Here is a 72,089-nt window from a genome sequence, read left to right as displayed (position 1 = left end):
CTCAACCATCCCTTTGATATAATACATGTAGGCCTGCAATAATCGAGTGCTCAAATAGCTTTGTCACTTATATTTAGCTATAACCTCTGTTCTCTCCCTACGTCCCCTCTCTTCACCCCGCCCCCTGTACATCTAACCATTCCTGTAGCCTAGAAAGCCAACGATACAAAACACGCTTTGAGTTGCAACTGATTGACAAATTGCCCTACATCGATTTTTGATTGTCCTACAACCTTTGTATTGAGTACTATATTCCACTTTTATGGAAACGTCCTTAAAGCTCAAAGACATCTGCGTGTTTACTTGTACAGCTAAGAAGCAACACGTTGAACTCTTTAAAAATAAGGGGGAGTATTGGTGCATTTTTATGTGAGATTTCATTGGTAATGATAAGAACCAAAAGTCGAAACTCACGCCACACATGCCGACTGCCAGGATAACTTCATTTCCGTCGTAGAATGTACAGGTGACTCCAAGGAGCACGCCCTCAGCGAGTGTCTGCGTACAAGTCGTTCAGAAAGTTCACGTCAATTTTCTGGGTTTTCTTCTTTTTTTTCTTTATCTTTATCTTGTTTAGATAATTTAGACGTACGTCGATGACCCTAATATTTGTAAAGACATATTTCTTAAGATAAATTTTACCTCACTGCAATAGCATGTGCACTATCCGATCAGATTGTACAAAGTGTAATATTTTGACTAAGATAGGAAAGTTGGGAATGTACACATCACAGGATGAGTAAATCCTATCATACTTTGTATGTATGTATAAATATATATATATATATATATATATATATATATATATATATATATATTAAACGTGTGTGTTTTAGTGTCTGTGTGTACAGATAAATAAATGAATACATAATATGAAGGCCTACAAAACGTGTCCTGTCGAGGAATTTTGTTTTTCATTGAATTATTAAAAAAAAAAAATCTTAATCAATGACTATATTATAATCCTCGAAATATGCATCAATGACACATAATATATGATGATAAGAAAAGAAGTACTAAGTAAACGAAATATATTCATGGACAGATACAGATACAAATATTGATGCAGGTAGCGGTGAAGGTGCAGATTAGTTAAGTGGGGGTTTCAGCCTGATAAAGTAAAATAGAGCTCAAAAGTAAAAATTTAATCAAAATTTGATGAAAACGAAATTGTGCAGTTTTGCTTATAATAACACAAAACAGTTCATCTTGGACACTCAATATGAATACTAGTATGCAAATGAGCAAGTTGATGATGTCATAGCCCATAACTTACCATATAGTTTATACACAAAATCTTGTCATTTCCAGTTTGTTTGTTTACTTGCTTAAACGCAATTATATCCAGTGTCAAATCCTGTGACTTATCATTATTTTGAAGTTATTCAGTCAGTAATAACATCATGTTTTACACTTTGATAACCATTTTTATTTTAAGATACAAAGATTGCTTTCCACTCACGAATATGAGAAGACATATGATGTTGAGAGGGGCTCGGCGTCTCAGTTCCGTTGCACATCCTAGAGCTATTATCACTACGATACTCACAGCACTACAACAAAAGAAACGATGCACAGTGACATTAAGAAAAAAAAAATGAAAGAACTATAATCTTTTCGAAATTAGCAACTCATCAAAAACCCTCGAAAAAAAAAAAGCATTCCATTTTCTTTATTCTTGTCAGCATGCATATCATTGCATATCATTTTTTCTTCTTTTTTTTTGCCAATATTACATTTACTACTACTCCGTCACTTTAGGCGTTGGAGTACTCACATATAACACGACAATTTGACGAGAACTAAAGGACCGGATTTTTTTTTTATTCATTTATCTGTATCAAAATAGAAAGTGAAAACATGTATAGTATTATAAATGGGAGACCTGAGATAATTATGCCATCACCTCCTAACATCTCAGTTTCGGGGGGGGGGGGTGAAACTTCAAATTCATTAAATCTCTTATCTTATATCTGATTATCATGAAATTTCCCAGTTCTATTTGAATCAGTCAGCTAAAATATGCAATAGCACTGCACCTCAAGATTAATGGTTCGTACATGCACTAGTACCACTATAGCAAGATTGGGTATAATGGATCATGTAATACTTACAATGCGGTCCAGAACACCCACGTGTTGTATTGAACATAAGACTTGATGTCGTCACTGCGGAAATGCAAAGATCAAGGCATATAGAATAAGTGGAGAAAAACGAAATCTGATCAGTTTATAGCCTTCCCATTTCTCAGCATCATTTCTCAGATTGCCAAGAGAGAATTAATACTGAACAACTCAGATATCTTTTCCAGATATCCGTATCTCTTCAAAGAAAAAGACCAAAAAAAAAAAAAATCCCAAACGAATCTTACACTTATAATAATGTGTATCTGTGTGTGTGTGTGTGTGTGTGTGTGTGTGTGTGTGTGTGTGTGTGTGTGTGTGTGTGTGTTATTTGATTCGACATTCTCAGTAAACTGTTGTTAGTGCACGTCCTATCCTTTTGACCATAAAAGAAACAGGACGGTAATGCAAAATAAAACAAAATTTGATATATCATGATAGTAAGGACTGTATCTCAGAGGGTCAACTAGGAATCGACAATGAACAGCTTAGCTTTCATTTCTAGAATGATATCTCTTGAAAGATAAAAGAAAAAGAAAACACAAGTCTTTTATTCAATATTATGTATGTATGTATGTATGCAGTGTGTGTTATTTGCTTCTATATTTTCAGTTGTTAGTGCAAACATTCAAGCAGGACGGTAATGTAAGAGAAAGTAATAATTGAAATAATCATATTATAGTAGTTTGTTGCCTTAGAATGTCTAAATATCGTTTGAAAAGGCAATGCCTTTTTTAGTATGAAAAAAAAAATTAGTCATGCTTATTTAAACAAGCAAACCTGGTGAAAAATTGGAAAAACCTGGTACCAACAGACAATTACATGTAATATATTCAAAGAATTACTATCTTCGGATGCCGAAACACAAGCGACATAGCAGTAAAAGTCTTATTAAAACTAGACAGTCATGATAAAGGAGGTTACAGTATTTGCAAATCTTTTATCACTGCGTTCAGTGGGCTCCTTTGATCAGTGGTCATCATGATCACGTGAATGTGATGTCACTTCCGTTTAAAATCCTCCCATTGTTTCGAACTTTACACTATTGCCATCGGTTTACCACATTTTCCAAAGCCACGTTATATCCATGGTCATACTTTATTGAAGACCGTGTCATACCTTACACTATGCCTGACATCGACTAAACATCCACGAAGCTGTTATCTAATTCGGAAATAGAGTATTTTGGAATTGGATTTTAAAAAAATCACTACTACAGTTCCGGGCTTCGATCGAACCACGAACCATTTTTACTAATATAAAAGCGCAATAAATTCCAATACGCTCAGTATCAGAGTAGGAATATCTTTCGGAAGTACATTCTCCTTTGAAAGCTGTCGTTACGTGTATTTGATAACGTATACGAAATTACTAATTGTCTAAATAGGAAGTATATTATGAACACATGAGAACACTGAATATGACCATAGATCAACAAAGAAAGGAAGTCTGCCGTAACTACGGGAAGCTGTAGATTAGTGTTTTTAGTACTAATAGTGTAATCAATCAGTTGAATGACCTGGGCCCTGTTTCATGAAGAGTTAAAATTGATTATATAGTTGATTTCAACTGTAAGTCTATGGCAGCCTGTGTGGTAAGGAAATTTAAAATCGATTTTATCTTTTGATAAAACGGGGCCCTGGCCTTTGTCCCTTAAACAAACGAATAAGCCCCGTGCACATACACAAGCATGCTTGTTTCATGATATGACAAGTAATTTCGTTTACGCAATTAAGAAACGAATAGTTTCAATTTATTAAATACCATACAAAATGAAGGCACGTGTGATAAATTATTTTCGAAGGTGAAAGGTCATAAAAACTTGCCGGTACTGAATTATACACCGTTGCGATTTGTCATTAGGGAGCTTTAGATTTTAGACGCGCGGACGTTCAAAGGGAAAAACAAAACATGGTCTGAGCGTGCGCAGTAACTTGGCGTGCCCTACTGCGCACGCTCAGACCATGCTTTTTTCCCTTTGAACGTCCGCGCGTCTAAAATCTAAAGCTCCCTATTGTCATTGTCATACATATACGGAGCCTAAAATAGTAAAGATATCACTCAAGCATGATAATCATTTCAGTTCATCTTTACTTTCATGGCTTTGTTAATTGGGTATGATCTCTTTGTCACAAATTTTCAGATTCGCTAACTCTAGTACAGTGCACTCCCGTTATAACGAAATGCTCGGGGCTCGAAATTTCGTTATAACCGAACAAATACAATATATAACAAAACCAAGGAAACCACGCATATATCATGTTCTGTTTGTTGAATACTCATTTTACACTGCGCAGCTATGTGAAACGGGATGGTACACTGTACCTTTTAAATTTCGTTTGATAATCACATTAAAGAGAGCATAAAATTGACGGAAACTGTGCGTGACACACGGAGCGAACACAGCGTGATGTGAAGCGTTCGCCCATGCTTGTTCCGGTACGTATTTTCGAAAGCGATCCGCATTTCGTTATAACGGAGCACATTTCTTTTATTTTTCTTTGTCCGTGGGGCTCGGAAAAGACTTCGTTATAACGAAAATTTCGCTATAACCGTGTTCGTTATAAGCGAATTTCGTACCGTAGACATTAATGGCGATAATTTTGGGACCAGAAGTTTTACTTCGTTATAACGAAATTTCGTTATAACCGTGTTCGTTGTAACGGGAGTGCACTGTAGTAAATATTGTCTGTAAAAATTTGAAATAATTGCGCCTTCCAGAGAATCTGTAGAAGGACACTACTCGACCAAAAATATCTTAATTCTAGTGTAGAACTATAGAATAATGATTTACGAGCACAACACTGAGTTTCTTTTTTTTGTGTCAAAATCGGATTGACATGAGGAGTTATGTAAAACGATGATCTCCTGACCTTTCAATTTTCCCCTGATCGTGTATATAAGAAAAAAAAAAATTGACGAACATTAAATTCTTCTGCGTTAAAGGTGGAAAATATAATTTATTCAAACCAGCTGTGAATAACTAAAAAATATTGATTAGTCAGATAAACCGGAATTGTTTAATAGTGTGAAGCGGTCATTGGACTTACACGAAGAAAAAGAGAGCGATGATCCCAATCGTGATGGCAAGCTGTACTGTAAGGATTGCATACACCTTCCTCACAAAACCTGACGAGAGCAGCGAAAACAGATGTATCAGTCACGAGTTTAGGATGATGCTCATCGTTACTTTACTTTCTGTTATAGTTATTTGTGTGTGTGTGTGTGTGTGTGTGTGTGTGTAATATCTATAATGAATGAAGATCACTATATATATATATATATATATATATATATATATATATATATATATTATATACATTAAGAGTAAAGACTTACGAGTCAAATGAAAACACCGCAAGAGCCAAATTAATATTGGACTGACGTCAGTCCAATTTTGGCTCCTGCGGTGTTTTCATTTGACTCCTAGGTTCTTATACTCTTCATTGATATCTATATTACACACCGACGCAGAACTTTCATATTTTCATTACTATATATATATATATATATATATATATATATATATATATCAAAATATGAATTGAATTGAATTGAATATATGTATATATATATATATATATATATATATATATATATATATATATATATAAATATGAAAATTATATGTGTCGGTGTGTAATAAATATATATACATACATACATACAATTTTCTATAGAATCTGCGAACCAGAATACTCAGAATGGTATTTAGGTCCAGGTTGTGCGTATAACATTAAAAAAAAGCGTGGCACTCAAAAGCACCTTTTGTATGATTGGCAATTCATGGTGACAAAAATGATTCAATAAACAACATTTAAAAGCTTGTTGCCATAATTATGTAGTATATTGCAAGGATTGTGTAGAAGTTACAAAAGTTTGGCAAGATGGCTCATTCTAAGATAGCAAATGTAAATGTGTTTGTTTGTTTTTTACCCCTTTATGAGAAATAATGTGGGTTTTTCCCTGTGAGTTGTGGGAAAATTATTTACATGTTTCGGACCAGTCCTTGGGGAATGCTACGCTGAAGCAAAGGACTACCTCGGCCGAGAGCAATAATATTAATTGGGAGAAAAATTTATCGCAGGTCACACTATCTTGATTGAAATTAAAGAAATCATGAATTTCGGTGGTATATACCTGTTGATTAAAATAAACATTTAATTATTCACATTTACTTTGTTGTGAAAACTCTTAAGTATTGATAGATTCTATAATCATGAAATTGACCTGTTTAAAAGATAATCATATTTTGCTATATATATATATAGGACTATCCATAATATATTTTCTCTGCAGAACACTCGATTCGCTGCCTAAAATGAACAGATAAATAAGATAAACAAACAAAATACACACACACAAACGCACACACACACACACACACATATATATATATATATATAAAATATATATATGATATATATATATATATATATATATATATATATATATATATACTAAGTGTTACAAAAAACATTTCCCACTTTTGATCCTTTATAGTTCAAATTGTTATTTTATATCAGATAACACTAATATTGATACGAGCAATAGCTGAATAGTGTACAATTTTGTTGGAGGTAATTTGAAAATGAAAGCATGACTCAGTTTTGTTAAATTCAACATTAATTTTTCAGTAAGGTTTCAAATTTTGCTCTATTTTCAACCCTCTGTACAAAACTTTGACTTTGCACAGGGGTTATTGGTGTGTATAGGGGTGTGTTGTTGATACCCAGACAATGGTCCTGGACTATGGCCAGGATTGGAATGCTCTATTGCATATTCATGAGGAATTCCACTATCGCAGCTAGTCTTTATTCATTCTGAAATGTGGTGTATGCAAGCACATGGAAACATAATGATTATGCTTACTTCTTTCATGCGCATGCATTTCACCCTGTGCCATGAATTCAGACTAGCAGTGCTCAGGGCAATCCACATGAATAATATTGATAAAGCATTCATGTGCCTTGCAGCAGAGCTCTGAACAAGTGGTAGCCATGTCCATTGTTCAGGGTCAATGTAAGCACGCACTCACATACACATCATTGGTTCGTGTGTTAAGTTCAAGTTTTGTACAGAAGGTTAAAATCTGATTAAAAAATCAGGAACCTAACATTGAAATAAATCATGGATTCAATGAAAGTAATATAGGCTTTCACATTCAAATTACCTACAACTAAATTGTACACTATTCAGCTATTACTCATATCAATGACAGTTTTATCTGATAGTTTTTGAACTACTAAGAATCAAAAGTGGGAAATGTTTTTGTATAGCACCTAGTACATACTGTATATGATGTCATGAGATATATATGAAGAGTTTGTTTGCAAACACCGATAAGTCCATTTTGCCATGAAGAGCCATGTTCTTCATGTTCAATTTATGTTTTGGTATTGACATTCCCCGTCGAGACTCCTGAAGAAGGTGGAGGCCACCGAAAATTTGAGTTGTTCAATAAACTCATTCTTATTGGCGAAATAATGCATTACTAGTTTATTTCTTGATTCTTCGCTATATATATATATATATATATATATACATATATATATATATACATAATATATATAGATATATATATATATATATATATATATATATATATATATATATGTGTGTGTGTGTGTGTGTGTGTGTGTGACCATGCATCACAAAACCAACAAAAAGTCGCTAGATATTATGTATTTTTTAGTTAAGGGCAGATTCTGTAAGAGCAGACTCTGAGCTTTAAGATGATGTATAGCTCAATTCAAATGGACTCTTCTAACCTACCTAAATATCGGAAAGAAAGCACATACTCTGGAAAAGTATGAACCGAGAAAAGAGGATCTGAAGTACAGGGTCTACTAGTAGTATCTGCCTATTCAAGCGTTTTATCTTCACCAAACCGTGCTAGCTATGCGATGAATGGGACAAAAACAGGACGTAAACCACTGGAGCAACCACAATGAAGGGCTTATAATTTAAGCATGCGTTATCAACACATTCTGCCATTGAATGTTTAATGCCAAATTTCAAAGTAGTAGCGTTAACCCTTCAAAAGGTATAAGACCTGGAAGTGAAGAGTGTGCAAAGGGTTATCAAGAAATTAAAAGGGGCATCTTAGACATACCTGAGCTCACTACTCTACCAAAAAAAAAAAAAAAAAAGGTTGTAGAAAAATTGCTGAAAATGCACTTTCCCATTCATTTTATGATCCAAAACTTAAGAATAATGTAGAAGCAGGACAGATCTTTCAAAAAATATGAAAAACTTAATAATGACTTTGTTGACCCATTTCACCTTTTTTGAGTCCTCACGTAAAATCAAGGGGTGCGACTTTTTGTTCGTTTTGTGATGCACTGTCACATATATATATGTGTGTGTGTGTCATGAGAAACACATAAAAAAATTATATAATGAAACCTTTAAGACTCACCGTGGCGAATTTCTTTGTCGACAAACTCAAAATCACTCACATCACCGTACTCCGCGTCCATATTGGCTCTGTCTGTCTATCTATCTGTCTGTCTGTAAAGATACAAAAATTGAGACAACAGCTGAGAATTTAGGTCAACTTTTGAACACCAAGATGGGGAAAGAAATGTGCAGAAACACAACCGTAGTCATCAAAATGTATTGTATAAGAAATGTAGTGTATCTAATCAAAAGTATGTTGATTCAAATAAGATACAAAGCCAGCAACGACGAGTGAAAGTCTCATTGCATTGCAATAGAAATTCGAGGATGTATAGAACATAGACAAAAATTCGTCTATTATACCCCTTAGTGTTGAATACATTGGTTTCCTGTCACCCAGTTTATAGAAATCCGAGAGCACCGTTACAACCATAAGGTTTTGCATGTCAAAGGTCACTACCATAAAAAGACTACACTGCAATAAGTCCGGTGTTAAATATGAAACACCGAGCTGGTGTTAAATTTCCGGTGCTCATTCATGGTATTAGATTAACACCTCCGGGTGTCATTTCAAAATGTAAAATTGTTTTTTGAATAGTTTCTTAGTTACTGCACTTCTTGTTAATTTTGAACTTCAACAAGACGATAAAGAATTTTCCGATAAAGTACTTGATTTTTGAAAAAAATCTGAAGAGTTTTTTCGCAAAAACCGATAAGTCCATATTTGCCAAATGGAGATATTTGCAATTAAAGGTCAAGAAAAATAAAGAGAATAATAAGAAAATGTTTGCTTCTTTTGGCCATAACTTTAAAAATGTGCCTTTATTTGTAGTGACCAATACATCATTCAAAAGGTATTATTTTGTACTTTATGACAGAGACCGTACTTCAAAATCTTCAAAACTGGACTTATAACACCACCAATATCAAATCAACACCATGCGGTGTCATTATTGAATTAACTCTAGCGCAGTGTCAGAAATATCACCAGAAATTAACACCACGAAGTGCCAGGCGAACACTTTTTAACACCGTCACAATACATTTTCTACACCTGTGGGTGTGGTCCTCTATTGAAGTTTGATCGGTGTTAGATTTAACACCCATGGTGTTAAATCTAACACCGATGTTTTTACAGTGTATGATAATATTAATATGTACCATTACTAACCATGTCTTATACGAAGAAAAGTATATGAGCGAAAGTAAAAGTGTATACAAGGAAGCGATATTTTCAATCGCAACGTGTTGTCTGGAATCTCAGTACATAGTCGTCATGGTCCATGAGAGGAGTGCATGGCGTATACAGTATTGTCCCCCAAAAATTGCAATCGGAATTTCGCATTGATAACTGACAATATGATTAAACTATCTAAATGCTACTTCAGGGTCTTAAGATATAACATCTTAGCTCTATTTTGCAGAAAACCCCGTTCAATTTGGTTGAGTGGTCACAGAGAAATGTGGATTGTTGTAAAGCATGTCATGCACTTGTCATGGGTCTGATTCTTCCAAGTTTAGCACTTGGATGCTCTTGGAACTGCTATGTGAACACGATGGACAGCACTTGGAGGAAAGGGATTCCTGACAATGTTCTATACACAAAACAGGATATGGCTCTTCATTTCTCTTTGACCACTGAAGCAAATCGAATGGGGTCTTCAGTAAGATGTGGCAAATGAGTTATAGTTTCACACCCTGAAATTGGTGGAATTTGGATTGGTTCACTATTTTAGAGTTATCATTATGTAGGGTCCCGTTGTAATTTTGGGGGACATACGGTATAATAGGCCTTTACTATACGCCGCCATTCAACTACACCACAACGGGGTATATACCTAGTCTAAGTTTAATCATAATGATATATAGTTACTTAACTAGTGTCTGCTCAGTGAAATAGCGCGTTTAAATACAAAACTTACCAATACAGGTACAAGGAGAGAGACAGAAAAAGATCATACAATTCCTCTTACTATCCGACTGTCCGATATCAGGTAATAGCAAAAGAATATTTCCGCAAGTCTCAGTATCTATAAGTACACACTGCGTTACGCACTATAAAGCGTTGAATCCGATAAGTGTTACATGAATGGGCGATCCCAGCGCCAAGGAAAATAATTAGTTGCCGTCTAGTTAATAAATGACCGCAAGCACTTAACACTGTATGACGTGCAACACCAGTTTGTTTCTCTTTCCACCATACAAGATCAGTGTTCTTAAACCTATCAATGCTGGAAGTGGGAATGCATAGTCACATGAATGGAAAATGCATGGGGTTCATATCATACTATGCCTGTATGTTCAGGCCTTTATTTCCACCCGATCTCCTTTATGCAATTCCTGATAGAGGATTATCAATAACTTCTATAATAAACTCCAAAAGTTCTCACTATTTAATTGCGACACATCCTCGACTGGTAACCATGTAGGGCCTACGTGCAATAGAGCCTAAACACGCAAGCTGTTCAAATGCATACAAAATTGATCGACTTATCGGTGACAAGTTTAGAATTTGCACGGATAGGCCCTAAATAATAGTGATAACAATTATGGTGTCCATGGAAATAAAACGGTTTTTGCGTTCAGTAAATAACTACGGTACTGCATGGGGGTAGGCATACACAGGAGTGGAATAATGGTGAAGAGAAAGACGACACAAATCAAGGTTATAACGACTATCAATCATTATTTTAGTTACAAATATCATATCGTGAAGGCATTGGATGAGGACATCACACACTTAATAATGTATTTGCATGCATGTTACGTCAGGATCAGCTCAGACATACAAAGGGAGGAGGTTTCCCCTTAATCACACCCTACAAGTCTGGGGGCTTGCTCCTTGGTGACGTCGATGCTGGCCCTTCCAACGGGCAAAGTACAATGTTCAATGTAATAATATTTAACCGCGCGAAAACGCAGTCCGCATGCTGTACACAGTCATTCTTATCGGAGCGGTATGCATAGGTCTTCTTGATTTATCCTCTCTTTCAGTATTGGATATATTCACGGTAGCATCTTTTGGCAAATGGAAGTGCCGTAATTTTAAATGACTTGATTTGGAAATTCTTCATTGTTCAAAATCAATTAGCGTCTTGCTTCTAATCCACATTGTATGATTTCGTTTTCTGCTAAGATTAACCGTAACGGAATAAAAAGCCAAGACCTCCTTATTTTTGTCTTCAGCTTTTTAACACATAACCAAAAATACATATTCTATCGTGAATTATAAGGATCATAAGGTTACAAAAGTTCTGAAGCTGCTATGATATACCTGTGAGTTGTCCACTCCTTAAAATGAACATTTTATTCACATCCATGGAAAGAAGCAGCAATTCAACCCAAAATCGTAAAATATGAACTCCTAATGCAGGTCAACTCCACTTTAAGATATAGTTATCTTTGTTTCTCTTCTACTTTCGCAGTAATTAATTTGGAAAGAAGCAGAAATTTAACCAACATTATTGGTGAAATAGGCCTATTATGAACTCCCCTATGCAGGTCACAGTTAGTACTCTACTTTGAGATTATCATTGTTTCTCTTGTATTTTGAAGTAATTCATTTACTCTTTTGTTTCTTTATGAAACCATTCACTCATATAGATGGTTTTATTTAGTGATTTATTTATTAACATTAGTACTGACTGTGGACTGTGTAAATATGAAATTTGGATAGTACGACAATGAATGAATAAAAAGATATAATTTTTTCAAACAAAAAGTTAGAACTTCACAAATATGATGAGAAAAAATATTATGAATGACGAACGCCAAAAAAATGAAATTTTCGTCTATTCTACTAAAACGTGAGGCCAAGGAGCAGTGTGGGCAAAATGTCGATCGAGTTGGTTGATGAAGCTGCCGAATGGTGTCGCTCTTCGAATTTAATCTTCACTAAAAAAGAATAATGGGTGCATGGACATGATGGATGATTAACTAGATTTTATTTGGCAAGGGTTGGTTTTGGTATTCACGATTCGGATTTTTCGATAACCTTCAGGTAGCGGGAATATTCTGTTTAAAACTACCCTGTATGATTAATATTCAATTACACAGGGTAAGCCCATGCAGTTTTAAAACAGGATACCTGAAGGTTTCGATCATAAAATCCGAATCGTGAATACCAAAAACAACTCTTGCCAAATAAATTAATCTATAGTTGTGCTATAGGCCTATACATTGCTGAAAAGCAAAACAGTAAGTAGCTCGCAAGTACAGTTTACATTACTCAACAGCAGGAAATATCTCGTTTACACCCGACGATACGATTCATTCATTCATTCATTCATTCATTTTTTCTATCTGTAGAAGAACTTGAAAAGGCATTTTTCCCACATGAAAAATAAGTACATATAGGCCTATTATGTCAACATTACAAATAGGTCCTAAGTGAAATTTATGGTATACAAACTTCATTCGGGCTAGGCCTACCTAGTGACGGACCCCGATCGAGATCGACTGTAACGATTGGTAGCAACACTGATGAGGAATACATTGTTGTTGGGGTTTTTTAATCACTGTCATCATCATCATAATAATTTATTTGATATAAGACGATTTGTTTTGTTGTTGTTGTTAGATATCATTAGGGGGTCTCGTACTGTACCATCATCGTCATCATCATCATCATCATCAAACCAACAATAAATGGTGCGGCGTGGAGAATAGCAAGGGTATGACAATTCTAGAAGGTCTTTACAACGTTTTTATGTTTTGATGAAGTCTTAAAATCGGACAAAGTACAGAAAGCCATAATTTTTATTCCATATATGAAATACCTAGCCTGATAATACAAGGCCCTATTATCGATCTTTCCTAAAACACATACAACAGTAGGGCATATTGTTCACTGAACATTTCAACTTCGTAACCGTTCCACTTGCCGTTCTGTTGATCACACACTCGCGTACTTTTCGCGCGCGGAATTCAAAGTGCGGGAAATCTTACTTCCGTCTTGAAATTGCGTTCATGTGTGCCGACATTTGTTTCTCTCGTCTTGTTGCTAGTGTAATCGCACCACAAAATGTCTCTTCTTGAGCAGTGTGAAGAGTTGTTCGGATCGAAGAATCTTTACGATGTGCTTATGATCAAGAAAGATGCGACGGCAAGTGAAGGTGCGTATGAAAAATGTGCATCCATGTAAGCTTCAGTTTATCGTTTCTCATGAAGTTCTGGCTTCTGCGTCATGTTACAGGAATTAGCTTCAGCCCCACATACTGCAATTCCTGTGGTGTACGGACAACATGCCACCATCCGAATTTTGCCCGCACAATTTATTAAATTTACACTTGGTTACTAATACGAAGTAATTTCATGTCTGAAGTAAATCTTGGAATGAGAAAAGTACGTGGAAACAGCTCCTTATGTACCCCTCCCCCCCCCCCGGCCCCCCCGTAAGTGTGTGTGCATTGACGTGCTGTGCTGTTGGTATTAATGGTAACGTTAGACCGAGTGTTAGTGTTTACTGTAGTAGTGTGACTACTGTTAGTATTAACCCGATATACTAAAAAACTAACTCTGTTTGGAAAGACAAGATCATACTAGAAGTGTAGAAGTCAACCAGTAGTAGAAGACCGATGGGATGGGATCTGTCTAACTAACACTGTCACTGTTAAGGTGTCTCTTCATGGTTGGCTTCTTTACTTAGAATGCTATCTGACGTTGGGACATGTATCAATGGTCAGCCCTCAGTTTTTACAGAGTTGGGGGGGGGGGGAGTATAGTGTCTACATAAACGTTTAGATCTAACGTTATATGATATATGAAACTCTTGGCCTAGCATGGCAGTCCTGCGAAGTGCATGTTGAGTGGGCCTTGGAAACTTGCACCTATTTGTTGCATATGACTAGACCTCTTTAGAGTAAAACCTCCAATTTTCGGCCGGCCTCCAAAATCCGGACACTTCATCACAAGCCAGCAAATTCTGCTGTCACAACACAAGCATATCACATGGTTTCACACACTGGCACACTCGTTCACCACAGAGTACAGGAGTGTGCGTGAGTCACCTCCAAAAATCCATCTAAAATCCCAAATTTTGCCGTCAAAAATGCAGAATCCTCGCAGCTTTTCCAAAGTGCGCGCGAATTATGTACCGTGTAAAGAATCAGGGTCGCCGAAAAAGCACTGAAAATTGAAAAATTACACAGTTCTGTTACAGGATTTTTCGCTTATCTCAAGCTCAGAGTGTGATGGTATCCTCAAAAACACAAAAGAAAAACAAAATCTCAGTACATGCCGGTGCAGTGAATAAATGACTGTAAATGTACAGGGGCTGAATGCAAGTGCAGAGTCACCAAAATTCGGACACGAACGGGCGCCGCAATGTCCCTGATGCAACCTTGCACCAACAAGGTATGGCACGCGCTCATTTTTCAGCGGCCTTGTAAAAGTTGTATGTGTATTGACATTGCGCGCGTGTCCGAATTTTGGAGAGGCTGTCCGAATTTTGGGGAATTGACAAGTTGATAATATTTGGGGATTCTGTGAAATGTTATGATGTAATAGCAAAATCAATATTTTGAAAAAGTAGGTTGATATATTTAACATACGGGTACATTATTATAGAAATAATTTTGTAGAGTGTTATTTGAGTTGAACAAATATTGCAAAAGAGCTTAAAGTGTCCGAAAATGAGGGGTTTTACTCTAGGCCTAGATGGGCTAAATATATGAGTTAATTATTCATTTTGAGCTGTAAATTTAAACTGTGTAGCCAGTGTACGATCTACTGTAGAAGTCTAGCTATAGATCAGAAGGTAGACCTCTATCGGCCTAACGTTGAGTCTACATAATATAATCCTACACATGTACGTATAGATCTAATAACAATTTTTTGACTTATTCTGTAAGAAAAAAAAAAAAGATTGTCTTGAAGTATGTGTTTTGGTGGTTAGAAATCCATGTTGTTGTTGTTGTTGTTTTTTTTTTGGTGTGTGTGTGTGAGGCATGCAAAAAAGCTTGTCAGGTGTGTGAGTATGAGAAACACCTCTGACACTGGCCCTGAGGCGTGAGTCTCACCTGGTTAATGCACGAGACTTGGTTTCTTTTGAATTATTACTTATTAGCACTCCCATCATGAACACATTACTGTTCTGATGTATTCATGCTCATTTATTAATTGTGTTTTTGCCTTTGGATCCTGCTTATAGTGAAGAAAGGCTACTTCAAGCGGTCACTTCAGGTCCATCCTGACCGGGCTGCTAAAGAGGACAAGGATGAGGCCACAAGAAAGTTCCAGGTTGTGTCCAAGGTCTACATGGTCCTGTCTGATAAGTCTCGGAGGAACCTTTACGATGAGTCAGGTTGGTAAAAGTTCTTGAGCTCTCAACACCAATCAGTGCCATCACATACATTTACTACATCTGTCCGTGGCTCAGCACGAGTATACAAACTACACAGTAGTTCTCTGAAGATTACGGCCATAGTTATTCAGTGATTATGGTGTCATTGCTTTAACACTGGTCCAGCTATTAACAACAATGAAGATGGTGGTTATTGCACAGTCATAATTTGTCAAATGTTTAATCAAACCACCTCCCAGTTACCAAATGAAATGTTAGAATTCTCTTTGCAGATTGTGGAGACTGAGTGAAGAAATGCAAAGCTTTTCCTTGTTAACACTTGTCCCACATTACCCCAGATGTAACCATTTAATTCCTGACTGTAATGTTTACTGGTACCAATATATCAAGTATATATCCTTATCTCCGCCCAGACACAGGGAACAATTTTTCAGCTTGAATTTGATTAGCAATAATCAGCTGTTGAATGATATTTCAGTTGGTATCCTGAATTAAAAATAAGGTATAAAGGGACAAAGGTTTTTTTTTCTGTCAATTTTGATAACGATATAAAGTGGATTGTCAAAACATTAGATAAAACTGGAAAGAGAAACCATTGGCATACCATAATCTTAAGTCAATCTTAAATTCTTTGTGAAACACCCCCAGGCACTTAGCTTAACTTGCCAAGCTTTCCGCAGCATTCAGTAATCCATCCAAACTCAGGTGGAAGCAACATCTCTCAGTCCAACAGGAAGGCGATGGTGATACAATAGGGATGGTGTGGGGGGGGGGGGGGGGGCAGGTCATCTCTACTCATTGACAAATAGTTTCAATGTGTGACATCTGTACCAATTGGCAAAGAAAGCACCCCAGTGCATGTGCCGATCCGTGAACAAAGATCGGCAAGGGTTCATATGTCATGGAGAAATGATTGCTCGCGCATGTATGGCTACATCATGCATTTTTTTTTTTTTTTTTTTTTTTTTTGCACTGAGGTTTAGACAAGACCCAAATGGTAGACTACATCGCTCGTATGACAAACACTTTACGCGAATACATTCGGGCATAAAATCAACCCCTTTTCTTCCATTCAACATGCTAAAATTTGAAATTTGGGATCACCCTGAGTAACATAAATTTTAATCCACAAAGGATTATTTTGGTACAGTGACATGACTTTTCACTTTATCAAGTATCTGAGGAGACTCTGAATGTTGTTTAATGATATTCTCACCCTTCAGGAGAAGTTGATGATGAGGTTGATATGGACCAGCAGAAGGACTGGGATGCTTACTGGAGAATCCTCTTCAAGAAGGTAGATGTCAAGGACATAGAAGAGTTTGAGGAGAAATATCGAGGTAAACTTATCACTATTTGCATTTTCTTGTTCTTGCTTTCTATTTTTGTTGCATTAATGAAGGTAGTGATTGATTGTTTGTACTTGTAAGATGGAGTCTGGTAGAGTTGCTTTTGACTCATTTACTTTCAAGCTTTAGTTTGATTAGTGTTGCAGTATGGTAAAACTCGAACAGAACCCCCAGGACACTACAGCCAAGAAGATACAAATGTATTGCACCTGCAGTTATCTTTTATTTCTGACATTACATCCTGGATTGTCTAACTGCTTTAGTGCATTTCTGTATTTCATTTTAAGGTTTTACTTCATGTTTAGTATCAGTAATGCTTCAATCTCTCAGTATGTTTAAATGTATATGACAGCAGATTTAGCATTCAATATTTGATTCAACACTTTAGCAAAGCCCCCAAAACAAAGCAAACAACAGTAACATATCGTGTGTGAGAGTAATGGAGTAGGTATTACATTTTACTTGGGTGTGAGTTGAAAGCAGTGGTAGCACACTCAAGTAAATACCAAGAATAAAATGACAGCAAAAATTTCTGCATATCATGAAATCTAGCAGTCTGCAGAAACATAAAAATTGTTGTATTATCAATGAATTGCACATCATTGTAGAAACTCACCTCAATTCTTATGTAAACAGACAGTTTTCATAAAAAAATAAGAAATAATGACAAATTGACATAATGAGAACTGTTAGATTGTGATGACCTTGTTATAATCACATTACAAAAAGGAAATTACTATTTTAGTATGTGAGCATTGTCTACTATCTCATCCGTTTGTTCTTTCAGGATCAGCAGAAGAGCTCGACGACCTGAAGGCAGCCTACATTGAGTTCGAGGGCGACATGGACGAAATCCTGGCAAACGTGATGTGCAGTACCATAGACGACGTCCCCAGATTTCGAAAGATCCTGAAGGGACTTGTGAAGAAGGGCGAGGTGCCAAAGTTTGAGGCATTTGAGGAGAACAAGAAGCAGGAGAAAGCCAGACAAAAGAGAGTGAGTTTGAGGAGATGCTTGATACCACAACAGGGGTCGCACTTAACTATTTTTTAAACTAGCCAGGCGGACTACTTAGAATCAATTTTGATACTGAAGCAATATTTTGGCTAGCCAGATGGACTAGTAACTTCAGAATTTGATGATCTTTAGCTAGTCCGACATGATTTTGGGTGGCCAATGGCCAGCGGACCATCGCCAATTTCGAACCCTGCACAAGAGATATTCAAAATCAGAAGTTTCTAGATGTGTAATTTGTCTTTCCACTTCCCCCAGTCCTCATTGTAGGGTATATGTATGCATGAATTGATTTTTTTTTCTTCATAATAACTTTTCTCTCTCATAGTCTGTCCTTTTCATTGTATTTGTATAATGTATAAAGGATTTAATCCCTCACATGTTTGTTTTCATCAAATGTTTGTGTCTGTTTTAGGTATATGTGTGTAGATGTGTATTTGCAAACATATTCAATGTATTTAGATTAGTGTTAGTCTCATCCATGATTTAAACTCTCCATGTGCCATGGTGTAAACCCCCTTTGTGCCACATTATTCTGAGACAGCAACATAGTCACACTTTGGGAAAACGTTCTGTCTTTCAAATCTATGTAACTTTCATCGATTTGTGTTAATATGGACATGTAATGTGCAGAGTTGTGGAGAAACTGCCAAGCTTTGCTTAGATGTGAATTGTGTGACAAATCTATGATTGTTTTTTTCTTTCAAATGGCCAGCACCTACATATTGTAGAGCCATGATTTTTGCACACAAGACAGTGAAAGAAACTTGGACTTTACTAGCAAATCCACTAGGGAATACTGCCTGACAGTCAGTCACCACATAAAATGTAAGCTACATGTGACAGGATTTGAATCGCAAGAAATGTTTTCAGTATGCTGTGGCATTTGGCGATTTCTTGATCACCTTAGGCGAGTTTGTGAGTTTGAGCAGAATATGCAAACTTGGCACACTGTTGACCGAATCGGGCATGCAAACGTGGCACATAAAGAGTTAAATCCTTAATTGACAGTTTGATGAAAAGACTTTAAAAACAGAGAGACAATCCAAAGCAGTATCACCTCTGAGATGCTATTGATTGATGTTCATTCCTGAACTCATTTCTTTGTCGTTGATTACCCATCACCTCCTCTGTTCTCCTCCACCCTATTCTCATCTCTTGGAGTACAGGCTGCCCAAGAGGCTATGGAAGCGGAGGAGATGTCCAAGGAGCTGGGCCTCAACGGGGCCGGCGGTCCAGGGGACGGAGGCGACGATGCCCTGAAGGCCCTCATCCTTGGCAAACAGAAGAGCCGTGAGCAACAGATGGATAACCTCTTTGCCAATCTGGAGGCCAAGTACTGCCAGCCCAAGAAGGGGAAAGGGAAGAAGCAGAAGAGGTAATGGGTACGACCACGCCCATTCTCTATCGCTTCCCCAATCTTTGTCCAACCACCTCGGCAGTGTGGCATTCTGGTTCTTAACCCGATAATGGCCTGGATTTCTCTCATTGGATCAGCATTTTTTCTTCTCTGCAGAAGAACTGGAGATATGAGGAACTAGAAATATGAGGAACCAAAAGAGCAATGTGCATCTTTTTTTTTATTTGGTCTTGTGTTTTTTATTTTGTTCTTCACCCCAGTTTTTCATTAGTCATATTTGCCCATGTACCATAGCAACCTGAGTTTTTGTGCTATTTGTTCTGAAATTCAAAGCTTAAAAACTGGTTCCTCTGATATCAATGATTGATTTCAAAGTTTTTCAACCAACCAACATTTTTTATTCTTAGAGAAGTGAAAGCGTGTCATCACAAGAACTGCGATATTAGCGGGAATGAACAGTAGATTATTCAAATCATGATACTGTATATGCCGTTATTTTCGCGAGGGTTTAATTTCATGAATTTCGCGAATTGCAGTTGGATCGCGAATTTAACAACGTGCGAAATTGTCTCCATGCGCTTTGTTAATAGAGCATTAACGTAAGCGTCGGCGTTGATTCGCGAAAACAACATCTCGCAAAAATGTCTATGACCTCGTCATTCGCGAAAATATCTGTACGCAAAAATAACGGCGTATACAGTATTTAATCAGTAATTTTGCATTTCACAGTCTTACATGAAGCTTGCAGCAATGTAAGCCTATTTTCCAGTTCACATCCCTGTCTGTTGGTACAGCTGTTTTGAGGGAAAGGGGACTGATGAAATAGCATGATATTATAGCTCATACAAGAGGTATGTAATGGCACTTTGTATTTACCTGTGCAACTTACTGAGTTCATGACTTATGAATTGTTTTCTACCATCTAATGTATTACAGAGACTTCCAGCCTCCACAATTTGATTGATCCACGTGAGATTCAGCCCACTACTAAAATGTCAGAATCCCTGATGTAGTGTGCCTTCAGATATTCTCCATGCTGAAGTTTGCAGTAAATTTTCCCTTAAGAGTGAGAAACTGAGAGTTGCCAATTGAAGGCCCCTAAAAACACAACTGAAGGGGGACCATTGTGTAGCACAGATTAAATAATGAAAGTGAAAATGCTGCCCCAAAGCTGACAAAGGTAAACAGTAGCTTTTCATTGGTATGACAGCTAGTGCTCTATCAAGAACTTGTAGAACCTACACTGTATATTGACTAAGGTTACTTTTTGTTCATGGGAAAATTACTGTATGTTGTTAAATGTGTCAGTGTAATTGTGAAGTATTTAATGCGCTTAGTCCCTAGATGACCTCCAAAACCCATGTAAGAATTGCTTTGTAAATATAAATGTAAAGTATATTATCAAACAAACTACTGTATTGCAACTGTATTTATTTCTTATAAGACTTTTTCCCTTGAATTCCTGTAATGGCAATAAAATACATTGCTGCTTGTTGGAAGATAGAATGTGAGTACAGCCAACCTTGCCTATAAAAGTCGAATCTATTTGGACTGAAGAAATAGCTTTGACTTAGAGAGAATTTAACTTCTGATGGATTAAAATCAAGAGAATATAAAGAGAAGAGGACTTAAAAAGACTTTGACTTACTCAAGGCGATTATTCAACTAATGCAAGGTAAGCAAGGTTGACTGTACTTTGATTTGTGAGTGTGTGTGTGTGTGTGTTTGTGTGTGTGTGCCATACAAGGCCATGTATTATATTTATGATATTTATTATATTATGACATTTTTTTTTTTTCAAAATAAGATCAATGTTGATGTCAGATAATATGGGAACATTATTTTGGATAACATTAATACTTGTAATGTTTTGAATCTCAAATCAGTAACTTTTTGATGTTTGGAATGGAATTAGGAGAATTTTGAATTTAGATAAGGTCCTGTCACCCACGGGTCAATACATACATACACCTTGCAGGGGCCGCGGAATGTTTTTCAGTGGGGGGGGGGGGGGGGGGGGCTGCCGGACCGGATCCCCCCCCCCCCACCGCTTAGATGCATTGGCATAGCCAGGATATGATCTTGGGGGGGGGGGGGGGGGGGCAGTTACTATATGCAAGGGAGCAAAGCGACCGAGCCCGAGCAGAGGGAGCGAGAGGGGAGGGTTTGGAGGGATGTCCCCCTCCCACGGTGAGAAGTTTTTACATTTTGATGTTGAAATGGTGCAATTTGATGCATGTTTTTGCATCTTTTGTCCCACTTGTTTAAGTTAGCAGGATTTTTGATGTGGATTATTATTGAACAATTTGCCTATAAAGTGGTAGCATTCAAATAAACTTGTATTAATTCTTACAATGAATTTCATGAACGCTGTCGTTAAGCAATCAAACAGAAAAGGCATGCACACGAGGGTGTACATAAGGGATATTTCTCCTCCAACACGAAGGTGATTTTACATTTTCAGACCTAAAATTCAGTGATCTGGTGCAAACTTTTGGTGCAGGACTTGGAATTTTTTCTAGCCCCCCCCCCCCCCCCAAAAAAAAAAAAAAAAAAAAAAATAATGGAAATAATATGTTTTTTTTTTGTTCTTCAGGGAAGTGTTAATAACAAAGTCACAGAATTTAGCTGTTATTCTGAGTGTGCATCATCTCTGTGTATGTGCAAAGTCTAGTGAGGTAGAGCTTAGGGGAGGGGGATGCCCCTCCCTATTGACGGAGCTTTTGCGTTTTTAAAATTGAAATAAAGCGATCTGAAGCACTTTTCTGGGAAATTCGGAAATTGTCATTCCCCAAAGTATACTAAGTCTATAGAGGGGACCAATCAACAGGAGAGTGGCAAGATGCCCCTCCCATATTCGAGGAAGTTTTTTTTTTTGTTTTTTTTTTTTTTCCATTTTAGAACTGAAATTCAGCTTTGGCACTTTTCTGTTGGAATATCTGGAAATTTGTCAGTAAGAGAAGTCCAAGTCTGTGGAAGGAGACATAGCAGGAGGATGTGGGAGGGGATAAGCCAGGGCTATTCCCCCTCCTACATGAGGGAGATTCTGTATTTTCTGATTGCAGTTAAACGTTTTGGTGCACACATTTTGTGGCATATATTTGGAGAATTCAAAGTGTAGCCATTGTCTACTTGTATGCACAGGGCGGGGGGGGGGGGGGGGGGGGCAAAATGGGAGAGTACTATCCCCACCCTTCCCGTACGAGGGAGCGTTTGCCTTTTTAAAGTTGAAATTGAGATATCTCGTTTATATACGCATATTTGATAGAATATTCGGGAAATTATCCCCCCCCCCCAAAAAAAAAAAAAAAAAAAAATGATCGGGGGAACTGAGAGAGGAAAGGGTTGATTAAAAGGGGATATTTTCCTTGTACATGAAAGAACTATTGATTTTTTGGAATGTAAGTGATGCTTAGACGGGAACTTTATGTAAGGGAAGAATCTTAAGAAATTCAAATTTAAGTGAGCGTTGTGATTTTTTCCCCCTTTTTTTTTTTCACGAACCAAAAGTGTGGGGGGGCTGGGGGGGGGGGGGGAGGCTGCAGCCTCCCCCCCCCCCCCCAGCCCCCCCGGTTCTGCGGCCCCTGCCTTGTACATACATACATACATACAACATACATACATACAACATACATACATACATACATACATACATACATACATGCATACATACCTAGGTAGAAACATACTCCTCTTTGCACAAGATTTTGATGTAAAAGGTAGTGTGGCATCATACTACGATATATTTAAGACATTTTCTTTAATTCTTGTATGCAAGCCTTTAATCTTGAAGGGGAATGAAACCCAGATATACGTGTGGATTGAGTGAATGCAGCAATATTAGTAGAACACATCAGATTGAGGAAAAAAGTTTGAGGAAAAATCAAACAATCCATTCTAAAGTTATGAATTTTTAAAGTTTCAGTGCAGCCATTGCTGCATGAGAATACTGCTGCAATTTGCAATGCCATGCATGGAAAGAGTGTACTACAAAGATAATAGAATTCCACAAAATGTGTATGCAGGAGCGCAAGAGTTCAGCTTCAAAGCTGTTATAGCTTCTTTTTTTTTTGGGGGGGGGGGATTTGATTTTCAGCATATTTTTTGCTTTTCAGGCTCTTCCTCTGCTCTGCACCGTAATGTAGGAGCTTTAGTGACATCAGCTATGATGTTGAATTTTCTTTGTGTTTTCTTTACATATTGCTTTCCAAATGTGACAAACATTCTGAAAATCCTGCAGGTTGTCTCATCACCTAATGCTTGACATTTGAACTTCAAGCACCCTGTGCTGGCTTGAGCTGAAATTTTGTGGAGATGGGACGTGTAGGCATGCAAAGCATGCAACATTTGACCTTTGTAACATTCATACAGAGAGGAAATATACTGTATATGCCATATATGTAGCAAGTTTTAAATATTTATTTTATTTTTATTTTTTTTTTTATTTTGGAGAATCAGGAATTCCAACAATTTCAGGAATGGTTAGATTTGTAATCATGGAGTAGAGAGCAATGAATGGAAAAATGTATGTATGCTCTTAGCATTCATGTCAGGAACAGACCTACTATTTTCATGTGTTGATAAATTTGGAAACGGCACCCGACTAACAAAATTTGCAAAAATAAAAACCCACCAAATATATGTGACCGTGTATCACAAAACGAACAAAAAGTCGCACGCAGTGAATTTGTGTGAGGACTGAAAATAGGTGAAATGGGTCAACCTAGCCAATCTTGAGTTTTGCATATTTTCTGCACGAGCAAGTCCTCTTCTACATTATGTTAAAGTTTGGGATCATAAAACAAACAGGAAGCCATGTTTTTAGCAGTTTTTCTCAAACACTTTATTGTAGGACAGTATGATTAGATGTTTCTAATAGAGTCCACTTTTCATTTCTTAAAAATCCTGTACACATTCTTCACTTTCAACTCTAATAACTTTTGAAAGGATAATGCTACAGACAAAATGTCTTAATAAAGCATGCCTAATTTAAGCTTAATCTGATAATCCCTTCGTTGTTATCGCTCGGGTGGTTAACACCCCGTTTTTAGTTTTTTTTTTTTGTCCCATTCATGGCACAGCTAGCGTAGCTTGGAAAAGATTAAGCGCTTGAATAGACTCTTTACTTCAGAGCCTCTTTTCTCAGTTCACACTTTTCCAGAGTGTGTGCTTTCTTTCCAACATATAGATAGGTTAAGAGAGTCCATTTGAATTGAGTTATACATACATCATTTTAAAGCTTAGAGTCTGCTCTTTTAGAATTTGCCCTTAACTAAAAATCTACTTCTGGTGACTTTCCTTTGTTTTGTGGTGCAGGGTCACATATGGTTTATACAGTATGTTGCACATATCTTGGCACAAGAGAATAAAAGGCTTCAGATGTCTTGGCTACATGATATTGATAGTGATTTATTGAATGAACCTTTCGTTTTCAAGGCATTTGAAAATTGCATAAATTACCAAGAATCAGATACAAGAGAGTAGCATTACAAAATACAAGGTATTCTCAAGGCACTACAGTATATTGAATATGACACACAAACATACACAATTACAATAAACTTTGGAACAGGTTATCTACTCTGGGATAAATCAAAATGCTATACTGTAAAAGTGGGTATTTTCGCACGACTAATTTTTCGCCCTTGGCCGGGTAAGAAGAGTTTTACGTGTTTTTAATTCCGCAGAATCAGGACATCAACTACTGGAACATATGGCACACAAAAATATTCGCGTGCTTTTATTTTCGCGCTAGCTTCTGGTTGCGCGAAATGCACGAAAATTTCAACACCGTGAAAATTTCCACTTTTACAGTAACTTGCTCTCAAGTCCCATGAGCATTCAGATCCCACTTACCAAGAGCTTTGCCAAGTAATATATTTGACTTTGGATGTCAAATTCCCCAAGGTTGTACATTGATATTACAACTACTACATCATACTTGCTTTACACACATGATTTGAGACATTTTTACAGACATTTTTAAAGACACAGACTAACAAGGAAAAGTAGAAATTACGTGTTGCGTAATATATGTCCCCGCCGGAAGTACATGTAGCATTTTGTAGTAAAATGAACAATACAGGTAAAAAATCAAGGTCAAAGGTCAAAGAAGTCAAAGGTCAAAATTCTGTGTAGAAGTTTTGAAGCCCTCACCTAGTGCCATCACATAAAGCAAACGGAATCGAAATAGGGTTAGAAATGGCGAAGGAGTAGCATTTTGTAGCAAAATGTACAATATAGGTCAAAGGTCAAGGTCACAACTGAAATTCTGTGTAGAAGTTTCAAAGCTCCCATGTACTGCTATCATATAAAGCAAACAGACTCAAAATTGGCTCATAAATGACAGAGAAGAAGCAAATTGAAGATTTTGATCACACACGGATGCACAGACAGACAGACAGACAGACGGACACACACGTACGGAGCCCGTTTCATAGTCCCCTGCTCGAACTCGTTCGGCGGGGACAAAAAAGGCCAAGTACAGTATCATCTCTTCTTTTTCTCTTTCTTTTTGACTGACTTTTGACAGAAGTCAAATCAAGTAGAGCTCCATATTTAACATTACATGATATGTAATTTTTTCAAACAGTATGTGTAATATCAAATCTGTGAACTAAAAATAATGTGATCAAAAATATCTTGTTAGTTGAAGGATTCATTGTGTTCAGTAATACATCACAGCATATCAACTTAAAGTAAAAATCAAATTGCAGTGTCATGATAAAATAAAATGAAATTACCCACATTTTTCTTCCTGGCAAACACAAATATGATGTTAAGAATATTCAAGGTATTACAGTTTCAAATTAGGAAATATGCAGATTTATGCACATGATATGAACTTGGCAGTGAGAGATGGTTGGTTGAAATGATACATTTGATTCCAATATCAATATAAATATTAATATCAATACCAATATAAAACATAGCAATTCCATTTAAATGTCCACAACTAAACATAGTGGGCGGTTTCCCTTCTGAAACGTAACTATTTGCACACCCTGATCGTAAACTTCTTCACAAATCAGAACTGGCTGTTTCTGTTGACATCACAGTAAACTGGACAGGGGCCAAAACCTGGATTACATATCATGATCTTTCATTAACAGTTCTTAAAAAAAAAAAAAGAGAGTTTACACTTCAAAATTTTTGGGTATGCCACGGACGGGAAGTGCAACTTACTATCCTGGTGGTGCAATATAAAAATAGACTGTAGATAATATTTACCATATGAAATGTAAAGGCTCTTTAATAAAGACACACTAGTCATTAAACAGACTGCTTAAATTGTGTGCTCATTAATTCATGCATTCATCCCTTTTTCCCGAAGGCTGTCTAAAATACCCATACTGCATATCTGAATTTGACTGACATGGTGACAGTAATTTAAACAATCAGATTCAGATTTACACATGAAGATTATATGGAACACAGGCCGGCTAAAGCCAAGTTATGAGCTATTCGCTTTGCCTGATTCCTTCTGTTTTTGTCTCCAGCTTGAATTTCTTTGGTATCACTAATATCACAAAGGTCAGGCAAGCTCTTTAGCAAATATCAAGAAAACTTTGCAGCTGTCACAAATATCTTTAATCAGAATGTGAAATGTAAAGCTGTCATAGAATCTTACATCAATGTGCATTTGTAGTGGTAGGTCAAAATAATTGCATATCCATGGCATTCATTGCACACACTTTATAGATGTTGCTAAGAATTTACAATCTGTTAAATCACAATCATTGTAGAAATTGTAAAAATAAACAATCATCAAATAATTCCTATCCTTCACCACTTTAATCAATGCCTCAAGTCAACAGCAAATATTCTATTACCAAACCATTTCTTGTTTCAGAAAACAATCTTTTCACAACTTTTCCTTCTTAAAGATGTGTGAAAAAAGAAAACTAATTTCAGGCTCATTATATCAACAGTAACAGAAGTGGTACATGTACGACTTTTTGCTACTTGAATGACACACTAATGGAGAATGAATAGAGGTTAACTAATTTCTGGACACAAACCAACTTGTCATTTATACAACTCTGCATTCTCACTGAGTCTGCATCATATTCACACAAATATAATAAAGAACATGATTTTGATTTGAGAAAGAACACACAGAAATTCAGTATTCACAACATTGTTATTACACCATGTGACACATTCAACAGAGTTTTGAATACTGCATAAGTGGTTATTTTTGCGAGGGTTTAATTTTCGCAAATTTCGCGAATCACAGTTGGATCGCGAATTTAACAACACGCGAAAGTGTCGCCATACACTAGAGTAACAATGCATGCAAGATAGCGTTGGTGTCAATTCGTGAAAACAACATCTCGCGAAAATGTCTGTAACCTTCTAATTCGCGAAAATATCTGTACGCGAAAAAAACAGCTTATACAGTAGAATACATGCACCTATTACACATTAGGACTGGACAAGACAACAGCTCTCTATGCTACTTCACTGTACATAAGAATACATGGTATACATAATTCATCAAACGTGATCGAATGCTTGCATCGGCTTTTCATCGATGACTTGACCTCAAAGTAGAAAGAAATATATTCAACAAATATTACACACATTTCATTAGATGTGATCAAAAGCTTGCATGAGCTCACTGATGATATAAACTTGACTTATATACAATAAATCATGATTCAAATCAGACATTTGATGACTTAAAAAACAAAAAAAAAACAAAAAATCACAAGAGTTGCAAAGTAAAAGAGATGGTTGTACAATTTCACATATGAAAAGAAATGTTCCAATTATCATACAATTTTTTTTACACATCTTTACAGAGATGATATCATTTTTACAGATCTTTACACAGAGATGATATCTTTTTTTTTAAAACAACTTTACACAAAGATGAGAAATTCAGAACACCTCATGAATAATGAGTCAAGACTAACATTACACACTGGTATGTACAATAACTTGCAAAATAATGTACAAAAAAAAAAAATGAATCGAAGCATACATTGAAGAGCATAATTTCTTCGTTTCCTCCCTCGTACAAAAATCCCTCCTGTACTAGAAACCGCACAAACCTGAGAACACTTGAGGATGCATTTCAAGAGGATAGCAAACTGCTGAGAGCAAGTGACAATATTTACATACAAAACCCCTTCTTTCTCCTGTACATACGGCTACAGGAGGAAAAAAAAAAGAAGAAGACAAAGATAGAAAATGACAGACATTGTACACGCACAATCTTCAGTACCATTTCCTGAGAGTGGACAAACTTCAAAATACTTCAGTACTAGAGTCATACGACCCGTGTGATGATTACACAATGATGCACAGGTACTGTAAAAGCTATTATTTTTGCAAGGGTTTAATTTTCGCAAAATTTCGCTACTCATTGTTGGGTGGTGAATTTAACAACATACGAAAATATCACCGAATCTTGATTGCATTACATTTATGCACAGGCATCAGTGCACCTACGACAGCCTCCGTGTCAAATTGCAAAATAATATGTCTGTGACCTCCTCATTCGCGAAAATGTCTGTACACAAAAGTAGCAGCCTTTACAGTATAGTAGACAGCTCTGTAGAGGATGATGCTGGAAAACCCTAACCTTAAACACATAGAAGTGCACTTCATTATATCTATATCCTGATGCCCAATTCCCTGTTTGTATTTTCGTGTTTTCTTGTGTCCCAAGCAATCTAAGGGAGCGTTCGAGCGCTCTAAAGCGAACCAAAGCAAACTGAACCAAAGCACACCATACCAAACTGTGCCAGTTTTGGAGCGTTTGAGCGCTCTGTCGAGTTATTTTTAGAAAAGGTCACACATTTTTTAGGAAGAATGTCATCTACCTGGCGCTTGAACTACTTACAGCTGTCCCAAACAAAGAGAATGATGTTTTTGCATTGTGACGTATGCGCATGATACGCGCATGCTTTACAGCGAACTTTTGGTACGCTTTGGTACGCTTTTGGAGCACATCGGGAAGTGGTCCACTCTTGGCTCGGTACAGTACGGTACGGTACACTTTAGGAGCGTTCGAGCGCTCCTCTGGTGCGGGTACGGTACGGTACAGTTCGCTGTAGGAGAGCGCTCGAACGCACCCTATGTCAAGTCCAAGTTATTGCTTTCATTTTTGGCTTTGGGTTTTTTTTTTTTTATATTCCAAGAGTTATTGCTCTTATATCATCTGAATGTGATCTGAATACAGCTGCTGATATATGCAAACCAAAAATGGCCAAAAGACAAACAAAAACAAACAAAGTGGCACACACATCCACACTTTTACTTGAGAATTTGATGGGTAAAACATTTTCACAATTCTCATTTCTGTTCAAGGGTGACAAAACAAAAATTATATGCTTGTCAACTGTCATTCCAGGCAGAGTAAAATCAGCAATCATTGAGTAGTTACAGCAATATGACACAATGCTGAAGGCTGTTGACCTCCTGTTGCCATAGAAACTGCAACTTCCAGTCATTGTCAAAGTTTTCTGAAGAACTCTGGGGGACACTATCACTATATTGGAGAGTGACCCAACCACTCTGCACTACAAGGACGGTAAAGAAAGAAAAAACACAATTCGATATACAGGTAGGTAGGTAGGTAGGTAGGTAGGTAGGTAGGTAGATAGATAGATAAATAGATAAATAGATAAATAGATAGATAGATAGATAGATAGATAGATAGATAGATAGATAGATATAAACACATAGATGGATAGATAGATAGAGATATTGACATATTTATACATATATATGTATACTTGATATATATACTTAGAGAGAGAGAGAGAGAGAGAGAGAGAGAGAGAGAGAGAAAAGTACCTAAACATATATGTATATAAATTTTGTATCATGCTGATGTCTGTGAGGTGTCTGAGTACTGCACAAGAGAACTTTCCAGAATACACTTTGTATTATTAGAGGCAAATGAATGATTTTCACTGCATTTCTCTCTGTACGTTGCTCACGGGATAAAGAGAATTTCTTTTTTTTTTTTTTTTTGTGCTGTGTGCATTATCCCACAGTATCTTGTCAATAAAAGAACTTTCACTGTCAGCGCCAGTAGATTGTGCGATAGATAAAACTGGCATATGCACTCCATGGAGTATTAAGGGAAGTTCAGCTTTTGTGCTTGCTAAAACAAGTACTCATAATGTTGAATTTCAGGTTGAGAGACATGTGCTTTAGATGCTATAGACTCAAGGTATATTGGTTAACTTCCGGTAATAATTCGTAAAAAATAAAGCGAAGAGTTCTATCTTGAAAATACATAGCCGTACGCTCAGAATCACTGCAGCTGATAATGACACAAAAGTGAATCACCAAGATATCCATATTGCTTGAAGAGCTGCCATTCTTTGATCGATATTTGGCTGTAGTGTGAACGGCTTCTTTGGCTGAAGTGCATAGCAAATGACATTAGACTGTGCAGAGAACTGTAATCTATGCAATTAAGACTCTGGAGAAACTCATGTTAAGGGAAAACAGTTTCTCACATCTCAGTATCAGTGAAAATAATGACCCACCACCATCAACCAAAATCTGAAGTGCGCCCTCTACTGGTGACTGGCATTCATCACATCTTGTCGGTTCCTTGAGCACAACAGAAGATGAGCACTACTTTTCCACTCTGGAGTTTAATGACAAGTTTGGTGAAAGAAACTACCACTCCTGACAGGTACAATATATCACCATGGCGATGCCTCCAGAGGGACGCAGTCCCCCTCACTTCTGGGTGCCTCCAGCTTTCCTCTTGGCGCTGCGGCGCCCCTTGAAGTTCTTCTCCAGGTTCATGGACACCTCCCGCTGCAGGTTGGGCTGGCGGCCGGTGGCGCCCTTCTTGGCCACCCACGGGTGCTTGAGGACCTGCTTGGCCTTGTAGCGCATCTTGACATCGACAACGAGGAGGTGATCGATGAGGTCTTTGGCAGCTGAAGGAAGATTTAAATAGATCAAGATTTTCAGTGGATTGACAGTTCTGGCTGTCTCTTTCCATGATGGCACTAAGAACAGCCATTCAGCCACTGCTACACATACATAAATGACAACTGAGCATGTGATTGCATTGTGTAGCAGAGACAGACAGACAGACAGAGATAGATGGACAGACAGAAAGGCAGACACACAGACTATTAAGAGGCAAAAATAAAACAAGAAAAAACAAAAAAACAAAAATGCAGTTTGATTAAAGGAAGGGAAATGGATGGCAAACTGAAGCAAGATGAATAAATGCTCGAGATTTATAAATAAGACGGAACAGATTGAAGTTAAGTACTCATCAAATGCTAAAATGAATATGACAAACAGACGTTTATTGGGTACAAATCGACAACGAAGCATGCAAATGTGTAGATTAAGGGAACCAACATAAAGCATAAGAGATTGAACCCCAATGCTATCACCTAAAAGAAAAACATACATGTACATAAACTGCAATAAAAAAAGACTTATTTCTTTATATCTATAATTTGATTAATCAATAGGATGAAGGGGGGGGGGGGGGGAGGTGCAAAATGAAACTATTGCCATGGATACCTTTGGAGATGTTGTCCCAGTATGGGGAGATGTACTCAAAGTGGCCAGCCTGGATGAGTTCAAACAGTTCCTCCTGATCTCTGTCTGGGCTCCTGAAGGGAGGGAAGCCACACAGCAGGATGTAGGTGATGACTCCCAGGGCCCACATGTCAACCTCTAGGCCGTAACCTAGGCAACGAGGAGATGGAAGAGGAGAGACGTGGTCAGTGGATTGATTCAGCTCATAGAGGAGACAAAATAATCTATAGACAATTGCAGGCCTCAGATAGTGAGGTGGCAGTATTGATGTTTCATACATTCTGAGGATGCTTTTTTTTTCTTTTTCTTTGTTTGTTTGTTTTTTGAAGACAGCTGCATTCACTTGAGATTGAAAATCAGAGAATTCTGTAAATGTATTACTTTTCAACCTTCAGGAATATGTACATTGTAGTTTGCATGTTTCCTGTAATGAATGAGGGAATGGGTGGGGGGGGGGGCAGATCTTAACTGATTGTCATTCTAGGAAATGAAATGCTGGAACATTTCCTATGGTTCTGCTGAACCAAAAGTGCGCACTTAATGTTAAACTTCCTTTAAAGGCACATACACTAGTTTCATTGAAACTATGAAACAAGTCCATGCAACTGGTTCAGCTTGACCCATCTAGTCCAACAAACTGTATTTTCTATGATTTGCAAGTATGTATATTCTTTTTATCATAATCTTTACTCTGTACTATTAATTTTTAGTATTTCACAGAGTAAAATACTTGCTCTCATTGGAACCCTTTGTTGTGCATGCACAATTCTTTGTTTCAATTCCAGAATTTCCAAATAAAGCCGTTCTCAAATGGGCAATATGTTTAATAAGTTTTAAAAATAAAACCCTGTTTCTCCCTCAAATTGTCAACTATCTGAAAATTTCTTCCTGATTTTGTGCAAATTCAATGAGTTTAATCACCTCTGTTTAATCCCTCTCCGATACATGATAGCCTATGTTGTGCAAATTCAGAGTTGCTAATTTAGTGATTAGGCCCAGCAACAAGATGACAATTTCTGCAGCAAAATTCCCCACAGATTTGTTGGGTCAAAGGTCAAAATTTTTACCCGCGCTTCCTCGGTCTGCTAGTGGATGTGATACACAGAATCTGAAGGCCAAATCGTACTCGTCACGAATGGGAGACTTTAATAAATCTCTGACCTTGTGCATGTTTTCTCCCTTGCCTTCGCTCTGACGTTTAATTATCATTTCAACGCATCGGAATGCAGACAATGCCAATACACAAAAATGTACAAAAAGATTTTGCCCGAGGCTAATTGACCCAAACTCGTGAAACATGTTTTGCTTTAGAGTAAAGCAACTCCTTTTCTTTCTGCAACTGAGGTTTAATAAATTGATGTGTACTTGTATATCCAAAACATTAATGTATACTTTATAAATTGTACTACATAGGGCAACTGTTGTCAGTAGAAAGCTGAGCACAACAACACAGCTCACTAAAAAACAACAAGTAATGAAATTATATGGCATACATGTACATCAACTTCAAAGCCTGACATATACATTATGGACCCGATTCCCCCCCCCCCCCCCACAGCATCGATTCCTAATTTATTGAGTTCAATATAATACCACTTCTAACCTGTGTTATTGAATTATTCATGGCACTGATGATTCATCACAAAGTCCCCCCCCCCCCCCTCCGTGATTGATTTGCCCCAACTGCAACTGGATTCTTGATGCTGCCTAGCAGGTCACCTACAATGCAGAATTGAGAACCGAGTGCATTAGCATAATACTGCCCATGACACAGCCCGCCAAAGAGGTCATTATAGAAATCGCAGGCTCTGCTATAATGCAACCCAAGATGTTGTTGTATCCGTTTGTTACACAACAGTAGCATCATATTATTGAAGGCAATACCATATATCCCTAATCTGTTCATTTATACACTTGCTTCAGATTTTGGGGTCTTTTTTTGCATAATCCATAACATAGTTTTATCTCATGTACAACAGTGAGGCAAACAGAATTGTGGTTAGAGTCTATATTGTTCCCTGTTTACTTTTTTGTTTAATACATTTTACAGTTATATAACTCTTCCTTTTTAAATCATCTAAACACCTACATAAACTGTAGACATGATGCCACATCTTCCAGACTTAGAAATGATGGGTTCCAATTCCAAAAGCACAATGCATACATGTGCATGCCTTCAACCACAGTACAAATCAAGAGATAATTTTCTGTGGTATTCAATTTTGCAATGATAGGGAGCAGATGTCACAAAGGCACAATAAGTCACAATAACTGGCACCAGCAATAATAGATGTAGCTAGATGGATGGATGAATATTAAGGCATGAATAAATGAACAAACAAATGAATACACAAATAATTATAAATGAGCTTTCAGAATCCCATTACCAATAAACTGTGTAATTAAAAACAGACTAGGCATTAAAACTCATAGGTACATCTACCTTGAAGTCCTGTTGCTGACCAATACCGAAAAAGAATATCATCCGATAGCCATCGGATGATCATCCGATGGTTATCGGATAGCATTTGGGCAGTGCTTTGGTAGCTATCAGCAATCACCCGCTACCCGATGTCTTCCTGATAGTTTCTAACCCAGTTATCAGCAAGACATCGGCTAGCCGATGGCCAATTGATAACTATCAGGAGCACATCAGCAAACTTGGTTTTCGAAACAGCTTCTCACCTAACCATCGGGAAGACATCAGGTAGCTGATGTCTTTCTGATTGTTTCTAACCCAGTTATCAACACGACATCGGCTAGCCGATGGCCAATTGATAACTATCAGGAGCACATCAGCAAACTCGGTTTTTTAAACAGCTTCTCACCTAACCATCGGGAAGACATCAGGTAGCTGATGTCTTTCTGATGGCAAAGCATCAACCATCAAGATGACATTGGCAAATAAAAACAGTTATCAGGAAGCCATCAGAAAACTTGTAGTTTCAAAAATCTGATCATGTGTATCACCAGGAAGACATCAGCAAACATAGTCTCTGAAACCAGGAGTTCATATACAATATATGTTTGTGTGTCATTAAGAAAATTTATGGGCCAGGCCAAGAGACTGGGGGAGAGACTGTATGGGGTGATGATGACCTTGTGGTCAGACCAATGAGGTGCCCACCTCCCTGGATAAACCATCTTTGAAATAACCGTTGGCCATCATCATTCCTACACCACTCCATGCACAACTCCAGTAGGGTCTATGTCTCTCCTCCATCATTCATATCAGCAGGTAAGCAAGTTTCTCATTTTATCCCATACTGTAATGTCACACAGTAACAGAATGTTGTGAAAACTGAAGAGCCTGCAATTATGGTGGATCAAGTGTAGCTGCAATGTTCAGTATGAGCCTTATAGTATCCAGTCCCTGTGTCAGCTAGAAGATGATGAATCAACATGATTACCCGGTACTGTACAGCTGTACCAACTGAATGGTGAGTGATTGTGAACCCCCGAGATGTTAATGGTAGTCTCTAAAAGGACCAAGCAATGTTACATGGTATCAGGAGTGGAGCCTAAACGTTTTTGCATCGGAAATTGTGTCAATTAACTCCATGAGACATATTTACGCAAATAGCTATGAGTGGGACTGTGTGTGTTGTGCACTGGATATATACCTGCGTGATGGTAAGTCTACCGATCGGACTTTGAGATATTGGTGGGAAATGCTTTATAGTACTAGTATCTCTATGAACCGAGATGATAGAGTCTCTGCATGGATTGTGGCAATGACATATAAATTGAAAATTGATCGTAACAGAGATTCCTGCAGAAGGGTGCTGACTTCGTGTGACCGCGGATACACCAGCCAGAAATTGCCCCATTACTATAACATACAAGGATTGTGATGTGGTTTGTGGATGCATGCGGATTTCTTCATTTGATTTTACATGATGGAGTAGCTATACAGCCTCGACCCAAACGGCTTGAATTTGAATCTACAGCTAATCTTCCAAGAGAATGGACAGTGGAAAGAGGAATTCCTGCTACCGGTACTTATGTTTCTCTAGCAATTATGGATGGGAAAACTGAGCAAATCAAAGTTTAGATACTCGCAATACCGTACCTGATGTTGGCCAAGAGGTCATGAGGTACCAGATGGTCAAGCCTGCAGAAGAGACTCTTCAGAGTGTGTTCGAAATGTACCCGTCAGCAAGCCATAGCGGGTGGCTGGTATATAGGCATACATCCATAGTGCTATCAGCCATCGGAAAATGTACCCATGTATCGGAAAGCCATTGGCAAATGTATACCCATCAGCAAGCCATCGGGAAATTTACCCATCAGCAAGCCATCAGGAAATTTACCCATCAGCAAGCCATCGGGAGATTCACCCATCAGCAAGCCATCGGGAAATGTACTCATCAGCAAGCCATCTGCTAGCGGATGGCCAGTAGGTATAGCGATCCGCAGTGCTATCAGCAAGCCATCAGGAAATGCACCCATCGGCAAGCCATCGGGAAATTTACCATCAGCAAGCCATCAGGAAATTTACCCACCAGCAAGCCATCTGCTAGCGGATGGCTTGCTGATGGTAACTAATTTGCATGTGAAATTGCCATCCGATAGCCATCGGATAACCACCGGATAGCCATCGGATGGCCAGTAGGTATAGCCATCCGCAGTGCTATCAGCAAGCCATCGGGAAATGTACCCATCGGCAAGCCATCGGGAAATGTACCCATCGGCAAGCCATCGGGAAATGTACCCATCAGCAAGCCATCTGCTAACCGATGGCTTGCTGATGGTAACTAATTTGCATGTGAAATTGCCATCCGATAGTTATCGGATGGCATAGCATCGGATAACTATCGGATGGCCTGCAGATGGCCATCTGCAGACCACATTTATTTCGCTATGGGGAGTTTTGATCATTAAAGGAAGCATGGCTCTAATGTCACATGATGTGCGGACAGAGTAATAACAGCAGTCAAAAACAGAAACATTTCTTTGGTTCCTGTTTAAAGAGACTCTTACCTGTCTCAGCCAGGATCTCTGGAGCTACATAGGTTGGCGTGCCACACACTGTGAAGATTGGTTCCTTCACCTCCATGGCTAGACCAAAGTCGGCTAACTTCAGTGTGATATCCCCCGTCTCAGACTTGTTCACCTGAATTGAAGTGAGCAGGAGATTTTTATTCACTGGAATCACTGTGACATCATGGAGTTAGAAATTAAAAAGAAAAAAAGAAATGTCCTTATGGATCTGTTTCTGATTTTGTACTTCTGACAAGCTGTTCTTAGCTTGTCTTCAAGATTTCTGGAGAGTATAACTGTACTAAAGATGGACATGATATACAAATGTACAGGTAAAGTACAGAAAGAGGTTTCTTTGCATAGATTGCATGTTTTGAACGTAAGTATTCTGAGAAATATCACTGACTCAAGATTAACAAGATTTTGAACTTAATTATTAGACATGAAAGACATTCAATGAGCATTTCCATTCATATTTCATTCCTTAACAAGCAAGACAAGTTAATCACAAGAGAAGAAAACAAATGGCTGAAGGAACGGATGCCAGACAAATTGTGTTGCACTCACCAGAAGGTTTTCAGGCTTCAGGTCCCTGTGTACAACATTGAGGTCATGAAGGTATGCAAGGGCACTGGCAAGGTCCTCAACCATGAGGGCAGCATCACCCTCTGTGAACTTGACGCTCTCGGTGATGGCATCAAAGAGGTCACCGCCCGACACGTACTCCATCACCAGGTAGATGTGGCCCCGGGTCTCGAACTCCTCGTAAAGGCGGACAATGTTTGGGTGCCGCACGTACCTCATGATGACGATCTCGTTTTCCACCATGTGCTCCTTGTTTTTCAGCTTGGCCTTCTCGATGATCTTCATGGCATACATCTCATCCGTCTCCACATGCGTGGCCTCGTGAACATCGGCGAAGTTTCCATCGCCAATTTTCGTGCCAATGCTGTACTTCTCCAAGATGTGGGTCTTTTTGACGAGAGTCCTGGGCTGTCGGACAAATCTTTCCTCCGGCTCTGATTCTGGAACAGGGCTGTCCTCTGTGTCTTTGTACGTAATGTTTTCATTCTCATCGCGGGGTGAGGCTGATTTTGAATGAGTGTCATCCTCCTCCTTTCTGCCCCTTTCTTCCTCCGCTCGCCGTTCTGCTTCTCTACGTAACTCTGCCTCAAGCTGCGCCAATCGCTCAGCCTCCTCCCGTTTCCTACGCTCCTCCTCCTGTGCCTCTTTGTACTCCTCAGCTTCCTTGGCTTTCCTCTCTGCTTCCTCCCGTGCCTGTTTCTCTGACATAGCTCTGCTCTCTGCCTCCTCCCTTGCTATCCTCTCTGCTTCCTTGGCCTGACGCTCCGCCTCTTCCTGCTCCTTGACTCTCTCTTCCTGCTGCAGCCGTTTCTTGGCCTCCTCCCGCGCTCTCCTCTCTGCTGATGCACGCCTTGCTGCCTGTTCCTTGGCAGTCATTTCAGCTTCAAGTCTGGCCCTTCTTGCAGACTCCTCCCTCTTCTTGAGTTCGTCTTCTTCCTTGGCTCTCTTCTCCAGCTCCTTCCTCGCCCTCCTCTCCGTCTCCTCTCTCTTTGCCGCTTCCTCATTGGCCCTCCTCTCTGCCGCTTCTCTGGCTTCCCGCTCAGCCCTGGCTTGCGCCTTCAACTCTGCCCCTTCAATCTTTCGCTGGGCGTCTGCCTCCAGCAGCTCCTGGAGCTTTTTAGCATCTTCACTCTCCTTACTTTTCAACTTTTCCTCTTTCTCTTTCAGCTCTGCCTCTTTCCTGGCCAACTCTTCCTCCCTTTCTCGATCTTTCCTCTCCTGATCCTCCTTCTCCTTCCTCAACATCTCCTCTTCCTTCCGCCTCAGTTCCTCCTCCCGTTGCTGCAGTTCCTCCTCCCTCCGCTTGACTTCATCTTGCAGCTTCTCCTCCCTCTTCCTCCTATCGAGCTCATCCTCTCCCTCTTTCCTCTTCCTGTCCGTGTCACCTGTCCTTTCATGGATGATCTCATCATAGTCTGAGCCCCTGCTATCATTCCCTCTGGAATCACTGTCCTTTGAGACCCGGGCTCTTCTGCTCTTTCTGTGCTTTTCATCCTCCTCACTGATCCCGCTGTCAAGTTTTGCACCGTCCTTCTTCTTCCCTTTCTTTTTCCGTGCAAACTGCGAGTATGAACTGTCGGGATAGAGTTCCTCATAGATGTCAACGACAGTTTCCTCCGTAAGGCTAGTCCTAGAAGGGGATGCAATGAGCACCCCATCTTTGTCTCTGTAAAAGTCTGCCAAGCTTTTCACTTCCTTCCCTCTCAGTGTGTACAGTTTGCGGATTCTGTTGTTCTTGTACTTTGGGTAGCCGAATGCATCGGAAATGTCCTGTATCAGCTGTTCGTATGATTGCACACTCCGCTTGTTGATCAGCAGTGACACCACTTTCCGGGGCCGCGACCCTGTCTTCACGATCTTGACCACTTTGGGTTTGATGGGGCTGCGATCCGAGTGCAGGATGCCAATAGCCTTGGACTCGTTCTCCACACTTCCTCCTGCGTTTCCCCGGTTGTAGGCAAATGATCCTGGACCCGAATGGCCCGCGCCAAAGGTGGATCTCCCGTATGTCCCTGCATACTTTCCTGTGGGTGGGTAGGAAAACCCAACCGGGATGTGAGCGTAGAGATGAGACTCATTGTTCTGATGCTTCCCTGAAATGAAAAAGCAGAGAGAAAATTATTAATAGCAATCAAATTGTAGAGATTAACATGAAGAAATGCAGAGTGGATTTTGTAATATCCTTTTTAGAGTGTCATCCTCATGTGATAAGTTAAGGGTACTGGGTTTGACTTTCAAAGTCAACCAAACATTCTAGAATATGGAAATGGTACAACTGGATTGCACATCATTGTCAATGATTGTAGCACAATGCACAAAATCTTAGACATAAAAAATGAATAAAGTGCCAAAGAAAATAGAAATACCACGGAAAAACACAGAAAATATAAATATGACTGACATGTCAGAACGTATCTCCTCTTATTCCAGTACATCTTCGAACATTGTCGTGCGGGGCAATGAAGACCAAAGGTTAAGTGTCGTGGTTAATCCGCTCTGTTATAATGACGATCTGAATACCATACACAGTGGCAATCTATGAGACATCAGTATCCCACTGTTGTTCTCTCTCTAATACTATACAGAACCTTTCCATACAATGAGTATTTCCCTACATGGATGGAAATACACTTGTGCAATGTATTTATGTTTTGATCATCACATGGTTGTCATGGAACAGGGTGTGACTTGACAAGAAAGTTTGGCAGAAATTTGCATCTTCGTCACTCGCACCGGCTGTTAGCAAAGTGCGAGCAAACAAGCATTCCCTTTCAACCACCAAATTCTTCATGAGAAGCTGTTCAGTTGCCTGGACGATGAGCCAGAGATGGGCTGTGTGAACAGCACGTACAGTCTATGTAATTTGCTATATAAATCCACTTAGTCTTGCTTCCAGGCTCCAGGATATATTTTTACTTTCTGCCACCTGAACTCTGTCAAATTCATCACATGCATTAGCAACAGAGGACTAGTCTCATACAAGAAACCAGCACATCGTGTTTCTTGGTTTTGTATTTTATTTGTTTCATTTAAGCAGTACAGCCTAGGTAATTTTCTCTAGTAAACACCATTAAAAGATAGCTGACTGCAACCATTATTTTACGCATTTATAAGCCAACTCTGACCTGCCTATCAGCATAAGCAAAACACATGCAGAGACTTAGTCAGATATACCACCTACACATATAAACTAATATATAATCACCATCAACAAAGTCTGGAAAATTGCTGGGAATTCCTGAACATTTCCCTCTTTTCTTTTCTGTTTTTGACAGATTGCGATACAAGTTAGATAATGTCATGAACACAGCTATCATCCACAGGGATTTTTCTCTGTAACCTGTCAATGTGTAGACCCTATTATAGATTACTTGTGTTTAATATCAAATTACAATGTACACAAAATTTGAGAAGATATTGATACTGGACTGTAAAATGTGTTAATGAGGTATTCTGGAAATGGCCCAATTGACACTGTAAAATGAGTACAGGACTACCCTTTTTATCATCATTCCTTTATACAAATGTATCAAGCTGAAGTACAAACACTCACCTGAATACTTCTATTATATAGTGTAAAATTTCACACTGAATGTCGAGGACATGCAATTGTTTTGAGACAATTGAAAGAATTCTGAATCTTCTGTCCTTTTTTTTTTTTTTTTACATCTTACTGTTCACAAAAACATTTTCCTTATAGTACATTGGTCCCTGAGCATTCACAATACACAGTGTGTCTACATGTATACTACAAGGTTGGCCAATTCATTCTATGTGATGTCTGTCCCTAATACTAGTTAGTACATATTCTATTCTGCTTGGTATACAAACTACATAATGGGGGTTATTAAAGACACTTATGCACTAAAAGTGTTTAAGTGCAAATTATGTGTCATTATTATGTTTTTGTTATTTTTAAAGTGCACTTAATAAACTACTCAGTACAGAAATACGATGCACATCAATAACTGCTGCTTTTACATCTCTGTCAATTTGACTTGTCAATAGTATATTCTGGCATGGGTCTGCAGAGAATGTAGAATAGAGTAATCAATGGCATTCTGCAAGCTACTGTTTTGTCCGTCTTTTTAGGGGTGGGTGAATGGCTGTCTTTGTGTTCTCTGGAGGTGAGGTACTGAGCAGGTGGGATATCATATGATAACACACACTGAGTTCAGCTTGCATTATTAAAATGAAAGCCACTTCCTCTTTGTGCCCTAGAAAATAGGTTTTCTGTCACAATATTAAGGGTTACATTGGCCTCATGCCATGTTAAAGGCACTGTTTGGAATATTTCTGATTTGAGAAATATGAGCTGCATTGCATGGTTCTGCATGCTACCAAAGTCTCTATGGTGACAATATCAAGATACTGTATTTTATGGTTGAAAGCAGTCATTTAAGGCAGCTATAAATAAAAAAAAAAAGGCTGTAAAGTGCCTGGATCTACAGTGTACCAAGCACTGTAGCTACATGTATTCAATTTCATCCTGAGACAGTAGTGTTTGAATTTGAAACCATTAGCACTAAGCAAATTACTGTATACGGCATACATATTTCGCGAGTCTAAATTTTCGCGAGTCTAAATTTTTGCGAATCGGGAATTCCCGACAGTTTCGCGGGTGGTTAAATTCACGATCATGGAGTCCTGTACTGAACGGAGAAATGTACACGCGATCAGAGTCAATATTTTCACGTGTCTTTAATTTTGCAAACAGCATCCAACTCGCGAAATTCGTGAAAATAAAAAAAAACGCGAAATATTTGGCGTATACAGTAGCACAAATTACTGATTACTCACTTTCCTATTATAGAATTCAAAGGAACTGGCTATTTGTGTGTGTGTGTGTGTGTATGTTCCATACACAAGGGAAATTAAGTCTTCCATATTACAGTATAAACTACTATAAGAACAACAACAAAGAGTTGCGACCACACAAAGTCTATTTGTAAAATAGTTTGGATATATACGATATAGAAATTCCTGGTTTAAAAAAGAATATACAAATTGAATAGGTTCAATTACATTTATTGATATCTACTAGCCTTGACATCATTAATGTTAGAGCTCTACTTTTATGACATTAACGAAACACCGAATGGCATTTCATGGTGGAAAATACACTTGGTTGATACTAGCGCAAGGTATGTTATCCATTCATTATAATTGCTTTATCACTTAGATACCACAGGCAATACGATTCAATGCTTCAAACAGGAACGATAAAATCAATGAATATTGAATTTCTTCCCACACAACTGAAATGAAGCATGGAGCTACAGACGCAGTCTTATTATTGTAGTTCCAAGGATGGAGCATACTTCATTAGAATTTGTGAATAAACACACCACTGTACATATGAGCTAGTAACCCACTGGCACTAGTATAGTAATATAGCATGAGGGATATTATTGGGTTTTTTTTTCCGGGGGGGGGGGGGGTGGTAGATATTTTGTGGCAGATTATTTGAGTATCACTTAAAAGCTTGGTCCTGACAACTTACACTGCTTCTGATCCCTACCCCAGGTGTACCGTCTGAAGTAGGTTGGATGTCCATTGAACATCTTTCAAGCAAGCATAAAACTAAGGACATGTATTCCAGTATCACAAAACTCTTGCTAGAGTCAAAGGTGACTCCATGAACAGGTACAATCCAGCATGGGGCAATCCTTGTTCCAATGCAAAATGTCATTTCACCCTCCATGAAGTCACGAAACCTCAGACAATTGTTCACATATTCTACATCCTTCCAAAGCTGGCACAGAAGTAAAAGGACATAAGTGTACCTACAATTGTCTTTCTTTGGTCTAACTAGTAACACTTCACATTTGCCATTCTGTTTTGCCTCGATGAAAATCCTTTAATAAAGTCCTCACTTCGCACACACACTGTTCTCAAAAGTCCTAGCTTCTAACAAAGTGTCACGATGTGAAGTCATTTGGGATTTCTTTCACAGAACTTTCTCTCAAGGGTCTACCCTGCCATTACTGTTGGGGAGAGAGCACAATCCTTTGCTTTCCGTCCGGATAAATGTCAAATAGGATTAGAGTCAACAAGCTACTGATCACTCACAAAGTGTGTGATGCGCCACTAAGGTAATTTGTGATGGGAGCTAGCAAAATGTATTTCACCGCTGGTTAGCCACTACCACTGAGGAATTGAGCAAATATTTGACAATCCACTGGAAAGAAGGAAAAATCCCCTATCCTTTCTCTTTCTATTCATGTCCGCAATTCTATTCTACAGCCTCAAAAATAATGAAAAATCAATATATCCCTCATAGATCCTGCCGTGTGAGCACTGTTGAGAATGTGTGAATACTAATTGCACCTGCTATTTTTCAGGTAGTAAAATAAATTCTGTGCTGGTTCATATCACAGTGAATATGAAATGTTTAAATGCAAGCGGAATTGTGCATGAAATGCATTTTTTCGCTCATTATGTATGCCTTTATGTTTGATATGCACAATCCACGCAAGATTGTACAAAATTCACTGCAGGTCAATACCAAACTTTGAAATTCTGAAGTTTTCATTTGCAAACCATCAAAGGAGACTGATTCATTAAATGAAGTCATGATTTGACCTTTAAAGGTAGGGGATACCTTTTACAGACCTCCCAAAATGCATCAAAACATTAAATATGAACCTCAGGGGACTTGTTTAGGCCACTGCTGAGAAATTTGGAAGTCAACAGTTATCTACAATTTGAATAACGCACAAAACTCAACTACTCAGTAGTTCTGTGTGTCAGCCACACTTAAGCCTTTTTGTTGCAGTCTTCTGTATTTTTTTTATCTATAAACACAAATCTAAACGTTTAAGAGCTGATGTAATAACATATAGAGTGTGTGGCAAGAATGTATATAGATATGTTTGTAAGTTTTGATGAACTTTCTTCACAAAATATACATGATGGACACACATGCAGTGCATGGGTCTGCAAAGGTAGCCTAGTAATGTACTGGAATTTATGGTGAGCCCCGTAAAAAATTCAATTCAAAATCTAACGGTCAATAAAAATGTACTAAATGTTACCTTCCACTTTCAATACTTTATGGGAGTTTCTAAAATGATACTCTCTTCAACATTAACCACGGTATGAACTCTTCATTTAAGGCATGCATATGGGATTCCCTACCTTTAATACTCAACTCTCATGTTTACTGGTATTCATCCCCATGCGGAAAGCCAAGTTTTTGATTTATATGTTTTTTTTTCCAAAGAATCGGCAGACAGTCATTGCGTACGACTATTCATTATGGCAGACTGTTCAATTGTACGCCTGAGTGATTACCGAAGTCCCAATTGTACCTGTTGATGAGTCTTTTTCCAACATTCAATTTTTTTCTTCTTTTTCCTTTTAAAATGTCTAAGTCGGATATAAGTCTGGCATTGGGGGCTGCATACAATGGCACAGACTGAAAACTAAGCAGGAACATTCTGCGCTAAAGTAAACACATCAAATTGTATGACATAGTATCACCCACACATGGTGTGCATTCATTGAAGAAAATACAACAAAAGTACATTTGTGATGTCTGTACTGAGCACCGTATTTGATCAGTGGTGAAATCTGCACAAATTCTATTGATGAAAATTCAATGATACATTGTATAGTGAAATATTTCTTTAAAATCTGTAAAAATTGTGCTATCATTGAAAGAAGGAGTGTAGAGTTTATGTCTGCAAACAGTATTTCCTCTGCAGTATTTCTGGCCCTTTTTCTGAAACACTCCAAAGCAGAATCCACTCCCTTTTACTTTGAACACTCACAAAGTAAAAATGTGATTCACAACATACACAATGTGTATGTGACTATTGTAAAGGTTGATGCACAATGCGAATCATGAAATACTACTGTACTTCACATTGTATGCATGTGGTGACTGTGTAATACAGACATTTACATTTTGTAAAACCTTTCATGAAGTAGCATTACATGGAAAATTCGCTCTGAATCAATATTCAAAGATTAATATTCCTTTGTTTGGCAATGTCTGCTGCAAATGACTGACTTTGATGGGATTTATAACCAGGCTTTATTCACATTAGATCTTCTGTCTACTGCAATTAAGATGGAAATATAAAATTATACCCTTAAATTAGAAGTGCGTGCTAAGTGGTCTCAAAATCCATTCCTACTGAGTGGATAACAATCACTACAGTCATGCACTGATATGGTTGGGAACCACTTATGTAAATGACTATGAACAGCTGAGTACATTCTTTAGAGCAAACCATAATGGAGGAATCTTGTTTCTAATTGCAGCTCATCATGGTGAAATTGAAACTTTGAGAGTTCTTGAGAGACTATTGGAAATGTGCAAACTGTCTGACATCATAATTCCATGACATTGTATGAATGCCAATTAAAGGTCCTGCTTACCTTTGGGAATAGTGATCTAATTTTTTTTTTTCAAGATATGACATTTAATGCATAGTATGTGTACATGTTTGTTGCACCACAAAACACCCTATCATATAAAATTTTTGTGAAAAAGCCTAAAATACATAATTATATTGGAGATAAATGGAGAGAAATATGTCCATAGATGTACACTTTATGATTTCATTTGTGTGTTGCATGTGTACAACTGTTTTATAGTCATATATTACTTCTTGCCATGACCTCTTTTCAGTGTGGGTGGTGCACACTTTGAAGCAAAATTAATTGAACACAAACTTTTATACATTTCTTCATTCTTGAAAGCAATAACCAGAGATAGTAAAAAAAAAAAAGAAAAAGAAAAAAAAATCTTCATTTTGAAAGCCCTTTAAACTTTTCTCCCGAGTCAGACCATTACCAAAACCATGGATGAATGTACTGTACTCCTAACACTTTTATTCCCATCTGGTATCATACACGATGACACTGTGCATCATTCAAGTGTACGAGGTTTGGGATATTGTACATGATCAAAACTGAAGGACATCCCCATTGTGCAAATCACATGGTATGTTGATTTTGAACAGCTGAGTCACACAGGCCGTACATCACTTTCACACTTCACTCTCTCCTCCTACGCTAGTACGATTGTATTCATCTTTATACTTGTATACACTATCTTCAGGAATGTGCATCTCTGCCAGGCTTCCCTTTCTGTTACTTTAAAAGGTATTGTTTACCACTGGGAGCAGTAATTTAAAAACTGTAAGAGTTATCACATTTTTTTTTTTTTTTTTTTTTTTGCATTATACTGTGTAGGTCAGTTGTATTACAAAACATCTTTCCGCACAAAAATTTTGCAATAAAGCCTTTATGAGGAGATATCACTATTTTTCTGAATAAACTATAACTGTAGACTGTTTATTCTTGGAACAATTTTATTATGATATAATTACTATTGTTTATATTCTGTATACTTATACTAACAGTACTTGACATTCATTATACTAATAAACATTTTTCATTGGTTGTTTCTAGATCCCTAACTCACATTTTAGAACTACAAGTATTTAAAGCACTAAAGATGGGGTTTTTTACAGTGTATTTCCTCTGCAAATGAAAAATAATGCCTTTAATAGATGTATTGTACATTATAACAGGCATGAACAATACCACCCCCTCCCATTTTATACTGATGAATGTTTAGTGGCTTTTATTTTGGTTTGTGTCTTTTTTTTCTTTCCTTCAAAATTTTAAATTAGGTTAAGTATCATTCATGACTTGTATGATTTATAGATCATAACTTTAAATGGTCAAAAAGGAAGTTTAGCTATTCAGGTCCAATTCTTATTCTCCCTTTAATCAGGAATTGCAGCTAGGTTTATTTTTTAATGTGTATTTTATATCTAGAATTTCATAACATCATTGGTACAAAGTATTGTGTATTACATTCTTCTTTTACCAGCCAAGTAATAAACTGAAAATGAATTAATCTCCAATGGGAGTAGCCTATACATACATGTACTTCCTACAAATATAATATCACAAGTTTAATCACAGACTGCAGCATACAAATACATACATTGCATCGCTGATGTTACAATGATAATGCAGTGCAAATGTTGCATGTAACTGTTTGAAATAACCAGTGTGTAATATTTGAATATGCAGCTTTTGTTTTCTATGTTCATGGACAGGTGAAATATTGATTTATTGATTTTTGGTTTTCTCCTCTGCTACAATCCAGGTGGAAAGTTTGAGGCCACTGGAATGAGTTTTCTTTGTTTAGTATACAATGTAAATCTATAAATAGCAATGATTGTATGAAAAACACACAACCTTGTACACCTCACTTCAGAATGCCACACTAGCCGGGTTCACACGTACACCAATTAGCGGGATACAAATCTCGAGATTTGCATCGCGATCGTCATCCCGAGTTTTTTGCACGTGTGGACAGAAAAAACCCGAAAATTAGCGGGATAAGCATCGCGATGCTAATCCCAAGAAATCTTGCGCTGGTTCGTCAATTAGCGGGATAATTGGCCCCGCGCTGGTACGTGTGAACGGTCGGGATTACAATCTCGAGTTTTTACATCCCATCATGCAATGCGCACATCACAACAGTGAGGCCTCTGCGAAGAGGTCCTTCACCTCTTTGGAGCACAACAACAACAGCGCGCGAACTACACCACTGACGCGTAAAAGACAATGGACAAAAGTAAGTGCGCGCAGGAAGTGATAGAGAAGGGCGCTGTGTGACCCAGTTTGCAGGCTTTGCTGTTATGTCTATCGGCAATTAGCGGGATAATTCGGTACGTGTGGACGCTCGCCAAATTAGCGGGATACCGATCGCGATCGCTATCCCGCTAATTTGGTACGTGTGGACGCTCGCAAAAAAACTCGGGATGTGCATCGCGATCGTCATCCCGCTATTTTGTACGTGTGAACCCGACTAATGCATGGATGCTGTACATGTGCATAGTCCAGTGTAAAAAGGCCCTCATTCAGGAAAAGAAATACATAAAGAATCAATGTGATGATAAAATTTCGAAAATCTAAAGACCCTATCTTATTCTTGAAGAGAACAGACACTGTCCAGGATGTATTCTATGTCTCTCTTTCTTTTGCAATACATATAGATATATTTCAGGTGTCATATAATTTACAGTACAACTTGTAACCCTTGTATGAACTAAACAATTTCAAAAGTTCAATTTTTGTACATAAATGATAAACAAACAAACAAAGAATCCTGGTAACTACAACAACATTAAAAAGGTGTTTTTTATGGAGGCACTTTCAGCTGTTTTTGGTTCACTGAACATTGCTTTTTGAGTGAAATACATTCTTCACTATTGTTTTAAAAAAAGAAATTGTGATTGCAGACATTCATATGAGAAATTTATGGTGACATGAAATTCTTGCAGGTAATTACCTTGGTCACTTTCGCTAACACTAAACCTCCTTGCTTGGCTTGGGATACTTCCCATGGCATATGAAATCAGGTCTGGTTTACAGTTCTAGCATTCTTCTTCTGTTGCAGTCTGTGCATCCGAAGAGCTTTGAGAAGATGTTTTGCTATCCATGATGCCAACATGATACCAATCAATCGTCTTTGGGAGCTAAGGGCTTTATGTTTCACACGCCATCTGAGTCACTATAAAGTTTGCGGATGACCCAAAAATTTTTGACCCCATCAGAAATCAGCCTGTTGCATAATCGGTCCAATAGATCAAGAAATTTAAGCCACAACATACCGTATTCCAATAGCACTACGACGAATTCAACCACAATCCACTTCGGTGCATAGCAACACAGGTTGTTATGAAGTGTGCAAAGTGAGCACATTTTCACCCTTCTTGCACGTAAAATTTAAGAGCATGATTTATGATCAAAGCTTTATATGCATGTGTCTGAGGTCAAACTTCAAATCCTGTATAATATCTTTTATATGCACTATAAATACAAATGACTTAATTTGTAAATATGATGAGAAGCAAACTTCTCTGATTGAACAGCTCTTTGATAAATGTTGCTAAACAAGCAAAAATATCTCCCTTAGTAAAGAACATGAAAATATTTATTTGGTCCTGTTTATATTTGATTAATCCAAATCCATATGTATAATCATCATGTATAGTGTTTGTTACAACACAAAAGAAGAGCATTGGTACCAATAGGTGGCCAGAAAAAAAGCAATACTCTAGCAGGAAATGCGGTCCTCGGTTTCTTGCTCCAAACCTCAAGTCACTGATATTCGTACAATGTACAATGTAGTTGATGCGAACAGTTGCAGGTGTTACCGTTGATTTCTTCCCTGCTCTCCTGAACAGTAGACACTTCACTTTATACCACTTGTCCTTCCCAGGGGCAGAGTGAACACTCCCAAATAATGTCAATCAGTCAACAGTGCAATCGAAGAGAATCCCCGGAAAAAATAATCTGTGCAGAATTTCATCTCACTACAGACTTTATCACCAGACTTGTTCATACTAAGAACAACTTAGTATGAGCTACAACAACTCCCATCGAAAGAACACACCACTGGACTGCCACTATACATGTATGCTACCACCTGTTGCATGCCCTGCAACCTATCAAGCTGTACAATGCATGTCACCCACAACATTACCAAAAGTAAAGGCATGGAATTAGCAGAGCAAAGGTTGCTTCCTAATGACAAGATCATCACATTTAAAGTTTGCTCTTACTCTTGTTAATTACGTTAGCGCATTTTGTTTTCCTCTTCAGTGATGCTCCCTAGCAACCAAACACTCTGCCGTTACTAGGATCAATAAAGTCACATCGCAAGTCAGCTGCATACTATAGCCTCCATGTAAAATGTTCGTTTTTATGATTAAGATGCAATTATAAAGCCAACATGAATAGTAACTATAAAAGACAGGGGGGAGAGGACAGGGAAAAGTTATGTTTAGATCAACATCCTACGTGTTAATGGTCACAAATCACACCAAGTCAACAAAGCATACATTATACAATGTAGTGCATTGTAGAACTTTGCCAAAGTCCTTCTGCAAAATCTCTCAACCAAAATTCATCTCAAAATGACATTTGACATTCTTCTTGAGGAATATGCCTGCAACATAAATGTCAGAATGGGATGTATATTCTGCATCTGATACACAGATGGACTTGTTGAATTTTTTACCCGACCTCATTTTGGTATATAAGATGACGATCATGAGATACATCGATATATGGATATTAAACACACTATAAAGTTGTATGATGCATTACAAGTATGAACATTGAAATCACTGACAAAAGGCATGTACATGACGTACCCTCGATAAAAGGATTACAACCAAAAGTCCTCCACACATTAAAGGTGAAATACAGCAATGTCATAACAATCCATAGCAGCCATCTGCTTGCAAAGTTTTTCTCACAGAAATACTCTGCTTTACAGTTAAGTAGAAGCCTGTGTTCAAGCATTACTATGGTGTCAAGTTACTTATGGCGGTCACTGATTGTGCAATTTCAAGGATGATCTGACTGCAATGGCAACTACCAATCTGAAACTACATGTACAATGTAGGCCACAGCTTACTTTTCAAATTTGAGGATTATCTGGGATCAGATCCCTAGTAGTTCCTACTGCTGATGTGATTTTTAGGATTCCTGTATCACATTTTATGAGATTTTGTCAGTGATCAGTATCTTGCAGTTCATGTTGCATACAGCACCATCCTTTGCTTTTTGTTTCAGGCAGCAAAACATTTTTCTTGTTTTTGTTTTGTTTTGTTTTTTTGTTTGTTTTTGTTTCAAGGCTGTGTTACGTCCAGGGTCTCAAATTCATCGATCAGACATGCTGAACTTGATATCACAACACAGCTCAGGGTAGGCTATACAATCTTCCTGGTACCACTTTCTATTTTTACAAGCCAGTAAATGACAATCAAGTCTTGCAAAGGGTACTCTTTTATAACTTCCGTCTTCCAAAGGGTGATTTCCATCAATACTGAAAAGGCCTTTATACACCACTTTGCTCTGGTGTTCAAACATGAAAGAGGAAAGCAACATCCTGTAATAATGTTTCTTATATTATGTAGCATTAAATAACAACAACATGCTGGTATTTTCTCGCATGATACAATTTCAATTTCAATTTCAATTTTATTTCCATTTCCATTGAATAAACAGGAAAAATCATATACAATACATTTACAGAACATATTTGCAACAATTTCAAAGAAAACGTACAAGTGGTCACGAGTAACAACAGAAATTCCTTTCTAAGGTATAAATACATAATACAAAGATTAGAATGGAAATGGAGGGTCCCACTAAAAAGCAAAGCTTGTAGGGTATGGGACCCTCGGAAATACGTACACAAAATCAAAGAAACCAATGTCAACTGACATGAAATCAACTTAGGAAGGAAAAAAGAAAGAAAAAAAAAAGGAAAATGAAGAAAAAAGGGGAAATGAGACTATGGTAACAACACACGCCATCATGGACACAAGCATACAATGTACTGTACTTCATGATGTAAAATAAAATGCAATGATAAAACGATAAAACGCTCCCTGGTTTGATATTGCGATTGATTGGGTGCATATACCGGTATGAATGCATAGGGACGGATATAAAAAAGAGAAAGAGAATAGACTCACTGTTGTCTGGTACAATAAAAGAAATATCTGTGGAAACCTTATGTTAAACAGATTATTTTCTTTAAAAGATGATTTCTGTGTGATATCTTAATACTTGTAAAAAAGATGACTTGATTGAGACAATAAAACCGAACCTACTTTGATTGTATATCATAAGATTTCAATAAAAAGAATTTTAATTTGTTCTTAAAAGAATTCAAAGTTTGTGCTGTTACTATGTCGTTGGGAAGTGAGTTCCAATACTTTGGCCCCTCGTAGATGAAGGTTTGCTGAGCCAGCAAAGTCCTAAAAAATGGCAAATGAAATTCATTGGATTGCCTTGTAGGATAATTATGAACGGATTGATTTTGATTTTGATACAGAAAACAGGGGACTCTGCTTTCAACAAAGATATTATTTTTTTTTAAATTACAGATGATACAAATACAAAGGTATATTATGTGCAATGATGATACACAGAGTTACTTCTTCCACACAACTTTTTTTTTTTCCAGGTTCTAGAACTTAAAAGTCCTGCTATCATTCAAACGTAAGACTTTTGGTTTAGCATCTCATAAAATACAAATAATGATTGGCGCTTTTGAATTGGTAGATAATGTCAGTTCTAAGATTTTCAAATTGAATAGACATTTATCTATTCCATATAAATCTGAACTGATCTCAATCACTGGTTTATAATAATGGTATTTGACTTTTAGAAAACAGAAACATTGTATATGATCCTTACCTTCCTTCATGTGGCTCACAGGAGGCTACACAAGGTTTTATCAGAGTGATTTGTGGCATGACATGTTCCTGATAAGAAAGGTGATCTCTCTTTGACTAATCTAACATCCCAGTATCCTTTGATATGTCCATTTATCATTCAAAGTTTATCAATCCATAGCACATTAGATGTACACCATCAACAAACAGTGTCCTGAACAGCATCTATAAACACTCCAAGGGGATCTAACATACTTCATTCAGTTCTTCGCACTGCCAACTTTAGAGATGGCTCATAACACTTGTGAACTCTTAATCATGTTTCATGAAGAATTACACCTAATTCTGCCCACTGTATACTCAATCACGACTACTCACTCATCTATTTCTTTTGTACAATGAAATAAAAGTGTGCCACGCACGAAACGTGGACAGAGATTACGTAAGGGAACAAGGTGCTCCATTTCTAATCTGTTTGTTCTCTCTCTGCAGAGTAGTATACACAATACACAGTTATTGTAGGATAGCAACACACAAGTCGTTGGTATTTGAACTACCCCCAAATGCCTTTGTCCACAGGTGGATTGTTTATCGCTTCCATGGCGATTTGGGCCAGGTCTGATTGGCTCTTTGTTGGGCAGTTATGGAGACTAGTACTTGTACTACACCAATGTAGGATTTTGTAGCTCCTCCCTCTGAAGGGAAATTTGCCTCATAATACTAGAAATCAACATGTCTTCATTTTTTTTTCCTATGAATTACCTCTTTTAGAACACAGGGGAAATGATACTACCCTTTTAATAACCCACTGAGGACAGGCTAATTTTGCTACAACACACATTTCCCACAGACCCCTGCCCGAGTATACTCTGGACCAGTACATTCTGTACCTACATGAACCTGCCCTATTGTGACATCACAAATTGTTAAATTGTTGTACATGTACATGTGGTCTCCTTATCCAGTGATTACATAAAATGCGTAGCACATGGTTTTACTAAAACTTTAAAAAGTCATAACTTTTTAATGTATTGTTTGATTTTCCTCAAACTTCATTGATGTGTACTGCTAAAATTTTTGCATTCACTGAATCCACTGTTATTGTTAGGTTATTGTTGTTGTTGTTGTTGTTGTTGTTGTTATTTGTGTGTGTGTGTGTGTGTGTGTGTGTGTGTGTGTGTGTGTGTGTAATTCCCTATACATATACATGTATCTCCCAGTGCCAGGTTCATCCAGAAATTCTTGTCACCAGCATACCCCATGAAGTATAGACAGGCTACCTTTTTACTGTGGGATCTCAGCGGTCATTTTAATAGAGTGATGGTTGCGAGAAGATAAATTTCCCAATCAAGGTCTGGGGGCATGCAGCCAACAATAACCTTGTCCGTGCCAACTTTGTCATCCTAACCAGACAATGTTAGGGATTAGAAAAACAAACATCAAACATATACCTGGTATGTTATGATAACATGTTTTTATATGGTCCGCTAATTATGGTAGTGATGTATAAAACACAGGCAATCTAAACCAGATGTGTTAATGAGCATGGAACATATTAAGTGTAAAACACAATAACCAACATATCGGAACTACAAGTTAATGAGTTTGTTTTTTCGTTAACCCCTGACAGAAAACGAAATGAGCATCTCTACAAGAACCTATATGTTTTGTCTATTTTCTACTTTCATATTCTGTTTGGTCAATCATTTTTGTTTCTCTGTTTTCCTTTTACATCTGTATTAATACAAAAAGTTGATTGTGACTGATGAAGATGAATCTTTGTTTGGTGGAAGGTAAGCACAAATCCTACACATATTCTTTCAACTAGACTGATCTGCTGTTTTAAAGAGATTGTACAGATTTTATACTCACTTGTGCTACTCCAGTGTGGGAGGCTGGAAGAGCCATACTTCATGCGTTTCAGTCTCTCAAACGATGCACAGACATACGTCTCGCCATCTTTCAGCTCCTGAATGTCTGTGATCTTTGACCCCTTGGGGGTGAAGATCTGCCTGACCCCATAGGGCAGCTTCATGTTGCGGGTCAGCTCGCTGAGCAGGTCCTCGAAGGAAGTATAGCGGTGTGGCGTGATCAGCATCCGCTTGCCCTTGAAGAAGCGGTCGCCATTGCGGTAGAAGTGGACGTGGCGCGGACGGCGCATCTCCTGGTACCGCTCGTGGGTGAGCTCCTGCAGCTGCCGCGAGGCGGTCGCCATGGTGCGCGGTGAAATCATCAGCGGGTCGCTGCGTGGCGACAGCTGGCTGGGCATGGATCGCGGAGACAGCATGGACGCCATGGCAGTGGGCGGGTCACTGAAGGGGAGTCTCCGGTCGGACTTACGCGGGCCAGACGGCCGAACTGCCCTAGTGAGCGAGTTGCTTGGGATGGGGTACGGCACCAGGGTATCTGGGGAGGATGGCATCCAACCTCTGACCGGCTGTGCTCGCTGCTCATCTGTCATGCCATCCACCAAAGGGGGCTCTTTACTTTGCCAGAGGGAAGGTCGTGGAATACATGGTTAGGTCTATCACCATCTGTGCGCCTTACATCACTGGTTTCCTTTCAAACTCCAAGTAAGGGTGATCTGTAAAAGAGTAAGACCGGTTGAAATTACAGACAGGAATTCTTTTTCTTCTTTTCCATGAACGTTGTAAATACAACTTGCCAATAGTTTATGTATCTTGAAGAAATTACAAATATTTATCAATGGTTATGGTAGAGCCCCAACTTCACACTGGAAGTCTTGCAACATATTTTACAACTATTGTATGTAAATTGATGTATGTACGTAGAATAACAGCATTCAAGACAAAATGACCATAGATGTATATGATTAGCAATATGGACAAAATCCCAGCTTCCTTGGGCAAAGTAAAGGACAATAATATTGCGACTAAATACATCCATAAAAGATCATCAGTATCATACATGAGAAAGTAGCTACGGCTCCACTCTACAAGATTTCTGTATAAGCTAATATTTTCACGAGGGTTTAATTTTCACGAATTTCGCGAATTACAGTTGGACTGTGAATTTAAGAACACACGAAAATGTCATCGTGCGCTAAGGTAATAGTGCGCGTATGATGGGCTCTGTGTCAATTCGCGAAAACAACATCTCGCGAAAATGTTTGTGCCCTCCTCATTTGCGAAAATGTCTGTACGCGAAAATAACAGCGTATACAGTTAGTTAGGTGGAGCATCTCGTGCTACCATTAACCAATGGAGCTCTATGCACACATTTACATATGTGTATGACTATATGGTTGACTGTCCAACATGGCAGAAACTGGTGTCGCTTGGTTGTCCAGCAGTGGATCTGCCTTGTGATCTGCCTGAATGATACCATTCACTGACCATCTGCAGTCACCTGGGGCAAAATGTGCAAGGGGTCGATACTGTCATATTGCTTTCAAACGTGTGCATGAAAGGAAGTGGACCAATGCTACAGTGTAATGCCATACCAAAGAAGTATTAAATGTCCATTTTTTTTTCCAAACAAAAGAGGAAAGCATACCGTGACTGTCATATGCACAGTTCTCGAAGCACACACCTGTATCTCTCTGTCTCTCTTTATATCTACCTAGATCAACATGAAAGATCGATCTATCAACCTACTTACCCATCTATACCTTATCAGTCTTTTGATCCATCTATCCATCTGTCAATCCACCTACCTATCAATCCATTCATTAATCTTCTAAAGATCTACTTTTACTCATCTATCTGATCTATCTATCTATCAATCTATCTATCTATCTACTAGATGTACATGTATATATATTATCTATCTATCTATCTATCTATCTATCTATCTACCAAATCTATTTATATTGATCTCTTATCTACCTTTCTATCTATCTATCTATCTATCTATCTATCTATCTATCTATCTATCTATCTACATCTATTCACCTATTAATCTACCTACACGTACTGTACCTACAAGTGTATCTACCTGTCTACTGTATCTATCTTCATCTATCTCTATCTATTCCATCTTCTTTAAAAGCAGTGTACTGGTAGTCCCATGCAGAGCCACAAAGGCCTAGTAATACAAGGAAGCCCTGCTCCAATATATCAGCATTACCAAGTGTGTGTAAAATCAAAAACAAAAACAGTTTTAACAAGCAAACGTTTAATGTTTCCAGGTTAGCATCCCCGGTCAGTGATGGGGCATTAATCTGCACATTACTTGAATATGAGACCGTTCTGAAGCAAATAATTTTCACACAACAGTATGTACTATTAAAATGAATCCCACAAGCATTGGAACAATCATCCCTCAGCATTCCCACTGATTCCCACTGATCGGTTACTAGCCATCCCCTTTATTACTAAAATAAACAATCAATTTGTAAGAGCATAAAAGACATTAAAAAAAGAATAAACATCTATATATATACACAAGTGTTACCACGGTACATTGTATAGATCTACTGAGGTACATAGCTTTAGTTCAATGGGTGTATCTATCTTTTTTTAATATACCCTATCTATCTGCATGTTCCTATACATTGTATCTCTACTCCTCCTCTTTCGCTTCCTCTTTTCTTGAAAGTCATCTCAGCATTCTTGCCAAGCACACATTCTCTCTTGATCTCTTCACCCTCTTTCGCCCATTATGTCACTGCCCCTGAAATCTGATAAATCTCATTTCCTCAACTTCAAATTTCCTGCCTGGGAGCGACAAAGAAATCCTAAAGAACTGGACTGTGCGAATGCTCTCCCGTCTGATTAGAGTACCAGCTCACAGCTGCAGTCATGGCATTCTGTTCTTACAACCCGTGAAAGAGACACCTCATTGGATTGTGCCAGCAGATGCACACTTAGCTTTCGTGTCGGATCTGTACTGTTCTAATTTCACAGATTCTGGTGAGTAAGAGTATGACTTTTTGTCTACAATGTACTAGTAGTCAGGGTGGTGCCCTATTTTTGAGGAACTTGATTAACCAGTTCAGGTGGATTTTCCAATGACTCATACAACTACATGTATGTATGTATGTATATGATGGAAAATGTGTGTGTGTGTGTTTTCTTTCTTTTTACTTGTTCGTAAAATCACTGAAGCACTTTTCTCTGCACATTAATGTCCTTAAAATGCACAATCAATTTGTCTCCATTGATGGTGAAGAGTGAAATCTACAATCTGCAAGTAGAGGTTGACAGCGCATAAAACCCATTGGGTGCTCAAGGGTTACCCCTTTCTGTGCCACAGACTTTGGGTAGTGTGTACAATGCTACAGGGTTTTCTGTGCCAATCAGCGCTCAAAGCACACAAAGCATTAAAGGGACTGCACAGCACTGGTTGAGGTGAGGATTCAGGTTTATAACATTCCTAAGTGAGATAATGAAAAGCCTCTTATGAAATATGAAAGAGCATGTAATTTTAAGAAGGATTCAACGTTTATTTGATGGAAATTGGTTTTCAAATGGCGGAGATATCCAAAAAAGTGCTATTAATAAAAGGCGACATGCCACGACTTTATTAGAATCTTTTGTTTCACCTTGTTTTTGGATGTCTCAGCCATTTCAAAACCGATTTTCATCTAATAAACTTTTGATACCCCTTAGAACTGCATGCTCTTTGACATCTCATAGAGTGGTTTCTGAATATCTTAAAAGCTAAATCCTCACCTCGACCAGAACTGTACACACCCTTTAAAGTAGAAACTAGCCACAAATTACGAATGACTAACTTTCATCGGCCTGTCTCCATCTAATGGTTGTGTATGTGTGTCCATGATGTAATTGTGGCCTATTGTTTTAGTTCAGCTCAGATGCTAGCTGGTATCTATATACAGCAATGGGTTAATGCAGTCATTACTGCTTTACCTACGAAGCTTCTAGCCTATGATATTATCCCAGTCAGGTAACCTTGACTTTGTCTATACATACTTTGGCAAGTGAAAGTGGAAAATAAGCTGCATATTGGCAAAACGAATGTGTTGTACACATACACTGTAAAGCGTGATTCCACTGGTCAAGGTAATAATGGTATGCATTGTGATAGCTCTTTGAGAACCTCTACGTGGTGATCGAAAGCAACACTTTCTACTATTGTTAATCATTGTGAGATCATATTTCTTGGCTCACAAGAGCTACGCATGGGTCCAGGAAATCGTACTGTTACTTTAACATTCTAGTGACAGCCTTTCTTTACTTAATGGCCGGCTTTACTGCATACTGTCACTTCGTTGATTTGGGGTAAAGTAGAGTAATAACCATTGGCTTTTTAGTGGTAGATAGTGTTCACTCTATTGAGTCTATAATATTAATATCATTTTGCTGCTAAAACCTTCAGTCTGGTGACATTTAAAAAAAAAATAATAATAATAATTCTAAATCACAGAACATGGCACATACGATGGATACAAAGCTGCAGAGCACTTGAGTCACTGTTGAAGAATAGCATGCTCTACAAATGGCAATTTTATGTCAATGCATGTAGGAATTTATCATAGAAATTCAATGGGTTAATAACTATTCTCCCTGCCTGAAAAGTGAGTAAGATCTAATCATAGCTCACACAAGGTCTAATCCTATTGATAAGACACTGGAGCAAAAGTCAACCATAGCTACAATGGTAAGATGTCACGGTACGTTGGTACAGTAAGATAAATGCTGCTCTAGTGTCCATCACGAGTCAATTCTTATGTAACTCATGAGAAGTACAGGACAACAACTCCTGTCAATAAAGACATGCACAGTGTATGTACATTGTAGGCCAGTATAATAGGGGGGAGGGGGGTGTGGGGGAGTGTGAAGCAACTTCAAAGTTTGTTTATTTTTGCCATTCGCAGTCGCACTCAATTGTTTACCACTGGTGACATTGGTATTTGCAGTTGAATCCTGGACATTCGAAGTACAAAATGTAGGGCCTACATTTTGTAAATGTTTGGATAAATCTACAATGCCTTGCCAGAGTTGACACAACAGTTGGCCAAAATGTATGGCATATTGATACACGTTCTTGTACACCGTAGGTGGTATGTTCATCTAGAAACTAGGATCATTAATATTTTTTATTAATAACTTTTGCAAATCAAATCTGGCAATCAATACCTTGAATTTTCATTGGCTTCTTCCTATGAAAGATGATATTCATTGTACACAGCCCTAGTATACCTGTTATTTGATCAAAGATGAATTAGCACACTTCTGCAAAAATAATAACATATATGATGATAATAATAATAATGATAATAATAACAATAATAACAATAATAATATAAGAAGAAGAAGAAAATACATTTATTAGGCTGTTTCTACATGTATGTGCATGGTTTGCCAGAAAATTAAGATTTTTTTATACATTGTATTTAAATTCTCCAGATATCTCATTTCCTATTTGATAAATGCACAACACACCAAAAGAATTATGAGACAAGTCTGACACACAGTTGTATATTTGTTTCAAGTTGCTAGGTACAGCTATATCACATCTCATTGTGCAGGTTGTCATGTTGCACTATTAACATCTGCATTATGTCTTAATGTTTCAATTCAGTTACACTCAGAACACCATAAAATTTACTGCATATCTATATGTACACCAAATATTTCATGAGGCTTTTATTTTTCTGAATTTAGCGAGTCAGGTGCTTTTCGCAAATTTAAAAAACAAACAAAAATAAAATCAACTCATATAGGCCTATGTGATCCGGACATGAACGTGACGTACATCCATGTGCTTGTAAACACCAATACAATTGTACATTACTCCATTCGGTACTGGGTGCAAACCCCACAATCGCGAATTTAACCACTCACAAAATTGTCGGGAAGTGCCAATACATTCAACAATTAGACTCACTATATGGCATATTACAGCAGACATGTCAGTTTGTAGTTGAAATCAGTGAGAGAAATCAGTATCTAGAGCTGCCATTTCCTGTCAACAGTTTTACATTACATAATTCATTCAATGTATCAGGTTTACAGACAAGACCAATATGATCTCTGAATCATACAAAGATACTTAATGCTCACTGTGTAATCTTGTACTGTCTACAGTGTATTCTTGAGGATTCTACAAGTACATCACATGTACATTTTATAAAATAAATTGTATGTGTACGTGATAGCATACCCAGTGTACTTCACTGAGTCAATGCAATTACAGATTCTATTCTTTTTGCACGATAGTCTTTGCAAAGGTATTGTAAACTAGGATTTTAGTTTAAAGCAGTTTAAAAAGAAAAAAAAAAGAAATGGTACAATTGTAAAGTGTGCTCAACGTACAAAATGTAGAAGAGTCAAATTGATCTTTATATATGATGATCTAATTTCCTCCATTTTGGGTGGCCATGTCAATTAAGTTGCTATAAGCTGTGGCTATGTAAAGAAATGGCACTTTGACAGGTTGACATTCAAATTACATGTCAACAACTTGTCATATACAGTGTATGGTATCAATTAAATGGCAAAATGAGTTAGATACAAATACATTGTATTCATAGAAATTTAGAAGATCACAGATACAATCTAGCACTGCCATACCATATGAACAGAGCAATGATGCCATTGTAGTTTCAAGATCTAGGGCTTTTTATTGTTGGTCAGTTCAACATACAGTGCACTCCTGTTATAACGAAATGCTCGGGACCAGCAGTTTTCTTTCTTTATAACGAAATTTCGTTATAACCGAACAAATACAATATATAACGAAAACAAGAAAACTACGCATGTACCATTCTGTTTGTTGAATACTCATCATACACTGGAAAGCTATGTGAAATGGGATGATATCTTTTTAATTTTGTTTAAATATTACATTTAAAAGAGAGCATAATGTTGTTTTTATTGTCACACATGTATAGAAAATGATGGTTTAGGATTTGGTTACAATTCCCTATTCTAAAGGTTCATTTCTTACTAAAGTTTGTTACTTCAAAGGCTCCTTATTCCAAAGTTTCGTCATTCCTGGGATTCCGAAGGTTTGTTCATCTGAAGCTTTGCTCTCCTGAAGATTCGTTATTCCGAAATTTCATGATTTAGATAGAAATACACTGTTCGTTTTCTGAAGGTTCGTTGATCGGAAAATGAAATGAGGTTCGTCATTCCGAATACTTGTAAATAAAAAAATGAGAAAGGTTCACTATTCCGATGGTTTTCTAATCCGAAAATAAAATAAGGTTCGGTATTCCGAAAAAAGGTTTATCAATCAAAAAAAAAAAAATAAAAAAAATAAGAAAGGTTAGTTATTTTGAAAGTTCAGTTATCTTATGATGATTATAAGGTTTGTAATTCCTAAGTTTTGTTAGTGGACTCACCTTTTTCACTTTTGGATTAACAAAACTTTTTTTTTAAATGTTCCGATTAACGGATGTTTGGAATTCCTATCATTTTCAGACTAACGAACCGTCATAATAAGAATCATATTTCATTGTCGGATTGATGAACCTTATTTATGCGAACCTTTGGAATATCGCCTAAATGTTCGTAATAACAAACCCTATTTCATTTCCAAACTAATGGAAATTTAGGTACATTGTATGTTAGAATCTGTGTGTTTTGTAATAAAGAACCTTTGGAACAATAAAATGAACGTCATTTAATTTCAGAGTATTGTATTACAATAATGCAACTTCCTCTCGGAAACTGTGTGTGACACACAGAGCAAACACACAGTGATGTGAAGCGTTCACCCATGCAGAGACACTATAAATACTTGTTCCACTACATATTTTCGAAAGCGATCCGCATTTCGTTATAACGGAACACATTTCTTTTGTTTTTTCTTAGTCAGTGGGGATCGGAAAAGACTTCGTTATAACGAAAATTTCGCTATAACCGTGTTCGTTATAAGCGAATTTTGTACCACAAACTTTAAGTGGCGATAATTTTGGGACCAGAAGTTTTACTTTGTTTTAACGAAATTTTGTCATGGCAGTCCAGTTTGTTATTGTATGGTAGCTCTACTACACACCGACCACCCTTTTTAAACTGACCGCGTAATTTTTGGCGCACAGAACGCTTAGTACACACTGCACTGCGTGCAGAACACATAAAAATGTATTGGCTTTGACCGTTGATGAGGATGTGTGGAAAAACGCGAAAATTCACTGTTTATTAATTATTTAAATCCAGGACAAAATTTCGAATGAATATTTTAACCGAATCGTAATGTAATGTCAATTTATTTTCTAAAAAGCTTCGTACAACACAGTGTTCAATACAACTCACTCTGTGTCCATTGTCAATACAAAAACAGCGGTCGATCTAAAAAAAAAGGAGCGGCACCGCGGGGAGCTGAAAAGAGGCCACTCAAGTTCGATAGCGATATTTTTGCACTGAAACTTCCAACTGAAAAGGAAACAACAGCATTTGATAGTGCTGGATTTTCTCAATCACGTAGGTCAAGTTTTAATGTGAATTTCAGTGTTAAATATTCTTATCAAGCAAATGAAAATTAGGCGGTCGACGAGTAGTAGGACCAACCTAAATGTAGGTTTAGAGATCTACTGTTGTAGATCTTCATTGTACAGTATTTGGACTTGCTAAATTTAGAGTCTATCTTCATTTTGCTGCACAAGACCTTTCCATAAGCCATGGCACCAATGTGAAATCACATTCGCAATCTGCCTTGCTTGCTAGAGTCTTCAAGCTGACAAGACTTTCTCAAATTCTTTGTGCTTTCACATTTATCCATCCATTTGGTTTTCTAATTCTACTTTGAGTGAGACCCATTCATCAACATGTGGCTTGGGGTCCTGTGGCTTGTACCACATCACATTCGCAAACTGCCTTGGCCCTGCTTGGTGAAGTCTTCCAAGGGATTTTCTTCTTGGGGAGCAGTGCTTTATACACTTAAATTACTTTTTGTACTGTAGTTTTCTAGACTCTACGCAGTGTAGGCCTAACGTTAGGGACCTAGGCTAGGCTGTTGTACATTCAACTCCTGGTTACACCCACGTATCCATCAATTTTTACTGCCACTGGTCTTCAGTGGACTAGTGGTACGATAAGATTTTTAAGAATCTATAGCTTTTGCCGACTTTATGTAAGATATCAGTTATCATCCTCACATATCCATACTTGATTTTGGTACATAGAGAACATAGTCCAAGGTTCTATTTTTACCACTACGGCATAGAAAACTATGCTATTTTCTAGATCTAACAGTTAATATTGATTAAAATTTACGTACGAGTAGATTTACCATAGAAATTCTATTGCCAGTGCAGCCAATAGGTAGACTCTACCTGTGAACATCATAAAAGTAAGTTAATGGGACTACACTAAGAACTTCCATAGCAATCAACATCGACGACTTTAAACCGAATTTACTTCAGTATTTCACACCTTCTCGCCAGAACCAAATGAGAAATACATAAAAAACATACCTATGACATTTGAAATCACATCTCTCATGCCAACTGAATGGTCAAGTGTGCCATTTTCTAGCAAACTTTTGGCTCGCTGCAGCTCTCAGCACGAAGTCGCAGGCGATACGATATACGATAATGACGTCACAAACTACGGAGATATGTTGGTTCCCTGGCGACGGGCAAAGCTTTCCCTATCCCTTGTATACAATACACACAAGACGGTACTAGTACACGATTGTGTATCGATGCGCGTGAGTGCCGAAAAGTTCAGTGGTTTCAGTACTTTTTGTACACTACCACACAGCCGTATCCGGGATTGTATACAGTGTGCCATCCTATAAATCCAATTTTATTCAACTGTGAATATGTCGCCCTTGTTTAATTTTCCGTGTTAACTTCCTCATCCAAAAGCCCTTTCTAGGAAACGAAATTTAGTACCGGTATAGTTACCATTCTTCATTTTGAGTTTTATAAAGTGCCTATCGTAATCTTCTTGTGTGAGCACGTTGAAGAATTAAAACGGTTTTTAACATTCTAATAGGCATACTCCTGGCGTTCTATCGGTACAGATAGATGATTTCTCATAATTTTGTTGAGACACGAATGTCTCACAGAGATATGTAGGCCCTATAGAGATTGCAAAACCCAGCCATTTACTGTAACAAGAGAAATGGAACTTCCATTTTTTCGACACTAAGAATAATATAGGTCATTTTACAGATCGATAAGCTTTTTTTTTTATATAGAAAATCACGAGGATGAGACAAACGTATTATTGGTTCGTGTTGTAGATATGACGATTGAATTGCACAATATCTGAAGTCTTCCTTTCGGGAAAATTCAATCGGGTCCAAATTAAGGTTGATGTGACTGTTGATAGCTAAGAACAACAAAATCAAACGATAGAACTTTCAGTTCTATGGGTTGATAATAAGCAACTTTTTTTAAAGATTTGTAACCATCTCATTATTGGTCATGCTTCCTAATGATTGGCTATGGTGGACTATCCAGCTGGTATTTAATGCATGGTAGCAAACGGATGGAAGTTATTTTTATATATATAGATTCACTCAGCATGCTTAGCTCGTCAGATATACTCTAGTACATATTTCTCTGCCAGACAACAGAATATCTTTGTGACGTTTGCTAGTAATCTGCATGACCACACGACCCAAGGAAAAAAAAAAAGGGAAGAATGATTATCAACAACCATGCACTGATATACAACATACAGGTGCACCAGCACTCACCTCACTCACCTTTAAGTTACTCTCGAGCAGTTCGAGTACCGGGTACATTGTATCTATACAATTTTTGTTGTAGCAATGTAATGCCAGAATGACACTCTGGTCTTCTCTCTCTCTCTCTCTCTTCTTTTCTTTTCTTTTCTTTTGTTTTCGATAAGTTTTGGCCCGCTTTTGTTTCCCTCTCTTGTCGTATATTCAAGCTGTATATGTTTATTTGACGCCAGTCCTCTGCATTCACACTCCCAATACATGCGCCATAATTCAGTCAGATCATTAATTTTGTTTCACTATATCCCTAGTAGTTCCCACTCGACGTGTTTTCTTATTCTTTTCTTTAATCTCTACACATAAATTTCAACTATGTTCGGATGTACACATGCACTGTGCTTTATTGTGATGCGGGGAGGGGGGGGGGAAGGAAATGACTGTATTCCATTTGGTTATAGGGCCTATATCTTCAATGCAGAAAATTTCTAATAAATTCATTTGAATTTGAAAAAAACAAACAAACAATTGTTCAAAATCTACGCAAGCACCGATTGGCAAGGGTAAAATTAATATTGCGAACGCATAAGTCGGTCATTTCTCTTCTGATGTATCCCTTTAATAATATAATCGTCTCCATGTGAAACTATATTTGAATACACGTGTGTTTTATGTGAGCGAAAATGTTATAAATGTGTGTGTGCGTGTGTGTGTGTGTGTGTGTGTGTGTGTGTGTGTGTGTGTGTGTGTGTGTGTGTGTGTGTGTGTGTGTGTGTGTGTGATATCACATAGGGGGTATGCATAATTATATTATAGATATGTTATAGATTGCTGCGTAATATACAAACATCATTGATTTAGAGAGAGGTTAAAACGATACTATACAATATAGTAATGACGGAGATAGGCGTGAAAGGGGGAGAGGCAGAATAACAAAGCAAAAGAAGAGAGAGAGAGGGTCCAGTGGGTGCGGACTGACGAAATATTATGTAACCCAGTACCTGGCGTATTGTACGCCGGGTCACTTTGAATATGAAAGGAAATTATTTTTACGCGTGCATGCCCGCTATAGGAAGACACCATAGACAATCATATAAACAGACCGCGCACAATCACACGTTGATAGCACTGTCACCGTAACCACGAGATGGCACACTATAGTGTGTTGATAACATCCAGGTAAGCAAGCCGTATTCGTTGATTAAAGTCATGATAATATCATTAAGGTGGCAACTTGACAAAATATGCGGTGATCATTTACACGCCTTCGATAATAAAAACCCATTAAAATCATGGGCACATCGTATTCTACTTCGTTTTTTTTTTTACGGCTTGACGCCGCAGTGGAGTATATACTCATATAGGCATCATTACCGTTGATTAGCAGGGTCCGCTTGGTGTGAAAGCCAGCATGTGATGCAGCCTTCGGTTTCTAGCCACTGTCCATCTAATGATTTTGATGTATGGCGATGCGAAGCGTAAATGTCGAGCACATCAAAGCCATTATCACTAATTTCTGTTATACTGTCATCTTCTTTGGAAGTGTGACGTGCAGTGTATTCGTTATTTATGCGAATTAGGATTGCAATTCTCCTATGTGTATAGAGAATGATGTATTGCACTGTATAATTATATGCGAACGTTCGAATCATAACATTGTGCGAATGATTGTATGTAGTTTGCGAGAATAACGGTATGAATTATATTAAACTGTACATGATTTCCTCCCCGAATGATACAGAAAAAGTGCCAAATTTTGTTGTTTATTGACGTTACATAATATCACTCACATAATCACACGTATAATGCCAGAGAGCATAAATTATACATTGTTATAGTATGAACGACATTGTATGAGCAATGTGTTTACTATGAAAGCACCGCCATGACAAAAACAAAAATACTAAAAGGTCTGTTTGTATTTTCTCGCTTCAGAAAGAGGAAAAACTGTATTGTCCATTTGAAATAATAATCATTAAGACAATAATCTTGTCCAGCATCCTAACAATCCTGCACATCTGAGTGGTGCACTGATTATCGGTTTCACCTTTGAAGACACATTAACCACATTTTTAACATGTTTACGTTCAGTGACTACAGAAGAACAAATGGGTGAAATTTGAAGAAAATTTGACAAAAAACAAAGAAAGTATAAAGAAAATTTCACATGTTTTATCATTTGTATGAAGAACGCTGGACTTACATCCTTCAGACGGGCTTTAAGAATGATCAGTTACCCTTACAATGTCCACAACAAGTCGAGAGAATTATATTCTTTTCGTAGAATATGAAACATTATGGCTTTCCTCTCTATAGTATGAGGCAAAACACACTGTCCCTCGATAGGACATAAAATGAACGTCCCTTGTGTGAGAGAGTCACAAATTATTCACGCAAAAGATCTCGCTATAATAATTCAGCGCAAAGAGCAGGGTGCATAACCCGGTGAGGTGATCCATCCCATGCAGGTAATTTACATGTACCTAAAACTATTAAAAGACCCCATGCATATAAAACCAGCTAATTTTGATTTGATTTGATTTGATTTATTGGTTCCTGCATTATATCATTGCTTATGCAGATACATACACATATATCATATACATTGTTGGTACCATACATATACATGGATATACATAAACATTAAGTGCTAACAAGGTAAGTTTCTTCATTACCTTTAGAATGTACAGCAATACAGTTTCTTCATTGCCTTTACAATGTACAACAGAACATATCAGTGATGCAATGAATAACGCAGAAGGGCTACAGCTTAAGCATTGCTTGATTTGCATGCAGCCCTCGTACATAATACATAACATATAGGAAAATAAGGGGAGGGATGACTTGCATAGAGATAGGATAGGAGAAAGGAGAGAGGAAAGGTCTGTCTGCTTTCACTATACACAAAGTTAGATCACCTGGATCACTGAATAGTAAAGCATAGCAAAGTATTTTCTCACCGAGGTACAGGTGAACACTTACAGGTCATGGTCGGTTACATAACATTACGCAATAACTTCTGAACGGCGATAATTCAACAAGGGAATTTCACATACGATACAATTGCAATGACATTATAAGATCACTGATATCCAGAAAGCAGCATTGTCTTTACAGCTTTCTTGAAAGAATACATAGACTTTAAAATTCGAATTTCTGAAGGAAGAGAGTTCCAAATATCAGGTCCAGTGTGTCTGATAGATAGATTTCAGAGCCATCACCGTTTTAGGATTTTGTAGATGAAATTTAATAAAAAATAATGGGAGGAAAGAAGATGGCAATTGACCGTTGTACAAACGAAATATAAAAAGTGAATTTTGCAGAAAATTAATATCATTTACCTTTAGTGTTTTTAATTCTACGAACAAAGGATCCGAATGGTCCCGATGGCCTGAATTGTATACGTATAGCTTTCTTTTGTAGAAACAATATACTGTCAATGTGACTTTTCGCAGTTGCCCAAACAATGTTACAATATGAGATAGTCGACAATATCAACGAATTATAAAGCATAAATAAAATATTCTTTGGGACATAATTCTTAAGCTTACAGAGTATACCAACGTTACGGGACACTTTATCTGAGATGTATTGCACATGAGCATTCCATTTCATATTTTCACTGATTATATTCCAAGGAATTTGACACTTTCTTTTTGCTCCAATGATATACCATCCACCGTTATATTCAAGTGGCGCATTTCATTTTTATTCTTCTATTATGAAAATTGAATTTTTTTTTTTGCATATACTCAAGTGATGCCTCGCTCGGATGACTTCATTAGTTTGATCAACTTGCTACTTTTCTTAGCATTTATACCATAAGTTAATCATAAACATTATATACTATACATTGTACATCCCGTAAACATTGTAATATTCTCGATATTTTGAACTTTGCATGTTACGTCACTTCTGACATTGATATACTGTACTATAACCTATGTTATATTTTTGGAGCCCACATCCTACAAGCTTTGCTTTTTAGTGGGTTCCTCATATTACACGCCAATTATATGTCCTTATACATTTGTGCATTATTGGTTCAAACTGACCATTGTGTGTAAAACATTTCTGCTTCAAATCAAATGAAATATAAAACTTGTATGAAATGTGGAATATGGAACATGAATAAAAAAAAAATAAATAAAATTTGTCTTTTTTAAATTGAGTGACAATTTATTGCTCTTAAATCATGTAGATAATTTCGGCAATTCAGTATTAAGAGTTCTTAAAAGCGACTGAAAATCAGAATTGGAACAAAATACGTTGTTGTCATCGGCGAACAGTATATTGCAGTAACTTAGAGGAATGTGTAATATCATTTATATACACTAGAAATAGTAGTGGTCCCAATATGGATCCTTGTGGGACGCCACAATGTATGGGTAAAACTTCAGAGTTTACCGATTCATAGTATACGTATTGCTGTCTATTTGATAAATAATCTTCAAACCATTCGAGTGGAATGCCACGAACTCCATAACAATGTAATATTCGTAAAAGGATAGTGTGGTCAAACTATAATGTGGCTGAATATGGACTATCCAGCCATACAGATTGAAAATGAAAATAGACAAACTGAGCTTGAATCCTGCCCGGCGCATACACCTTGGACAGGATTACAATTCCTCTTCATCCACCAGGTGTATCCGTGGATACTCGGCAAAATTTATTCATGACAGGGTATCAGCAGTGCTAGAACTGACAAGAACTTGATAGGAAATCGATTATCATGTCGTTGATCAATGTTTTATATTAAGATCTCAACATATAAGATTTAGATAATGATTAGGCCCGGTTTTTCACTTACGTTAGACATAGAGACTGTGCGTATCAAATTTGAAAAAGTCACGACAATGCTTCATTAGACATTACAACCAAAAATTATCACTTTATTGACCAATTTGATTTTCAAGTATATCCACCACTACATTGTACTTTCGTTGACTGAACTAAATGAATTATTGTGCAAATTTCTTCCTAGGCCTCTCCAGTTGTCACTATTATATGAGAGATTTCGATCCCTGTGAGGAAGCCTCTCCACGATATGAGCTGGCAGGACAGCTATTTGCCATGGTATCCAGCCTTGTCGCAATGGGATTCGATGATCATTTCACAGAACATGATGGTGTGAGTCATCGCTTCTCTTCTAATGTTGTCTCGACACTCATTGTGCATCATTTGAAGTCAAACCTAATCATGTCTTGTCGAACCTAATAACCACCACCCACATCCAAATCGACTTCAGACAGGCGCATGCTGTTTGAGACAGAGAGAGACTCGAAATTATGAATTGTTGTTGAAACGTGGAATATTGAACGATAAAAACCAAACAATCCCAAACGTTCTGAAGCGTGAATAATTATGTTCTGCAATACGTAAAGGGTTATTACCACAATATTGTCATAATCGTCACTATCATTACCGACATCATTATTATCTGGGTTATCCCGTCTTTCTTTTCTCCCCCTTCCCTCCCCCCCCCCACCTTTCTCTCCATGTTGTTGTGCTGTTGTTGTTTAAAAAAAGAAATGACACCTATTAAAAAGAAAAATGTCTCAAACAATACTGTCATCAAATTAGACTGCAATAAATCTTAAGCAAATCAAACATTTACATTATCCATCTGAGGATAGCCCTCAAATAGAAAGTGAAAACTTAAATGATTTCCTTTTGATATATACGTCACTCCATCCGCAGTGATTTCCACTTCACATTAAGAGTTCATGAATGGTATTATAAGGTTTAAAGCTGTAAGAGAGAACGGGGTGTAAAGTTCGGTAGGGGTGAATCACTGGAGAGAAGGGGGGGGGGGTGGCAAGAATTAAGTGTCTCAGTTGACATGAACGAAACGTTCAGTTCATGTGAGTTTTACTGTAGGGAATATAATATATCTACGTCTTTGAAGAACAGGAAATGTGGGAATTAAGAGTTCTTGAGTATCATCCGATAAGAGAACCATTTTAATCAATCAATCCCTGAATCAGACAAGAACATGGACTACGTCATCACGGAGCTATACAGCATGTGATTATGTCACTGTGAATAATTTGACATCGATGACTCTTGATTTCACTGGGAGGCGCACATCACACAGCTGTCGTTCGGAAGTATTCATATTCATTCGATTTCATTTATTCATTTTCAACGAAGAATATGTGTACAAAACATATATTTCATTTCATTCTATTTGCTAAAATAATGCCAAAACAGGCAATTATACAGTACATATTCTGCATATATTAATCACACAAAAGGTTGTGAAGCCAGGTTACATGATATTTATGGAACTCAGGTTACATGATATTTATGGAACTCTTTGGTAAATTTACCAATATTTGAATCTACACTTTAGGAGTGAAATCAAACAAAGAGAATGATAGAAATTCAAACGAACTCGTACACAAAATCATATAGAGACTTACAATGATAACTTTTCGGGGAGAAGGTGTGGTACAGTTGCTAGGTTATAATAACATGATTTCTATAATAACATACTTGTGCTCAAAATATAACGGAATAGTTGTATATTTGATGACATCATCACTTTACCCTCATGGATGTATGAACATTATGAGGCTAAACAAAAACGGAAAAACATTTTTCCCTTGAAAATTATGTTTGTAAATA

The 72,089-nt window shown here is 37.7% G+C and overlaps 3 protein-coding genes across 3 annotated transcripts in view; 1 reads left to right on the top strand and 2 right to left on the bottom strand.

Moving 5' to 3' along the window:
* Positions 1–8,605, bottom strand: part of LOC140238089 (protein lifeguard 1-like) — a 14,511-nt gene extending 5,906 nt beyond the window's left edge. The window contains exons 1-5 of the mRNA XM_072318015.1: positions 8,545–8,605; positions 5,174–5,252; positions 2,115–2,168; positions 1,463–1,553; positions 415–498 (exon numbers count right to left, since the gene is read on the bottom strand). Coding sequence (XP_072174116.1) covers positions 415–498; positions 1,463–1,553; positions 2,115–2,168; positions 5,174–5,252; positions 8,545–8,605 — 369 coding nt within the window. The remainder of the gene's footprint in view (positions 1–414; positions 499–1,462; positions 1,554–2,114; positions 2,169–5,173; positions 5,253–8,544) is intronic.
* Positions 8,606–13,490: 4,885 nt separating this feature from the next.
* Positions 13,491–20,961, top strand: LOC140237528 (dnaJ homolog subfamily C member 9-like). Its single transcript, XM_072317463.1, has 5 exons — positions 13,491–13,639; positions 15,676–15,828; positions 17,052–17,168; positions 17,965–18,173; positions 19,361–20,961. Exons 1-5 carry the CDS (start codon positions 13,549–13,551, stop codon positions 19,571–19,573), a joined length of 783 nt encoding a protein of 260 aa, XP_072173564.1. The 5' UTR covers positions 13,491–13,548; the 3' UTR covers positions 19,574–20,961.
* A 9,666-nt stretch (positions 20,962–30,627) lies between these two features.
* On the bottom strand, positions 30,628–64,339 carry LOC140238156 (serine/threonine-protein kinase DCLK1-like). Its single transcript, XM_072318096.1, has 6 exons — positions 64,240–64,339; positions 54,765–55,476; positions 37,642–39,752; positions 37,075–37,207; positions 32,074–32,241; positions 30,628–31,469 (listed from the first exon to the last, which is right to left on the bottom strand). The coding sequence occupies exons 2-6, from the start codon at positions 55,351–55,353 to the stop codon at positions 31,264–31,266; spliced, it is 3,207 nt and encodes a 1,068-aa protein (XP_072174197.1). The 5' UTR covers positions 55,354–55,476; positions 64,240–64,339; the 3' UTR covers positions 30,628–31,263.
* Between the last annotated feature and the right edge of the window lie 7,750 nt (positions 64,340–72,089).

Source organism: Diadema setosum, chromosome 14, assembly GCF_964275005.1.
Source record: "Diadema setosum chromosome 14, eeDiaSeto1, whole genome shotgun sequence".
Lineage (NCBI taxonomy): Eukaryota > Metazoa > Echinodermata > Echinoidea > Diadematoida > Diadematidae > Diadema > Diadema setosum.
The sequence above is the reverse complement of the archived record's forward strand: the minus strand, read 5'-3'. Positions and strand labels throughout refer to the sequence as shown.

Excerpts from the sequence above, each read along its gene's own strand:
- LOC140237528 (XM_072317463.1), top strand. The coding sequence starts at position 13,549 with ATGTCTCTTCTTGAGCAGTGTGAAGAGTTGTTCGGATCGAAGAATCTT. Across the intron at positions 17,169-17,964 it reads GTTTGAGGAGAAATATCGAG|GATCAGCAGAAGAGCTCGAC; the intron begins GTAAACTTATCA and ends TTGTTCTTTCAG. Across the intron at positions 18,174-19,360 it reads AGAAAGCCAGACAAAAGAGA|GCTGCCCAAGAGGCTATGGA; the intron begins GTGAGTTTGAGG and ends CTTGGAGTACAG.
- LOC140238156 (XM_072318096.1), bottom strand. The coding sequence starts at position 55,353 with ATGACAGATGAGCAGCGAGCACAGCCGGTCAGAGGTTGGATGCCATCC. Across the intron at positions 37,208-37,641 it reads TGAAGCCTGAAAACCTTCTG|GTGAACAAGTCTGAGACGGG; the intron begins GTGAGTGCAACA and ends ACTTCAATTCAG. Across the intron at positions 32,242-37,074 it reads AGAGATCCTGGCTGAGACAG|GTTACGGCCTAGAGGTTGAC; the intron begins GTAAGAGTCTCT and ends CTCGTTGCCTAG.